The 72,089-nt window shown below is 43.2% G+C and overlaps 2 protein-coding genes and 1 non-coding gene across 5 annotated transcripts in view; 2 read left to right on the top strand and 1 right to left on the bottom strand.

The window, feature by feature from the left end:
- The first annotated feature begins 31,766 nt into the window (after nt 1-31,766).
- TRNAS-AGA lies at nt 31,767-31,848 on the top strand. Its single transcript has one exon. It is a non-coding gene; the product is annotated as a tRNA-Ser (tRNA).
- Nucleotides 31,849-32,040: 192 nt separating this feature from the next.
- Nucleotides 32,041-44,122, top strand: CFAP418 (cilia and flagella associated protein 418). Of its 3 annotated transcripts, none has more exons than XM_048508236.1 (6): nt 32,041-32,356; nt 34,887-34,986; nt 36,436-36,506; nt 38,191-38,256; nt 39,354-39,449; nt 41,942-44,122. In XM_048508236.1, the coding sequence occupies exons 1-6, from the start codon at nt 32,277-32,279 to the stop codon at nt 42,099-42,101; spliced, it is 573 nt and encodes a 190-aa protein (XP_048364193.1). In that variant the 5' UTR covers nt 32,041-32,276; the 3' UTR covers nt 42,102-44,122. The 3 variants fall into 3 exon arrangements, with proteins under 3 accessions (XP_048364193.1, XP_048364191.1, XP_048364190.1); XM_048508234.1 differs by lacking the exon at nt 39,354-39,449 and adding an exon at nt 39,450-39,553 and having other exon boundaries at nt 32,041-32,263; XM_048508233.1 differs by having other exon boundaries at nt 32,043-32,263.
- An 18,657-nt stretch (nt 44,123-62,779) lies between these two features.
- The window catches only part of PLEKHF2 (pleckstrin homology and FYVE domain containing 2), a 16,994-nt gene continuing 7,684 nt past the window's right edge, over nt 62,780-72,089 (bottom strand). Inside the window, exon 2 of the mRNA XM_048508120.1 lies at nt 62,780-65,065. Within this exon, the coding sequence (XP_048364077.1) occupies nt 64,302-65,051 (750 nt within the window). The 5' untranslated portion in view covers nt 65,052-65,065 and the 3' untranslated portion in view covers nt 62,780-64,301. The remainder of the gene's footprint in view (nt 65,066-72,089) is intronic.

Below are 72,089 nucleotides of genomic sequence, written 5' to 3' on the forward strand. Positions count from 1 at the left end.
CACCCACCCACCCACCCACTCATCCACGCACATGCTGCCGGCTCCTTCCTGTTTCTCTAAGTGCTAATTTCAAGAAGTTGATCTCTTGATATATTAACAATAGAGAAGGCTTTTGCAAGGAACAATGCAAGCTTCTCTCCCTCAATTGGTGAACTTCTGTTCTAGAAGATGCATCTGTTTGTTTGCTGGTGGGTGTACCAATAAAGAAGAAGAAGAAGAAGAAGAAGAAGAAGAAGAAGAAGAAGAAGAAGAAGAAGAAGAAGAAGAAGAAGAAGAAGAAGAAGAAGAAGAAGAAGAAGAAGAAGAAGAAGAAGAAGAAGAAGAAGAAGAAGAAGAAGAAGAAGAAGAAGAAGAGTTAGATTTATATCCCCCCTTTCTCAAAGGGGCTTACTCAAAGGGGCTTACAAACTCCTTTCCCCCCTTCACAACCTGTGACGTAGGTGGGACTGAGAGAGCTCAGAAGAACTGTGACTAGCCCAAGGTCACCCAGTTGGCGTGTGTTGGAGTGCATAGGCTAATCTGAATTCTCCAGATAAGCCTCCACAGCTCAAGTGGCAGAGCGGGGAATCAAACCCAGTTCCTCCAGATTAGAGTACACCTGCTCTTAACCAATACACCACTTCTGCTCCCTAAAGGCCGGTGTGCAGTGCACTGGAAGAGGAAGGACAACAAAGGACCATTAAAATAAATGCTGGCAAACTCTCTGGCTATGCTTTGCCCAACAGTGAGTGCTGTTAGAGAAACGAGGTGTTTTCTAAGTTCCTCCCCTCCCAATGTGCTGAAATTTTCCCCAAGCTGGGTTTTGCCAGCTCCAGCAGTGAGACCCCCTGCAGCCCCCAGTTCCTCCCTGGGTCAGACTGCCCTTTCCCAGTTTTCAGTCATTCCTCGCAAAGGGAAAGAGTTCTGTGACAGCCTATCCTCCCTCTTCAACTCATCGTTTCAGGTCTATCCCCTTTCCCCCGACCTTCCCAGACACAGATCTATCTGCTTATCCAAATGGAGAGATTATAACCAGAGGTCAGACAGACAAACTGTGCTGTTGGCTGTGGACTGCCTCCTTGCGTGTGAACAGAGAAACATGAGGAGAGTCCACTGTGAAGAGTCCAAGAGGCTCAAGGTAAGTGTCCCATGCATAATTGGCCGGAGATATGTCGCAGTGTGAGGCCAGCAGGGCACTGACTCTGCTCTTTCTAGCTGCTTGCATGGAAACAAGTGTTGGCAAGCCAGTGGAGAACGAGGTCAATGAAGGGGGGCGGTTGGCCACTGCGGTTAGATCAGGGGTCTGCAACCCGCGGCTCTGGAGCCGCATGTGGCTCTTTCAGCTCCGCGTGGCCTGGAGGTCAGAGGGTAGTGTGGGCGTGTCCCTCCAGCCCTCCAGAGCAGCGCTGGAAGGAAAGGTGAGTGGAGGGACTGAACCGGAGGCAGCTCCATGTAGAGCCACCTCTCCGGGTTGGTAGATCTTCGGGGCCATGGAAAACGGGTCCAAATGGCTCTTTGGGTGGTAAAGGTTGCCAACCCCTGGGCTAGATGGGCCACTCATCTGATCCAGCAGGGCTCTTCCTATATTCTTATTTTCTTCTGGCCTGATGAGTCTGAGAAAATCATGGCCAAAATTCTTCAAATAAAAGACCCCAGCTAGGCCTTGGACATTATCCTAGGAAGAGAAGAGTCTAGTTCTGTCAGCCAAGAATGAACCAGTGAGGAACCACAATAGAGGGGCAGAAGTAAGATACTCAGTGTACTCTATTCCACAGCCTGCAGATCAAAAGAAGTGAGATCCAGCTGCCCTGTATGATCAAAAAAAAATTACACCACCACTATCTTCAAACAGAACTTGTTCTGTGTATTTGCACTAAGCCTGAGCATTTTTAAGTTTCATCACTCAAGAAGCCATGTAGGATCCTATGATGCAACGCTGGAGTACTCAATGCTTAGCTGCCTTCAATTTAATTTTATTTGGTAAGCACAGGGAAAACAAACAAACCAAGGATTAGCAATAGCTGGGAGAAGACTATTCCAAAGGAGCAGATCTGTTTAAGTGTTTTCAGGTTTGTACTACTCCATGTTCTTTCTCTTGTGAATATCCTGTCACAAAACTGCCAGTGCCAGCACAGCAAGCAAAGGGCCCAGAGCCAGAAGCTTTTAAAGTCAAACCCCAGAAAGTTAGAAGTACAGAACAAAGTCCATGAGAGTATATCCATTTGTATGTTTTAGAAATGAAAAAGCAGACAGTCAAACACATGATTTTGTTTTCTTATTTGCCATGGCCCATTTGCAGTGCGTGGACTTTATGTAGAGGGGATTTTTTAAATGTATGTAGTGGTTCCATTGGCTAGCTTTTGCATGCAAAACTGGAGTGCAGGCTTAGAGGTTGAAATAGAATCAGTTCTGCTTCTTTCTTCCCCCCTTCCCCCTCATCAGTATGAGCCTAGACCAGGGATCTCCAACCTATGGCCCTCCAGATTTTTATGGACTACAATCCCCATCATTCCCTGCCAGCATGACCAGTTGGCTGAGCTGATGGGAATCATAGCCTGTTAACATGGAGGGCCACAGGTTGGAGATCCCTGGTCTACACCATTTCTGTAAGATATTTATAAGAGAAGAGGAAAGGGGGGAGTACTCCAGAATAATAAAGCCCTTCAATCTGTAGGCAAAAGCTAGGTGGATTGTAATCAAGAAGATCAGGATACCACATCAGTCCAGTTGTGGGCACCAGATCAGTCCAATTGCTCACCAAGGGCCTGCTCAAATGATCCTTGGGATTGTACCTGGGGAGAGATCACCTATGGGTCTGGGCCTCACATACATGAATGCAGAATCTCTTCAGCTCACTACTGTCCATGGAATGAGGAAAGAAGAAAAGTACATAGAGCAACACAGAAGCCCAGGCAAGTTCTCCTATGGATATCTGAAGCGGGGTCTTTGTTGGTCTTTAGCTGAACTGTCTGCCAAGTATGTCTTATGATGCTGCCAAGGTAATCATGTCAGTCCATTATGAGGCCTCTGTAGACGTTCCATCCCATTCACATTAAATGAGAGCCTGGCAACCGTACATATCAGGAGTGCAAATCTCATGATCACCATCCCATGTGAATTGGGCAATCACCCTGGATTTCCCATGTAAGAATAGCTTCCAATCTGTACCCATACAGAACATCTATGTATTGCTGCCCAATCCACAAAGGACTGTGACTATGCAGACCATGTTCCCAATACAAACAGCTGACAAGCTCTCCCTTTGGATGAATAGAATGGAACGTACAACAGGAGATGGTTATCATAGACTTTTGTTCCACTGTTTTCCTACATCCCAAGCCCCAAAATGTATAGAAAATATGACTGTGTATGAGCAATACTCCCAATACAATGCGCTCCCAAGTCATGATGTTTTATAGAATAATGTTATGCCACAATAAATGCGATACATCTTTGACGTATCACCAAACTCTGCTGTTTTTGTTCCCGGTACAGCCCCATCAAATTGCCATCGAAACGAACAAATGTTGTATCAATTTTTCATGCTGAACCCTACAGTCAAATTCTAACCCTGCAGTAAATTCCACTGGCCTTTCAAATGCAGACTTAAAATCTGATCCTCAGAAGTCAGCCCCATTTATTTTTGAGCCTTACGTTCATGAAAGGATGCTTAGAATTGCTGCATTAATCACATTAAAATAGCGCTTGCTTTTGTCACAAGTTATACGCCCCCCTTAGGAGCCCGTCATCTGATCAGAAATATAAATTACCTCTTATATTCATAGCTAAGCATTGCATACAGTTTAGCTCCTTAATTATGTTTAGCCACCCTACGCTGTAAAAACGTATCGGACCCCAGGAGCACTCCATCCACGTTCAACATCTGGTAGTCATCAGGTCCTGAAACATCCGTGTTTTATCATCTCTTTTCAGCCACAGATTCCTTAGGCAATATAGCAAAAGTCTGATTCTGTACTATCTTGCAAAGGAGGAAATGTGTTCATGCTACATGAATATCAAAGTGATGGATCCTTCAAAGATGAAGTATGAGGTGCTCATGGAAGCAGATCTTTCCCTACATTCTCCATCCCTTAGCCAGCCCCTTTGGATCAGTGAAAAAAGTCACACAGAATAGGGGAGGATATCTAGGTGTAACCATGTCAATTGCCCAGATCATTTCCAGAGGCTGCCCAAGGGATCAACAGGAACACCAACCATATCAACAGGAAAATCCTCTAACGCCCTCTGAAAACCAGTCAGACTAATCTGGAAATGATGTGCAGCATGTTAAGTGAGCCTCACCTCTGTGGAGTTTTGGTATCCCTGTAAGTCTAAACTCTAGCAGGTACTCATCTATCCATGACAAGGAGACCATCTACAATTTCGCCAGCTTCAGATAATCTTCTTCTTGCCCAGAGCAAAATACTAGATAAAGAAGGTCACCTGCACACTGTGAGGGGTCTGCTGTTACATGAGACAGGCCCATGATTGACATGGAAACCATGGAATCCTGAACTGCTCCCAATGAAGGCCACCTTGGCATGGATTTTGAAGTCCCCCACCCCCAAACAATAGATATGGGGTGTATTGTGCCTTGTACAAGCTTTATGCATTTGAAGAGCAACACACTGCAAGTTCACTAATCACAGAACCCTTAGCACAAGAAAGTCAGGTTCATATATTAAAGTTTAACATCTGCAGTTAGATCCAACAGCCAGATTGTGCAACTATGTCAAGATCAGTCCAGTTATAATGATCACACCACATGTTAAGAGACTGAGTGACACTGCCAAGCAATAATAATAATAATTTGAACCAAAAATAGCTGTAAATTCCCCTGCCTTAATGAAAAAAAAGAAAGTGGCTGGACACTTCATTTTAACTATTTACGGGTGAATATTACAATTTATTTGGGACATTGTCAAAGTATTATTTTCATTACACCAATAAATACTGTAAAAGTCAAAATAAAAAATGCTACAAGTTCTGGAACATGTCCTATCTAAATCTATACGATCTGGAAATATTTGGCAAGGGAGTTCGGTAATACAAAACAGAAACAGAAAGGGTAAAACTGGGCAAAACTCTAGGGAAATGCCAAACTATTAATTGCACATTAAGTGTATGGCTTTTATTTTTCTGTTTAATAGCAACTATGCAGAGCTTACGCTACAATGTAATACTACATGATTTCCAGTATTATAAGTTCAAGTTATTTGAGCCCCCAGAGTAAAATGACAAAATAAAAATGTATTGGCCATTTTAATACTCAAGTTAGGGAATAAGAGACAAATTCTGATCCATTAGCACATGATTTGGCAAAAATTAATGATAAATCAAAGCTGAGAGCTGGCAAGTATTCTTGCAATTAGAAGGCTGACCACTTACTTGTGAATTCATTTGCTTGCTCGAATTGTTTTCATCCCCTTGAGAAAGAATTTGATGAATGACTTGAACCACAAAATATGTATATCAAAATCAAGGCAGCCGCTGGGCTAAAGTTTCTCCCTCCTGTCAGTGGAGGCAAGACTGACCAAACTGATTTGCCCACGTTAGAGGTGTTAATACTATGATGTTGGAATTCAGTTTCAAATCTCATAAATCTATGGTGGAAGGCGACTGAAAATGCTAGTCAGATGGGAGGGAAGTATCGGTTCAAAGTGGAGTATTTATTTATTTAGTACATTTTTATGCTACCCTACTTCCAAGGAGTTCATGGCAGCATATGTTGCTCAATCCTCCCTTTTTATCCTTACAGCCTTGTAAAATAGGTGAGGCTCAGAGGAAGATTGCCAACAATCTGGAGGTGGGAAGTATCTGGTCCCTTTAACAGAGGCTTAATGTGAAGAAATGAGTAGATACACAAACACCCATCAATTCTGCTTGCAAGCAAGGACTTGATTTTGCAACAATCAATTTCACAGTGTGCTCTTTTTGTCAGTGTTCGACAGGTTGCTTTATTGTATTCCTTCACTGTATGCCTTCATAACAATGTAGTATAGTGTCACTGGCTTTTCGTAGACAAAATAACACCATTCTCTCACATAGTCCAATAAAATTCTACTCTCCCCCCACCCACCCCCGCTTTTTGCTGTGTAATTGGTCCACTCATCAGTTGTTTCAATGTACAATTGGGTCACTTACTAATCACGTAAAGCAGTCACAAATAATTGCTGTGTTTCAATAAAAATTCTCTTCTTCTGTGTTTATCTAAGTCGTGACGCTAATGGATACCAATAAATTCGTATTGCACAGTTTTTCAAAAACTTGGTTCAAACCAGTTCAACAGGCATTCGTGTCTTCTCAGCATGAACAGATTGGACAACTGACTTGCTATTGACCAACACCTTTGAACACAGTAAGTCTCATTGTAAAACATCATCATGTTGAAATTTACAGTATCCATAGAAATGGCCAGTTGAAGCTCTTCATGGCACAAAGATAAATAGCATCACCTAATATAATATTCTGTCCTGACTTGGATAGCTCAGGTTAGCCTGATCTTGATACATCTAAGAAGCTAAGCAGTAAAGGGTGGGGAATAACTGCAAATTAAAAAAAAAATAAGGAAGCAAGTAAGTAAGCAAAATACTGACAAGTATTTTTATGGGAGAACTCCACAGAATACCAGGATCATAACATGAAGGCAGGCAACTGCAAACCATCTCAGAATGTCTCCTCCCTAATGAAAACCCCACCAAGGAAACTTGCTGGGTGAGCTTGGACACATCACTGTCTCTCAGCTAGCATTACATTATATATATAATTATATATAATTATTTATTATAATATAAATATAATTATTATTTATTATAATATTTATTATAATATTTATTTATCATATATATGGCCAGCTAATCCAGCATCATGTGTATGCAAGTATGAGGCATCGTTTCCACAGGAGAGACCTGTAGATATGTGTAACTCCATGGAGAGCCATATGGAGAGGTGGGAGAACAACAGACAGAGAGAGAGAGGAGGAGAGCAGCTTTCAGCTTAAGAGAAGATAACATTTCTATTATTTGTTTGTGTGTTTGTTTAATGTATACCTCACTCTCCCCACTGTAGCAAGCTCTGAAAAGTTTGCATCATAAAATATATATCATAAATTATAAAATATACAACATACGATATGCTAGTATAGAACTTGCATATATGGTGCATAATTAAATCCTGATGGAACTTCTGTCTAGGCATGCTTAGTCATTCACTGCAGCACTCTGGTTCCCCTTCAAGTTGTTTCTGGGGTCCCTCAGAGAAGCATTTCAGGGGACATTTTGGGCTGCAGTGGGAGTAGAACAAGCATCATCAAATTTTTTGAGCCTGTGGGCACCTTTGAACTCTGGCACAAGGAGATGAGTACAACCACTAAATGGCCACATGAGAATGGTGTGAACTGCACACACAACGTAAGCACAAGTGAAAGCAATAAGAGAAGCAACTTTTGAAAATATGCCAGGAAAGAGGAGACAGAGAGAAAATAACACCAAAACTGCAATGGCAGCTGTTGCTGAAATGTAATTTTAATCTGCACAGCCAATCAGATCTCAAATGGGCAATTAGAAGTCCTGTTGGGCAGAAGCCCCCAGGCACCATATTGAGGATCCTGGAGTAGAAGATGAAGAAGGCATGCCCCATAAAAGGAAATCCCTCCCATCCACAGAAATCCTCTGTGAGATCTAGTCCATAATATCCTCCTTCATTGGCTGCCTTCCCCCAGTCTACCGATGTACAGTGCCAACAGCTGCACTGGCACCAGATGGAGTACCAGATCAGGTTCAAGGTTTTGGCGTTAACTTTCAAAGCCCAGAACTGTCTGGGACCTTCATGTCTGCAGAATTGCCTTTCCCAATAGATTCTCCTAAGAACATTATGCTCGGCAAACAACAACTTACTGTTGGTTCCTGGCCCAAAAAATATCCAGTTGTTCTCAACCAGAACCACAGCCTTTTTGACTCTGGCCCAGGTCTGGAGGAAAGCTCTCTCAAATCACATCTGGGCCTTGCGGGACTTACTTCAATTCCACGCAGCCTGTAAGATGGAGATATTTCACCAGGACTTTGGTTGAGGGCAGCAAAAATAAGAATATGGTCCGACCTGACAAGTGCTGTCCTAAAAATTACTGAGGTAATAGAAGTGAAGCTCTTGAAGCATTTTAGAAAAATGCTGTTCAAATATTGATGTTTCATGCTTACTCATACAAGGGTGCAGGGCCCATATGTGGGAAAATCCCCACAGAGCTCCATGTGGAGGCCTTCTCCCCCATTCACTGCATGCACACAGGCATGTACAAAAGCAGCAGACAAAAGCGCTCCAGGGAATGGGAGGTCTGCGCACAACTCCCATATTCCAAACTATCCCTTCTTCTGACACAGCAAGCTATTCAAGATAACGTTTCCATTTGTTTTAACAAACATTGGCAGGAAATAAAAGAACAGATTGTGTGAGCCCCATGAAGGTGTTTTCAAGTTAAACATGGCAAGAATGCAAGAGATACAAGGGGTTCTGCGGTATGAGATGTTGTCGCTTCTCAATTTTCCTAAGAGCTACATTCTTCCGTGGTGACATGCACCCTAAAGAAAATGAAAGTCTCTAAACCTCTGCATGTGGAAAGCTGCCTGTTTACTCCTTCGTCCACTTTTCCTTGTTTGTCTCTCGCCCTGTATTCAGAAATTGGTGAGCTGGCTATAAGTATTTTTCGGTCTTTTCAATAGAAAACTCAGGTTTCTCAGCCAAACTGTTACCTCAATCTTCTGAAACAGGATCCAGCCTCTGCATATTTTCATTTAAAAAGAAAGGCCAAAGGCACTCAGTCCAAGCAACCAAGAGAGATCTGCTTGCATAAACAACCTTCTCCATGTGTTGCAAATGAGGATGTGAGAAGGAGTCCCAAGCTGCTTTGTGATTTTTATCTATACCCCACTGAACTGGGGCCACTGGATTCAGATAATAATGAACTTATATAATGTGTCAAGTTCCACCCTGAATTGTACCCATTATTTAAAGTAATTAATATAATTAATCTGGCTGCATTAACTTCCGACATTCAGTAATTATATGAAATGTTCAGATCCGGCTGTTAGTCTGCTGCCATGCTATCTACTTTCAGTTTCCTTGACAACAGGAAAGGCAACAAGATGTGAGACCACAGGAGAGCAGACAATGGTCATTTATGCATGCACTACTTACCCCGCAGTTGAGAAGCAGTCAGTTCTCTAACTTTACTTCCTGTTTACATCATTCTTTTTTCCCCATGGTTTTTTGTTTCCGTGACGGAGCTGAACCACTATTTTGCCTCTTTGTTGTTGCCATACAACCTCCACTTTTGGAGGCTGCCTGCTGCCTTTTGCGGGGGTGGGGATGTCGTTTGCCTGTCAATTGTTCACTGAAACAGCAAGAGTCTTGTCAATTTCACTGGGGTTTAACACTCCATTGATAGACCTTAACTTTTTAAAAAGAAGCCAGTGGGTCAGGAACTTTTTAAAAAGAAGCCAGTGGGTCAGGAAGTACCTCCCCAGACCTTCTCATCATCCTGGAATGATGGCCAGTAGAGTAGAAGGAACTATTATGGATGGGGGAAGATGGGGAGGAGCAAGAAAACCTGAGGTCAAGTTAACACAGAGAGATCTCCTTCACTTTCTTTTAAAGGGAGGTAAAGACGCACTTAAAATAACTTTTGGAAACTACAAGGATTCTCAGATCTGGCAGTGATAAGTGCCAAAGAGGGGAAAATGTGTACGTAACTGAGAATCAACCCCAAAGGGAATGTACACTCAATGCAAAGGAGACCACATGTGTGTAAATAGCTAATAGACTCCTCAGATGTGTGCTGATCTGGATGTTGTCCAACTAGAGCAGGGGTCGGGAACCTTTAACACTCAAAGAGCCATTTGGACCCGTTTTCCATGGGAAAAGAAAACACTTGGAGCCGCAAATAATTTTTGACATTTAAAATAAAGATAACACTATATATATAGGGTTTTTTTTACCTTTTACTCCGCTCATTCTGAGAAGTGCATGGATGCGCCCGCCCTGCAGGCAGCAGGGCGGGCAAGGATGAAGCCGGCGGCTCGGCCTTGCTGGCCGCCGGGAAAGTGCCCGCCCCGCTCTAATGGGGCGGGCGAGAGGGGAAGCCCGCGGCGCGTATTAGCCGACAGTGGGCAGTTGGTGCATAGCCCGCCATGCTGCCTGCAGGGCTGGCGGGCAAGAGATCTAAGACCAGCGGCTCGGCTGGAGTGGAAAGCCACAGTGCAGGGGCAGAAGAGCCGCATGCGGCTCTCGAGCCACAGGTTCCCTACCCCTGAACTAGAGTGTTCCTACTAAGCTGGATCACCTTGATAAGTGTTTTGTACAGAGTGTTCCCACTTTCCACTGATTGTTGTATCATCTCAGTGGCTTTGGGAAGTGTGCTTTCTGATTCAGCATACAGTCAGGTCCTGTTTGTCTGATCTATGTAATTACCTGAACTCATGAAGTTACAATGTGCAAATCAGAATTATTCTGGAGGGCATTTTGGAGAGAAGAAGTATATTATTGTACTAGGAATCTTTGCCGCTAGACTCAAATGTTGTTTTTGTATTTTGTAATCCAATTGCTGATTGATTGAATAGTTTTGTTTGACCAGGACTCTCTGCTGTTAGGTTCAAACAAGTGGGAGGCATCTCATTTCCTACTCCCACATGATTTTCTCTTTCCCTTTCCTGATAACCCCCATAGGCCTCTCTCCTTTAACTTATTCTACCCCTCTGTCCTCAGACAATTCCCTGTGCTCCCTGCCAATGAGGATGCAGCTTGTGTCACACGTGACAAGGGAAGCAACAGATTGCCGAGAGTCTGCCTTAAAGAATTGTGAAGGTACTGTATTTCCCTGAATATAAGCCCTACCCTGAAAATAAGCCCTAATGCATCTTTTGGTGCAAAAATTAATATAAGACCCTGTTTTATTTTTGGGGAAACACGGTAGTTCTCAAGAGGTTGTTCTTTTAATAAGTATAGTAATAACTAGCGGGCACGGCCACACGTTGCTGTGGCTGAGTCTGGTGAAGTGGAAAAGAAAGAAAAGGGGTAGCGAACGGTTCGAACATGTGTCATTGCACAATGCCTGTAAGGGAGGGGAGGGGCAAGGGGCCCCTCCCTCCCCTCCCTCTCTCCCATTCCCTTGCATGGCACCCCACTCCATCCCTCCCTAACTTTCCCCTTCCTCTGCTAGGGTGGGTGGGCCATGTCCAGGTGGCGGACCCTGTCTCTTTCACTCCCTTCCCTTGCAAGTGAATTACCTAACTTAAAACACGCTGGGAGGCATGAGCTATGTTGTGTTCAAATTTCAGAGCATTTGGTCCAGCAAACCCCCGGACCCTCCCTCACCTTCCCCTTCCTCCGCTAGGGTGGGTGGGCCATGTCCATCTTTTTCACTCCAAATGGCAGCGGTTTTCAAGGAAGGCATGGTTGTTTCTGTTGTATCAGAGGGTGTTGCTTTGACGGCCAGCAGATGGTGCTGTTGCGGAACAGAACTGTGGTTCCAACTGTCACAAGTGTGGCATGTACACAATAACTGGCACAGTTGTGACATGTACACAACAGGAGGTGTGGAAACAGTATGGAAACCTGGCTGCACGCGAATGCAACGTTGTGTGAAAATTTCAAAGCAATCAGTCCAGTAGTTTGGGAGATTACCTGTCAGTAGAAAAACGCACTGATAGATTTTTATATATATAGATATGAAAATTATCCTTATGTTTTGTTGGTTTCTAAGGTGTTATTGGACTTGATATAGTTGTTCTACTGCAGACCAACACTGCTACCCTGTGAAACTAAAGAAAAGAAATGTCCATTTAAAACTTGTCTTAAAACATTCAAAGTTTCTGGCTAATAACAGAATGTTGATTAGTAAAAATTAAGCACAATATGAAGCGTTAAACTTTTTCCACCAAACTATGTAGCCCCAATCCAAATCATGGCTGCTTCTTGCCTTCTCTTTTTACATTCCTCTTATCCCTGATTCTCTGCTTTCATTCTGACTTTCTTGCTTCTTTCTTTGTTCAGTCACATTGTTAGCATTGTAAACACCTTTGCCCCTAGCATTTTCCCTAAATTCTCTTGAATGGCATTTGGTTAATTCCCCATGAGGATTCAACCTCCAGACCTTACTGCAACACTGAGGCTGATTACTCACTGGTGCTCTGCCCTATAGTAAGAGTACGTTTCCCCTAAGGCAGAGATTTCTGTACTGACATAATCCCACTTGTGGTGCCAAAGATCCCAAAAGCCCCATGGTTAGCAAGAGTGGGAAAACCCCAGTGTTTCCCCCTCGTTTCGGGGTTTAGCTCCTTCCGGATTGCTCCCCCATCCATTGCTCCCACAAGATTGAAGACTGCTGGCTTTTTTAACCCTTTAAATGTATTATCAACATTCCTTATAACAATATTGTGAGAGCAATGATGAAGGGAGGGGGGACTGTGTCCAGGGCATGAACTGCCTGCGTGCGCCCTCCCTGCCCGCAAAATGCCCCTGAAATGCTCCTGGCCCCGCCTCTCCACGTGACTGCAATGGCACTGCCCAGGACAAGCTGCCCCGGATGTCCCCATTGCAGCTACGCTCCTACGTGAGAGCCATTTAGGGAAATGCCAACCATTGATCCCTGCAATGATAGGGGAGAGAACATCCCCCCCCCCCACTCCTCCTAGGGATTGACCACCGACATCTCCCTAAAAAAAAGATAAAGACAGCAGCCCACACAATATTGATAGCCAGCAATCATCAACCTTGCAGTGGATGGGGAAGCAACTTGGAAGTTGGAGCAAACAAGCCACACAAGCCACGCAGCAGGCAGTGGGGTACCTCCTCATGTGTAAACCAAGAAACATAAGGAAGGACACCTCACTGCGGAGTGAGGAGCGTTGTGGGAAGCGCTCCATGTATAACAGGTGGAAGGAACATGGCTACAAACTCACCACATGCTGCTTAATCCAATGCAGGTGAACTGAAGTCTTTCTTTTCTTCCTCTATCTGCTCCCTTCCAGATTCCTGGTTTGCACAGAGCCTGACCTCTGAAGATTCAGCCTAGGTTTGGCTTGTTGACATTTAAGGCCAACATGAATGCATTTTCCCTGCTGTTTGCTTTCAGTGGCTGCAGAGGTTAGTAGTCATCTAGTACAATAAACTCCCATTTCATAAATTATGTGTACAACATCCACAGATCCCAAAGTATCTAAACATGCTTATTACTTAAGGCCAGGGTTAGTTCCTGTAGGAATTGCGATAAATAAAAGAAAGCCAATGATGTACGCAGGAAAAATCTGTAAGAATCCATGATTCATGTTTTCTGTCAGGGCTATAAAGAAAATATAGCCTTGCTGCAGGTGCAGCTGAATAGATTCTGCTCTTTTCTCTGGAAAATAAGCACAAAATGTCACAATTATTATAAAGTATATGATCTGAAACTCCATTTTGTCACTCTCTGTGAGCCATAGTTTTTCTGTAGCATAATAACAAAAAACATTTGTAAAGTGCTCAGTGTGGGAACTGGACCAGAGCTCATTCCAAAGCATAGCTGTGGTCTACACTAAAACAGTGAGATTCAAGTGGAACACCTTAGAGACCAACATGATTGGAGAGGGTGCAAGGGTACAAGCTTTTGAGAGTCAAATGAAGGTCTCTTTAGATGGGAGACAGGTGGTGGATTTTTCCAGAGAGACAATGATACTAAGACAGAGGCACTGTTGCTTAGGGTATGTACTTTCTAGGACTGCAGAATACCTGCTGGTTCAGCTCCCGTTTATCAGTTGCAAAATAAGAACAAATGTTTCTAAGGATTGTTTCAGAGGAGCCCCTCCAAGGGAGTGGGGGGGGGACGCACCAGGACCGCCCCTGTGGGGATGGGGCAGGGCAGGGGCATTCCGGGGCGGGATGGGGGCAGAGGACGCACCGGTGCACCAGACGCTTTTCCCCCTTGCTACACCTCTGAATTATTTGCTTGTTTCTCCATCTGTTCATGCCGGTTTAGCATGTTGCTTCACATGTTCCTTGCTAGCAGTGCAGTACAGTGCAATTGGCTATTCATGCATACATGTTTTCACACAGCCCAATTAAATTCCACTTTGCTCCCTTCTTGCTGTGCCACTGCTTTAGCTGGCAGAAAATGTAGACAGTTAAGTCACAAGTCATATATCAGACATACATAAATGCCATGTTTTTAAAATACTCCTACCTTTCGGTGTTCATTTAAGTAGTTCTCAATCACATTAATAGCTGCCAGTATGTTTGGCTAACCAGCATTTTCATGCTTGCACAATTTTAAAAACAGCTAGAAATCACCTGCTTGGCAGATATTCAGGTCACCTGCTGCTAAGCCAAATACACTGGGTGATTGGCTCACACCTGATCAACAGTCGAATAACTGTCAAATACATTAATGGAAATGTTCTCAGCATGCCGCTATCATCTCTGTTTACAGGTCTTCCTAGTTTTTGTAGTGCCAGGGAACAAAGAGTGTATATACCACATGAAATAAAGTTTGTATCATACCATCTGTAATGCTTCAAACAAAATATATAATAAAACTCTTCTTTAAAATGATAGTATAATTTGCCTGTGAAAAGGCAACAGGATGACACAGACGGCTGGCATTTGGGGCCAATGCAATTCTGGGATGCATCAATAAGTATATAGTGTCTAGATCAAGAGAAGTAATTGTACCACTCAGACTTCACCTAGAGTGCTGTGTTCAGTTCTGGGCACTGCAATTTAAGAAGCTGGAACATGTCCAGATGAGGGCAACCAAAATGGTAAAAGGTCTGGAGTTCATGCTCTATGAAGAGAGACTTGGGGAGCTTGGGATGTTTAGTCTGGAGAAGCGAAGGTTAAGGGGGGACATGATAGCTATGTTTAAATATTTGAAGGGATGTCATGTCGAAGAGGGAACAAGCTTGTTTTCTGCTGCCTCAGAGACTAAGACATGGAGTAATGGATTCAAGGTGCAGGAAAAAGATTCCACCTAAACATTAGGAAGAACTTTCTGACTGTCAGGGCTGTTTGACAGTGGAATTCACTGCCTCAGAGAGTGGTGGGGTCTCCTTCTTTGGAGGTTTTTAAACAGAGGCTGGATGATCATGTCAGGAGTGCTTTGATTGTGTGTTCCTGCATGGCAGGGGGTTGGGCTTGATGGCCCTTGGGGTCTCTTCCAACTCTATGATTCTATATTTCAAAAGTTTCAGAAATATGCACAAACTATTAAGAATACCTGTAATTTAATACAGTTGTACATGGAGTTTATGACACAAAGAAGCTGCTCTTCTTGGCTAATTCTGCAGACCACAGATGTGTGGGAGAAACAGGAGGAATTTGCTCCTTCCCTATAATTTTCAGCTCCATGAATCTTTCCAGCTATGTAATCCGCTATATATAATAGATAACCAGTTTAAATGTCCATTGCCAAGTCCAATCCACAGAGCAGAATTTAATGTTAAGTTGGGGTTTTTTATCCAGCAGGTTTTAAAGCTAGAAAGTCAAGGGCAGTGGTTAGAGTGTCAGACTAAGGAGACTCAGTCTAAAGCCCTGCTCTGCCATTGAAATTGGTCCAGATGAGACTCCAATGGGACAAGATGATGCTCTAGAGCAGGGGTGTGCAACCTGGGCTCTCCAGATGTTCATGGACTACATATCCCATCAGCCCCTGCCAGCATGCTGGCAGGGGCTGATGGGAATTGTGGTCCATGAACATCTGGAGAGCCACAGCTTGCAGACCCCTGCTCTAGAGCTAACGAACAAAAAGCTTTGGTCCAGTCACACACACTCAGTCTGACTGATCTCAGATGGGTTTTTGTGATGATACACCGTAGGAGGAGAAAATGATGTAAGCTGTCAGTTCTGGTCTACCCAGTTCTGGTTCAATCCTGCCATGTCTCCCAGCCGGGATGTGGGATCCTCTTTCCTTCCTCTCTCCCTCCCTCCTGCCTGCTTTTTCTTTAATTTTGTTTCCCAGGCAAAGCCTAATTTGCTTGTTAAACACCTGCTAGCTGCTGCCCTCCACAGCACTGGGGACTGTGGATTGGTTTGACCTAAGTGAGAGCCACAATGTTTCTGAACCATGGGACTGGAGGAGGCCCAACCCCCCTTAGGAACTGGTGTTCAGAGGTGGTGTTCTAATCTTGCGAACCAGGTTTGATTCCTCACTCCACCTGGGTGGCAGAGGCTTATCTGGTGAACCAGATGTGTTTCCGCACACCTACATTTCTGCTGGGTGACCTTGGGCTAATCACAGTTCTTCGGAACTCTCTGAGCCCCACTTATCTCACAAGGTGTCTGCTGTGGGGAGAGGAAGGGAAAAGAGTTTGTAAGCCACCCTGAGTCTCCTTACAGGACAGAAAGGTAGGGTATAAATCCAAACTCTTCTTCTTCTTATATGACGTGGTGAGGCCTGACATTATAAAGAACAACGAGAAATGTTTAAGACCTAAAATGAAAAGACAAAGATATGGAAGCTGGCTACTGAAGAAAACCCATTAATCTTTAATGAAGAGCCTTGTGTTTTTTTAAAGAAAAAAATCCCCTATTATAAATTACACCCATGCAAAAGTTTTTGTTCCACTGCACACAAAACATGCCCCAGTGACTGATATGCTAAACACTGAAAAGGGGATAAAAGACAATGTTTGCATTTAGCTAGACATATGACCACATATAGAACCAAAATAATCAGGATAAGTTTAACTCAGGCCCGTTCCACAATAAACATGAGTTAAAGGACAGTAAAAAAAATGTGGGGTTTTTTTTGGGGGGGGGGAAGACTTCTCACGGATCCCACCTCTAAAACGAGTCTGCCCTGTGTTATTTCCCCCAAACCGGGTTTTTCGAGAATCACACTATTTATGAGTCTTTTGAAAAATCCCGGGTTGTAGCCGCTTGCAAGCCAACAGCTGGGCAGGAGGTGTGCTACTGGGCTGCGCTTTCCTTTTTTTATTTCCCAACTTTCATCTGTGTTGCCACACAGGTGCAAATGGTCATATCCTGGTATTGTGAGACATCAGCATGGCTGGGGGGGGGGGGAGGTCATTTGTGCATGCCTGCATAGCTACGCATCGGTGGGAGGTAAATTTTAAAAAGACGCGCCCCCATGCAAGAAGGCATAACAGCAACCTGCGTTGTTTCCATGGGCTCTAATCACTGCCTGCACAGAGGCATGTAAACAAAAAACAGGAAAGTGGCTTACTTTATCCCGACTGCAACCAGCTATACATTTGCTGTGCGGAAAGGGCCTCAGACAAGTTTTAAAACATTTTTGCTATTGGAGTGTTGTGTGGTTTCCGGACTGTATGGCCATGTTCTAGTAGCATTTTCTCCTGACGTTTCGCCTGTATCTGTGGCTGGCATCTTCAGAGGATCATAAAGATTTACTGGCCAGAACCCCAGTGATTCCAGCCATGAAAGCCTTCGACAATTTTTGCTGTTGTAAATTGTCTGATTATTTCATGTGATTTCCATTTTGGCCAGTAAATATGTAGGTCAAAACAGTAGTCAGGCAGCCATGCTGAAGAGCCCCTCCTTGACCACTGATCCATTATTGTATCTGTAAAATAAAGCCTTCTCCTCTTCCTTGTTCTCATTGTGGGGGCCCCAGAGAAAATCTCTGTCTGGAGGGCTCTAATAGTCCTCGACAGGACTGATAAGAGGGAAATTGGATGGAATGTGCATGAAGCCTCCCCACTGACTTATTTCCTATGGGTTTCTCTGCCTTTATTAGAAAGTTGTTTGTGTTTTTATGATTTTGCATTGTTATTTTATAGAAATTGCAAAGGAGTGTAACAAATACCATCAAATACCAGCTGCCCCGAATCTGGCTATTGTCAGGGATGTGCAGGGTTTAAGCATACTAAAATTTAAAAAATGAAACTAAAAATCAAAAGATTTGACCCTCTGGATTGACATGCATTATTGTTTCCCCTGGGGCCAATTTATTCCATCATTTCCTCAAAATCCCTTATGGCTGTGGCCCCAAAGAATGGTACCTTTTAAAAACTGGACATTTCTTTGCTTCCTGCTATTTTTCAGAGGCATTGAGAGGTCCTGAAAAATTATAGAGCTCTCACTACAGGAGAAGTTTAACTAACACTTTATAAAATCACATAATTATTTGTTATGTTCCAAAATGCCATCAGGGGATCCTGAAAATATGTCGCGCTCAGTGGAACCTTTAAGAGGGCCAACATATTTTATTGATCTGTTTGCCCTCCAGAAATCCCTCGTGCACTGTGCAGAAATAGGACCCAAGAATAATGAGGACGAAAGGAATCAGAAAACAACTACTCTTTATTTGAGGTAACATTTCAAAGGTTTCAGTCTAGAGATGCTGAATATTAGCTTTAAAAAGGGAAGCTCCAAATTAATGGAGCATTATTCTGAAGTATAGTGGGAAAAGCAACAAACTTACATACATTCCTCAGAATCAGATCAATCACATCGTATGGTATGGGGAACCTACCAGATTAGCTGGGAACTGAGAATCTCCTCATTTAATGGCTTCAATCACAAACTTCCCGGCTATGAGAGACAGAAGGGAGCTTTGGCTTTTCTTCCGTGCTCTAGTTTTTGATAGCAGGGGTGTACCGTCCAGGGGGATATATGGGGTCAAATGTCCCTGGGCTGAGGCCATTTTGTCATATGGGGGCGCCCTCCCACCCCTCCTCCTTCTCCCCGGGGCCATACACTGATTTCAAGACCTGGTGCAAAAAACATTGTTTGGTCATGGTGGGGGAGGGCGGCAGCCCATACCATTGGGGTGGGGACACTCAGATTTTGCACCGGGCTACATTTTCCCTAGCTACGCCTCTGTTTGATAGGCAGAACATTTTTGAGATGCTGGGTCCCAAAATCATCTTCCATAAGGAGCATCAGCCATAAAAAAATCCTAAGTGATTTTGAGGAAATGGAAAGATAAAATGGCATTTTAAAAGTGATATGCAGGTGATATCACCCACATTGACAAATATTCAATGAGACTCTTAGTCCATCAAAGTCATGGTCTTCCCACACTGGCAGCAGCTCTGCAGGGTCTTATGGAGAGGTCATTCAACTTCTCTGCTGCCAAATTCTTTCACTGGATATGCTGAATATGTCAATTTTGGGCTGCAGCACTACTGACTCTTTGAATTCAGCTTCGAGCCTGGTGAGTTGGCAGGCAGCTTGAAGGATATTGGTTGATCTGAACCAGTGGTGGGATCCAAAAATTTTAGTAACAGGTTCCCATGGTGGTGGGATTCAAACTGTGGTGTAGCGCCAATGGGGCTGGGCAGGGCACAACAGGGGCGTGGCTGGGCATTCCGGGGGCAGGGCATTCCTGGGCGGGGTTGTGGCCAAGACACAGCCACTGTGCCAGTCATGGTGAGGCTTGAGATACTTGCACGCCCGAGCATGAGCCTGCACGCCGGTGCACCTCCTGCTAGACTGCTTCAAGTTCTGCGCACTACTGCTGAGAGGAGGGGCGTAACTAAGGCAAAAATCACATGGCAAAATCACCAACCCTCTCAGCACACACAAATAATTAGTAACCTACTCTCGGGAGCCTGTGAGAACCTGCTGGATCCCACCTCTGATCTGAACCCACCAGACAAGATCTGGCTAGTTAGAGCCAAACCTAGAAGTCTATAGAAAATTTGGCCTGCAATGGTTTTCCAGATCCAATGCTAGCTGTATGGTGAAATGTGATGAACCCATGAAGCCCTATCAAGTATTGTCTACTCTGAACAGCAATGGCTCTCTAGGATCTCAGGTAGAGGTATTTCACATCACCTACTAGATCCTTTCGAATGGTGGTGCTGGGAATTGAACTGGACGCTTCTGCATTCAAACCAAGGGCTCCAGCACTGAGCTATGATTCATACAGTGTTACTGGTTGACAACCTACAAGCTACCATATATAGCAGCAGGGACAGCGTTTGTTAAGTCCCGGAGCTCTAAATGTGGGCAATAGTTTCATTTCCTTTTGTTTTTCAGTCCTTGTTTTGGACTGCAGTTCATCAGCTGCACAGAAACCCTTTGGAACATGACCTTTATACTCTTTGCTAGCAGCTGACTAAGCTAACATGACATAAAAAGTAACCAGCTCCCATAACCTTAATTTTATGGTTGCAAACTATATTTATTGCTATATCATAAGTTTCAAAGGACTGCTAAGTGTTTATCATGGGAATTCTGAGAATTTTCCTTAAGTTAGATTTATGGGTAAATGTGCCATTAAAATGAGAGAAGTTTATGGTCTTTTTAAAATTCACTCGGCCAAACAGAATGCCAATTTGATTAAATTCAGAACTTAATAATGCAAGCCAAATGAGTCTTCTTCATCACTTCGGGCCTCTTGCTTACATTTACTTTTTTTTAAGGCAAAGGTTCAGTCTCTCTGCTCACAGTTTCCTCTCAGTGGGAAATTTTGCAGATTTTAGTTGTATAAACCTTTGAATAGTATTTTATTATTATTTATTTGATTTTTACCTCACTCTTTCCTGATCAAAGTCAAAAGCTCAGGGCAGCTGTGGAACTCTTGAAATTATACCCACAAACATGAATACATGAAATCGCCTTACAATGAATCGGAACCTTGGACGGTCAAAGTCAGCAGAAGCAGCAGGCTGAGGTCTCTCACAACACCTACTACCTGATCTTTTTAACTGGGGTCGTTTCCCCACTTACCTGGGTGAGTGGTTGCTGCGCGCTACTCCCAGTGCGCGTCATTTCTGACGCGTGCCTGGGCTTCCCCACGACACCGCGCAGAGCGCGGGGTCATCAAAAGGCGCCATTTCAAAAGGCGCCAGGAATGTTGCACACTGAGGGGGCGGCTGCGTTGTTGCCGCCCCTGTAATGGAGAGTGCCGGCGGACCCCACACTACTTGGGGAGAGTAGCGCGCAGCAGCAGGTAAGTGGGGAAACGCTCTGGAGATGCCAGGGATTGAACCTGGGACCTTTTGCATGCCAAGCACATACTCTACTACTGAGCATGGCCTTCCCCTCTAACAATACTCATAGTATTGTCGAAGGCTTTCACGGCCGGAATCACTGGGGTGCTGTGTGGTTTCCGGGCTGTATGGCCGTGTTCTAGCAGCATTCTCTCCTCAGCATTCTCTTCTCTGGATTCTTCAGATCCTCTGAAGATGCCAGCCACAGATGCAGGCGAAACGTCAGGAGAGAATGCTGCTAGAACACGGCCATACAGCCCGGAAACCACACAGCACCCCAATACTCATAGTTTTTCTCATTTTCTCAAATGGCATCTGGACAGATCCCCCTCACTTAATGAATAGTTTGGTTTCATCTACATTCCATGTATGTCACCACTTTGGTGAGAACCCAGAAATTGTACCTTTGGTGACACTCTAGGAATCACCAAAGCTCTATACTAAATACCATAGACATTTGGTCAGTTGCTAGCGCATCATGGAGAGGGGGCAGTGATTTTAAAGCATCAATAGTAATGTTCTCCCCGTTTTCCTCTCGCTGCTCACGGGCATAAGGGCAGGCAATGGAGTGCAGAGCCAGCAATTCTCCCACCCTCAGCAGGAATCTGGCAACCGTACAAGTGGGCAGTCACTGTCTCTCAGTTTAATTTACCTAATAAGATTGTTGTGAGATTAAAATGATGTGTGCAGGGGCAGAGAACACCTATAGCAGGCTGCCATGAGTTTCTCAGTGGGAAGGTGGGGTAAGTCAAGATGCACATCCAGCACAGTGATTCATGGTGAAATACAGGGGTCAGATGCATCCACAAGACCCGCAAGACAGAGCTGTTCCCCCAGGCCTAAGGCTGAGGGCAGCAACAGGTCTGTTTCCATCTTTTTCCATCTTCCTGTCCCTTCTTTCCCTTCCCTTGTTTAGTTGCTATTGAGTTTTTGGTTTTGGTTACAGGGTCGGGAATTTCTGAATTGTTCCATCATAGTTAGATTAAGTGTCATCTTATATGCTTTAGAGTTATGTTTTTTATTGTAGTATAAATTTTATTGCTTTAAATTGTTGTGAGCCACCCTGAGCCTGCGGCAGTGAGGGAAGAGCAGGATAAAAATCAAATATATAAATGAATAATCTGGAGGGAAGTCATTCACAAGTTTTTTTCAGAGTGAATTGTGCATCCAGTTTTGAAAAGGTGCCAAATTAGAAATTTAGGGAGCAGTGCTTTATCCACATTCCCAGAAACGAAGTCCCACTCGCTACAACTTCCTCCTTCAGCACATGGCAGTTGTGGACAAAATCCTAGAGGTTATCAAAAATTGCGTTAACTGTTTGTGTGACTTGCGTTTTACACAATACAATTATTTGAGAATCTTATTAGAGTGTTCCGGATTACTGCAACATTTGTCTGGTATTAAAATGATACCTGCATAATTTATGCAATTATTCTGAAGGGGAGAGATCAGAAGTTGGGCGTCACGCATGTGATTAAAACAACAAACATGTGTGCAAATGATTTATTTCCCACTCACCAGCACTAAACAATAACAGTCTTGTATCCTTTTTGCCCAGCTAGTCATTTTGCTAAAAATAACTCTTGCTTTTAAAGTTACAGGTGATAATTTGGCTATTTTCCAGTAACATTTGCGACATTAAATGTTGAGCCTGTTTGTATGAAATGATCCTTCAAATGTAGTTAAACTTTAGCGAAGATCTCACTTGCATTTGTTTAAATGCCACACTTCAGTGCCCCCTGCTGGTACAGAGTTGCCAAAATCCACACAGATCTTGGAGTCGGGGGTGTGGGGAAGAGAACAAAATATGGCATTATACAGTCTCATCTGTATAACTTTTCTCCCAACTGGAAAAACTGAAAAAGGAGGTTACGCAGCCATAACACTCCAAATCTGAAAGATATTGGATTAACATTTCAAATACACAGCAGCAAATCATAACCTTCACAAAGGCTGTTTTTCCACTTTCGAAATCCCCCGTGCTATATCTGGAGGCGCAGCTGCCGAGGTGCTCTTTACCCTGCTGTTGACTTTGCACTGTTCCCCAGCTCTCCTCCACTTGCACCGTGAGTTCTTCGGCAATGTCTTCTTCAAACCTCCCCCCACCCCCCACTCACTTTCACCAATTTAATTGACTCTGCACAAAACAGGCGCTGGGAATCCACAATCCCCCTCCCCCCGGCCTAAAATCCCTGCATGTGCAAGGGAATCATGGTACTCCAATCCCCCACCCCCGGGTTAAACTCCTTGTGTGTGCAAGTGAATCGCCACCCTCCCATTCGCAGCGCCTTCACACGCTGCTTCTCTGCAAGGTTTCTCACGGTTTTGCAAGGTTTCTCCCTCCGTGTTTTTAATTCCACTGCGGGAGGGGAGGCACCTGTTCATTGGAGGGGCGGGCCAGAGCGCAAGGAAGGAAAAATGGCCCTGTTCTGCTGCCAAGGAGGTTTCTTGGCAGCGGAAGCCACTGGAGCAAGAGGGGCATTCCAAAAGGTCCCCAACCTTTGCGGTTCTGGAAAGTTCTGTAGCAAAGCCACGGCTGCAGGGCACCACCAGGGCAACAGCGTGCCAGACATGCTGCAGCACCAGGTGCTGTGAGGAACTCCTCATTGCACCAGGGCATTCCCTGTGCCAACAACGGGGCACTTTTAACCTGCAAAATCAGCCAAAGTAAACCTAACCAGTTAACTCTCTGGAGAAAAGGTGCATCTTGTTCATAGTTATTTAATTACCTCATTTATACCCCCAATTTTCTCCTGAACAGGGACCCAAAATGGCTTCTCCCCTTCTTCCTTTTATCATTACAACAGCCACATCAGAATTGTTCTAAAACAAAGGCAGTCCAGCATGTGGCAAATGAAGTTTCAATTTTGGTTTTCTTTTCTTTTGGTGAGAAAGAGTATAGATTAAGCTAAGAGCAGAGGCGTAGCAAGGGGGAAAGCGCTCAGTGCACTGGTGCATCCTCCACCCCTGCCACGCCCCAGAAAGCCCTTGCCACGCCCCCACAGGGATACGTGCCTGCTACGTCGGGCACACCCCCCCGTCCCCTTGGAGCTACGCCTCTGCCTAAGAGTGTATGGCTGACCCAAGTTCATCCAGTGAGCTTCCATGTGGGGATTTGAAACTGGGTTTCTCAGATGCTAGTTTGACACTCTACAGCACAGTGGCTCTTTTACTGCATTCTAGAGTGCAGACAGATCAATGTGAAAACAAGAACTGCATGGCACACACATCCTGCTATTTGGAGTTGCTCATTTACATTTTGGACTATATAAAAATATTACAGGGTGAAATATGTTTTAAATTAGCAGTGGAAAAGTTATGGCAAAAACATGCAGCAGAGAAGAATAGAACTTCTGGAGGAAAAGAATCTTTGGGCAGTGACCCTTCACTGGGAAGAGAGGTGTGGCACGTTTGCGCCCCTCTGTTCAGGTGTGAAGAGGTAACCTTAGCACGTGGCTATTATTTCAAAGTTCCCCTGCTTGGCTGGCTTAGTTTTCAGGTGACCCAAAGTGCTGACACCTCTGTTTTCCTAAACGAAGCAGGACTTGCCGCACACCTACAGGGTCCGAAACACAGTGCCAGAGAAAGCAGGTGTAGCGTGTTTGTTTTGTTGGGGTTCTTTTATGTTACACAAAATTATTGCTGGCTTAGAAGTGGGGGCTCTTTTTTATATATACATATACACACCAGCAACAACCAACAGGGCTTTTTTTGCCTGCCAGAAACTCTTTTACAATGTTTGTGATACCTCATAGAGATCAAACAAGCACGGCTATGAGCAGAAATGTTGAAATAATGCCAAATTCATTAAAAAGGGATACTGGCTTATGGGTAGGGGTTGCTGTTGGGCTCCCCCCCCTTTTTTTTTCTTTTTAATTTGCATTGCAACATCTATTTATTTAAAAATATTTTCCTGCTGTGTCTTGTGCGTATCGAAACACCTGTGCTATTCCAGGCTGACCTACTTACCTCTTTTTTTTTCCTGTGTGACTGTAACTACTTAAAATTATGTTGTTTCTGGGTAAGCTAAAGCCTTATGGGAGACAGTCCAGATCTTTTAATAAACAGGTAAATTGGAAGCCTGAATTGAATGGCAACAGGTGGTAATATGTCTGTGTTCTCAGCATTCCATCCTAGGCTGCACACACTTAGCCAAGCTCTTTATACTGGACTAAAGTGTGTATCAAACCAATGTGCGCCCCTTCCGCACATGAAGAATAATGCACTTTCAATGAACTTTCACAATTTTTTGCAACTGGATTTTGCTATTCTGCACTGTAAATTCCAGCTGCAAAGTGCATTGAAAGCAGATTGAAAGTAGGTTGCATGTAGGCCTGGGACATCTCCATTCAAATTCCTGCCCAACTATGAACTCATTCATCTGCATTCTTCCAATCAGATCACGCTCAAGATTGGCCCCTACAAATCTCTTGAGAGTCTCCTCTGCCTATCCTTGGTCCTTTGTGATGGTTGGGCCAATTTTATGGAATAACCCAGCAAATTAGGTCAGGAGCATATATCTTTCAGCATCCAGAAAAATGTGAAAATTTATCCCCTATTAACAGGTCTGTTTGTTTGTTTGTTAAGATTTGATGCTGAATATTTGGGGGATAGTCTGATTGGGAAATTTTCAAAAGGGCCATTTATTTGGATAATTTTCCTAATGTATTTTGCCCTTTGACACGGTGTAAGCCATTTTTTTTGTCGAAAAGGGCATGATGTGAATGTCTTAATAAAATAAACTAATAAATATAGTTGGTTTTGTCATTTCATCTGCCAGACTGGACACCATTGTAGCACTATGTGAATGGAGCATTCCAGCAAGATGCTGAAATTACAATACATTACATGATAAGCATTTGCAAAACAGGCTGGGTTACCAGGAGGATTTTTCCCGGGAAGTAAGCCAGGCCTGCATGTATTTATCCTCCCTGATGAAGCTATTTCTACGAAATTGTGTATGCATTTGGAGTGATTGTTTGTACTTATACATAATTTGACAGCATTTAAGTCTGTACAGGACTGTACTGGTGTTCGTCCTTTTATCTTGCAAGGGGGTATTGCAAGAGGCTCTGTCTCTGATTGTAACAAGTGCATTGCAAAGAACTTGTTCCCCAAATATGTTTTGTAGATGCCTATAATTAAGGCTTTGTTTTCCTCCTAACTCTGTGTGGAGTCCTCATTAGTTGTAATTTATTTGCGGTATGGTGTACTACTCACAGGTTGGTTTTCTGCATGCTATCCTATGCTTTATAGTTGAAGCCAAGGCTCATTCCACACATGCAGAATAATGCGCTTTCAAACTGCTTTCAATGCTCTTTGAAGCTGTGCGGAATGGCAAAATCCACTTGCAAACAGTTGTGAAAGTGGTTTGAAAACGCATTATTTTGCGTGTGCGGAAGGGGCCCAAGTGAGGCATTTGTTAAGTTACATTAAATTTGTTAATTAAGTCTTTCTGACTACGATTTAATTTTAACCAAGGTCACCACGGTTATATGCCAGCAGTATTACTCAGGAGTTCTCTTCAGACACTGAGCAGAAGAAGTACACCCCATTTTAATGGGTGAGTCTATTGTTCCAATAGAAGTAAAAAAAATAGAGGTATGACACAAGTTGCCTCCTATTCTTCCCTCCTAGAAAGAAAAAAAGGAAACAGCTGTGTAAAGCATAGAATGCCAGATGTCAAAAAACATGGAGGCAAAAGATGGCGAAAAAGACCCAGGAACCTAAAAAATGGCCAAGCTTGATCCAAACAACACGAACAAAAGAGTGAGTGGAGAAATTGTGGGACCTGTCTCAGTAATCATCACCCCATCTTCATTTCAACCTGGATTTGCATTTGAACACTGTGCAGGTTTACTGCCCCAAGTATGGAGGTTCTTTGGAGTAACCAGTGGCTAGTAGCCATTGCTAGACTGAGACGACGAGTGCTCCTGTATGAATAATAAAATCAGGGATTCTCAGACTACTAGGAAGGAAGCAAGGACAGACAACACTTCCCAGGTTCAGTCAGCAGTGAAAGGATCTAAGGTTGGATATTCATTATGGGTAGTTATGCTTTGTTTAAACAACAGCTCCATTTTAAATTTTGGGAATTCCTAGTCCTATTATATTACTTGTTATAATTCTATTGACAGCATTGCTTTTACTGTGTAATCTGCCTTGAATCTGTGAGAAAGTCAGACTATAAATAACAAATGAACAAGTAAACACATGATCTGCATTTCCAAAAAAACATGCTTTCAACAATAGTAACAAAATCAACATGCTGTCAAATTACAGTCAACTCATGGAGATCCCAACCCTGTGGTGTTCAATGCAAGAGATGAGCAGAGGCAGCTGGCCGATGCTTGCCTCAGCAGAGTAACATCAGTCTTGCTAGGTGGTCTTCCATCCAAGTACTGACTGTGGCTGACCCTGCTTAAATCTCACGACCTGACCAGCTTGGGCCAAACTGAGCTATCCAGCAAACAAATTAGCAAGCTACAAGCACATCAAAACTAGTTCAACAAAAAGCAATCAATAAAAACCTATCTAGCACGACAATGAGGGCAGCACAGAGATTACAAAATTATTTTCTCAATTCCTACAGTGGCCAGACTAGGTGCCAGGTAAAGTGCTGCAGGAAGAGCATTTCACGGTCAAGGAGCCACCACTAAAAAATCCCTGGCTCTGGTTACTACACATCTTACTTCACAAGGCGTTGGGAGGGGGGGGGGCAGGCACACAGCAAGGGCTCTAAACGGATCTTTAGGCTAGAAACAGAACCGAAGGGAGGAAAGGGCAAAGAAACCCTTTTTCAGAGCTCTGTCCTTTTTCTAAAGCCACTTGAAAGGCTGCCAGATAAGTCACTGACTGGAGCATTCCTTAAGCTCCTCACGCTAAAAGCAGCAAGTGCTCTCTTTCCATATGTGATGATGTATTTTGAGACAAAAGGTTTCTTCGAGATTTTCCAAGCCTTCGGGCTCCTTCTGATCCTTTTTCAAATTACAGGGATGATAGCGTACTAGGGAGAATTGCGATTAGACTAAACTCTCCACAGCTGCGAGGGATGAATGTAAAAATTCCATTCAAGGATCCACAACTTCTGGACTCAATTTACCTTCATGACACCACGACCTGAACCAAGGGGGAAAAAAAGACTTGGAGAAGAATCAGAGCTATTCAATTTCTTAAACCAGCACCAACCACTGGGGGACTTGTAGCCACCCCGCCCAACATGTCTGTCATTACAGGGCAATGATATTATGGGAGCTTTGAGATCTGGAGGAAGGGGAATGGAACAATGATATTAAAACGCTTCAAGCAGAGGAAAATCTAAAGAGGGGCTCGCAATTCATTACTTATGGTACCAGGGGGGTTATAAAACACCTTGTAACTGAAAGGCTTTGCCTGAAGCTGTTAAGGACTGCAGTCTTTATTTTTTGTGTGTGTTTGTTTTTTCAGAGGCTGACGCACGTCGAATGATCTTGGCAAGAGAAATACAGCCATCGGCTTTCTGTCATTCTGCTCAGAAGAGATGACGGGTTCTTCAGAGGGGCCCTTACCACTGTCTCCTTGGGTTACCGATCCAACTCAAAATAACGCAGACAATTCCCTCTCGTCACTGAGTCAAACTAGACAATGGTGGCTAGATGCCAATGCAAGGGCCTTGAAGGCCAGGCCGTTGAGAAGCATCAGATACATAAGGAAATATCTAGCAGGCATCTGCAGCACACACACCCCCTCAAAAAAAAGCTAGATGTGATAAACCCAGTATAATTCAAGAGGGATAAGGTATCCGTTTCTTGAACTCTTATGAAATAAAGCAAGGCGGCACCACAACAGGTGTTGGTGAGCAAGCTAAGCAGGTGCTTACCAGTATAATCCCAGTTTTCTGTACTGTATATGTTTTTTAATCAGTTTTTTACTATTGTACTGTTGTCTATGCCAATAAAGGCTTGCTGCTGCAGTATAATCCCAGGCTAAGATACACCCTTCTAGTACATTGACTTCCCCAGGATTGTATAAAAATGCCCTACCTTTCTAATAATGAGTAGTAACTGGTGCTTATTACATTTTGAAGTATGTCACCATTAAAATAACATGTACAGTTTTCAGTAAATGAAAGCATTTGTTAAAGGAAGCTCCTTTATGTCAAGGAGGAAAGTTGCCAACACTTGATTTGAAAAGTGCTTGTACCTATATTTTGTTTCACATAAAGATGTTAGTGCAATCTGTTAAGATGCAGCAGTTGAGAAAACTGCATGCTTCCACATTGGAACATAGTCCTGAACAAAAATGAGAATTATCATTCATTTTTATGTACTGCCTTTGTCAAAACTGTTATTTTGTGCGTTACTGAACATGGCATTTTGGTACAAGAGCATTTATGCCCAAATGTATTTTCACTTTCAAACAGATGGGGGAGCAGAGCTACGTGGGCACTAGGACAGAGGTGAAGCATTGTACAACAAAGGTCTGGCATGCTTTGTTCTCTGGTGAAGGAATATACAATCTACTCACATCCAGTGGCATAGCGCAGGGGCGGGGGATGTGTGTGCGATGCCCTGGGCATCTGCCATGGCGGGGGCATTCCAGAGCGGGCAGCGCCGCAGCAGGAGTGCAGGGCGTGCACGTGTCCCAGGCGCAGTGCTCCCTCACTCCAGGGTTGCTACACCGAGAAAGGCAATTTCAAAATACCTCTACTCATCTCTTGTCTTCAAAACCTCATAGTCCTGGGGCTGCCATGAGTTAGTTGTGACTTGATGGTACACAATTATTATTAAAGTTACACAGGAAGGTGGGTGTGAAGAATACTAGAGCTGCTGCAAAATTGCCCTACCCCTGCTCACTACTGCCAACAGGTCCTGTGGAACAGAAGTAGCGAGGAGAGAAGCACATTTGCATTCTTTGGTCTCTTGCATAGCAGCTTGTGTGCAGGGTCAACCTGCCACCATCTGGCTCTGTAACACGCATGAGTGGGCCAAAAGCTCAAGCATGCACACCAAGTGAAAATGATACTGCTTACATTTACTAAACAAAATTCTAGACTCTAAATAAATAAATAAATAAATAAATAAATAAATCTGGCCACGTCATTATTGATTACTGAGGGAAAGTCAAACAAAACAGCAGCAGAAGGAGACAGGCAAATATTCCTGAAGGGAGGGTTCCAGAGCTTTAGTGCCTTGACCAATAAGGTCTCTCTGGTTTTCCATCTGCCTAATCTCAGAAGGTAGGAGAACCCAAAGCAGGGCCTTTGAAAATGACCATAGCAGTCATGCAGGTTCATATTGGAGAAGGTGGTCCTTCAGGCATGTTGGTCCTAAACCATACTGAACTTTCAATTGCAAGGCCAATACCTTGAATTGCACTAGGAAACAAACTGGGAGTCAAACTGGGAGCCATTGACTCATTATACAGAAATACCATTAACACTTTGAAAGGCTTTAAAACTGTTTATGCTGTTTGACTGGTTTTCACTTAATGCTGTAGTTTGTAGCGTGTGTGTGTGCTTGTTTTACTTGTTCTATTTCATTTAGGATATCAGAGACAGTAACTGTTTTAAAGCCTTGACCTGGATAGTCCCAGGCTAGCCTGGTCTTCTAATTTCACATGAAACTTAGTAGGTGTCTCAGCTAGGACTTGGATGGGGGACCACAGAATAATACCAAAGTCACTGGGAAGAGGAATGCAGTGTCAGACTCATTCTCTGCCATTCTCTTGCCTTGAAAACCCTACTGAATTGCAGCAACAGTATTTATTAACAGACACTGACCAGGTTGATTATCAAAGGGATTTACACACATAAGTATTAATTTTAAAACTACAAAAATATACCTTCAATTTTAAAATTAGTATAGAAACTTACCAATCAAATATACTAAATTAAATTCATACTCAATTATCTAAGCACGGTCCTGATTATACATACCCATTTTTGCTAATTAAAAACATATTTATCAGTATAGAATAAAATTAAATAGGCCTAATTGATCGCCATCAGTCTGCTGCGCCTTGACGGTATTTTCACACACATCTACTTTGGAAGATTTGTGTGCTTTTTCATGTTATCAGCTAGGGGATGCCAGGGATGCTACTGTCACTTGCCAACAATGTTTGCCCACTTTTGCAAAAAGAATGGCTTTCTCTCCCTCTCCCAGTTTTAAAAGGAGGATTTATGCAGCCATTGCAAAGGCATGTGCATAAAGCCCCAAAGGGCAAAATGGTCACTGCCTCCCTTCTGCCTGCACAATCCAACGCACCTGGGAGAATTCCGGCTTCAAAAGACTGTATTCCCCTAAGGTGGCAACAAGCACCTTGTACACTTGGTTGCAGCGAAGAAAGCATGCATGTCAAATATTCCCTCAATAAAATAGGCTGTAAAGCTAGTTTTATGCATCCTCATTGGTAAAGATTCCACTAAACTGTGCCAAACCTTCTTCCAGATAAGCATGCATAGGATTATTCTTCACCTGTGCAAAAAATATGGGAGATGAAATGCGGCTGTCGGAGACGCAAATCATACTTCTGGGTATAACAAAACTATTTCGACAGTCCGTTTATCTGAAATAAAACAGGCAGGAAATGCACACCACTGAGAGTCTCAAAAACGCAAAGGCATGTATGACTTCTCAAACTTTTTTTTTTTTTTAAACCCATCTTTGCTCTTTGGGAGAATTTCTTTGTGGCCTTCCTCGGAGCTCATATTGTAAGTGTCTGCCTTGCTTTCTCTTTTGGCAACAACAGCGGCACATTTTACTACCTCTTTCTAGCACAAACAGCCTGAAAAAGCAGAAAGCAAGAAACATATAGATTGTTACGCAAGTTCACTTAGCACATGGAAAGAATCTTAAGTATTCTGTAGTCGTGGCCGAGTGGTTAAGGCGATGGACTAGAAATCCATTGGGGTCTCCCCGCGCAGGTTCGAATCCTGCCGACTACGGTTACTTTTACAGCCTTTTTAAAAACGATTTTTAAAATTTTCAGTTTTCAACCAGCACCCGCTTTCAAATACATCTACATTCTCTTGGACTCCCATGAACCTTGTCTACTTATTAACTCGCCTTTCAACTGGGTCCGGGTCCACGCCCCGGATTAAGGGCGAAAGGAAGGGGCGTGGTCAGAATGTCATTGCCCGCCCCTTCCTCTCGCGGCGTCTCCTTGGCAACAGGAGGCAGTGGAAGACGGGCTAAGATGGCGGAAGATCTAGACCAGCTGTTGGACGAGGTGGAAGACAGGTTTTGTCGCCTGTCGAAACGGGACTGTCCTGACGGGTTCCGGACTCAAGGAGAGAAAAATAACAACCCGAGTGAGGCGCCAGAGACCGCGAAGGCAGCTTCGTCAGTAAAGAGAGCCTGGTGAGCAACGCGCATGCGCGTTCCTTCCCACTTAGACCTGCTTCATAAAGGGACTGCCAAGAGACCAAGGATGCTTCTGCACTTCTGGTTCCCGTAGGTGAACACGACGGGCGATGCTTGCTTTTTGTTATTTTTTTTTTCATTTATCACCTTTCTTTCTCACCAATGATGATGATTCAAAAAGTGCAGCCATCATTTTTTTTTAAATCCAAAATTAATAGTAGAAGGCCATTAGGACCAACTTAAAAACCAAGTTGCTCAAAAACCTTTAAACAGTAAAGCGAAACAAGAAAAGGAAACGGAGCAAAGGATGCTGCTGAGTTTAGGGAAGAGTCTTATTCTGTTTCTTCACGTTTGTGGCAGAATTCAAATAGAAACCGGAGCCAGATATAAATCTTGGCTTTTTCTCTCTCTGTAGATGCGTCTGTGTTTCTCTTTCTTCATCTGGCACAGATTGACTCAGCTGCTCTAGCTGCTTGCTGAAATTACATATTGCCAGTTGGTTGCAATGTCCCTGGTACTGGCAGCATCTGCAAATACCCCTCATTCACCTGTGTCAGGCACCCCAACATACTTTCCTCTAAGATCCCCCCCCCCCCCATCTTCTGGCTTCTCTCACACATTCCATCCCTCTTTTTTTGGTACTGCAGGTCTGGAAGAGTTTTCCACATACTCTTCTACCAGATTCTTGAAATTTATTGTATTTTTCATATTGCTTTTCAGCAAAATAAACATTTCTCTTAGTGATAAAAGATCAACAGGTTAAAAGGTCTTCAAGAGAAACGTGGAGCCCATGGCTAGAACATCACAATTGCACAAATGGATTTTTTTCCCTCTTGTACAAGCTTGCTTCTAAGATGACTTCCAAACAGGTGTTTTGCAGGTGGTTAGCACTGGGAAGTAGAGCTCCTGTGAACTTTAGGAATGTGGCACAGTGGTAGACTGTCTGTCTGACACACACAAGATCCCAGGTTCAGTCCAAGACATCTCCAATTAAAAGGATCCAGTGGTAGGTCATGTAGAAGACCTGGAGATCCCCTGGCGTTAGAGTACTGACTCTGAGAGACCAATAGCACTGTAAGGTGGCTTCACATGTTTCTGCAGTCCAGGTTTCCAACTGTTGCCAAATAGCAGGACTTGCAGGGTCAGCACAGCTGCCACCTGACCTGCAAACCAAACAATAAACAATAGAAAAGATCTCTTCTTTGAGACAGAAGAGAAGAGTTTCCTTTCCCTTCCCCTCCACAACAAACCTGTGAGGCAGGTGGGGCTGAGAGAGCTCCGAAGAACTGTGACTAGCCCAAGATCACCCAGCTGGCATGTGTTGGAGTGCACAAGCTAATCTGGTTCATGAGATAAGCCTCCACAGCTCAAGTGGCAGAACAGGGAATCAAACCTAGTTCTCCAGATTAGAGTACACCTGCTCTTAACCACTACACCATACTTGCTATACTGGTACAGGTACTGCCTGTTGTGCTTTCTGAACATTCTCAATACTAACATTCTTGTACAGTCCCTGGGATTTACTGAGCTGCATTCTGTCATCATTCACTACCTTAGTCCTTGGAGTCAATAAAACCCATATTTTTTCTAACTTTGCATTCCCCATCACTGATTGACATCTTTCTTTGCCAGGAATTGGTGTGTATCTAAATAAACACTATAATTTTTGTACAGGAAACAGGTGTCTGTAAACAAAGGGGGGGGTGGTAGACGTATACAGAGGAACTGTAACTGGTTGCAGATCCCCATTTCCTGCCACAAGTCTCAGCTTCAGATGTTCCAGGTGTTCTCTGATAAACAAGAGGTGCATAAGCTGCAAACTCATTTGTCCTGGAAAGTGCAAATTGATCCGTGGCCTCTAGCCTTCTGGCAGTACTTCCTGCTCTCTTTTAGTCAGTAGGATTTCTGCAGTCCAAAACTAACTTATATGTTTATCGAGTTTTGCCCTTATATTTCCTGCAACTCTAAAACGCCCATGGCCATCCCTGTCATTGCTTGGTCACTGTATTTCTACACACACATGCAGTTCCCCCCATTTCTTTTCATTTCACAAGTTCCACACCTCTCTTGTTCAGGCAGAGAAATCTGGGTTAACTTTCAATCTTGTCTTCCACCTGAAGTTCTTGGGATGCACTGCTCTTCTGCCTTCCTCGGGATTATTTGTCTTTGGGGGGAGAGCTTTCATTTTGAATTATCTTGCCATGTTGCCAACTTGTCCAATGCTGTCTTCCATCTTAATTTTGTGCTAAGCACTAGATTGGTAATTATCAGACTGACCCGGCAGTCCTGAACAGAGTAATTTCATTCTAGCCTATTGAAATATATGAGACCAAAGTAACTGCATAAGATTGCACCATGGATTTATCTTCTCGTTATTTGTAAGCCCTTTGCTCTTTTTTGGGTGGTAATGCAATGATAACAGTGATAGAAATCTAAGGTTTTTTGCAGTAACTTAGCAGCCATGTGTCCCCTATGTGGGAAACTGGAAGGTTTTTTAATTGACCACATCAGACACACATCTACGTTCATAACTTCAGCCTTCCTCCTCATTCATTTCACACAATCATCCCCACACAAGTCCTTCTTTATGCAATGATGTTTCTCTTCCATTTTCTTGTAGGATCTCCAAAAACTCAACAAAACATGATAATGAAGAAGAAGACTTGGACGAAATAATAAATGATATAATCAGTGAAAATAACTTTGCTAAAAATCATGTGGTAGGTAAAACTGAATCGCAGAGGGCTGGGAGGTCATTCAGAGCTATTATAGAAGAGAAAGAAAAAATGCAGAAGAGGACTTATGAGAGTCAAAGCTATGATGGAATTGAACATTTGGGAATTCTAATTGATTGTGAGGCACTGAAGTAATAATAGATACTAGTAGTCTGGTTTGCCTTGAGACAGTTCAACAAATGTCTATATTACAAAGTAATTTATTTAAAGAAAATAAAGCAAAGAATCTTACGCAAAATTTGTTTGTGGATTTTGATTGCTTTACCACACACTATAAATTCATTTATAAACATTTTAGCCATTTTGTTTATGCTCACTTTTTCCTCTGTGTAATTTTGTAGTATTCTAAGAAAGAACTGAAATACAGGGGTAGTCCTATAATGAGAGATTTTTGAGCATCCAATGCATTGATTCAGCAGTCTTGACAGCCGCTGGCCATAAAGAAATTGACCCCCTGCTGCTAGCCCAAACAGCAGGATCAGTTCAAAATAGGAACAGTAGACAAAATCCTACACTTTCAATTCTGTCTTTTACTTCCAGACTAGCTTATTAGCCCTGACAGGAGGGGAGCAGCTGTTTAAGCAAATGCACTTCATGTCCTAGAACCATTCACTGCAACCAGGAGCCCAAAGTTCATACTCCAGTAGACTTCTGTATGCGTTGCAATCACATCTCCGCATATACAGTCCTTTGGTGTATGGCAGTGGTGGCGAACCTATGGCACGGTTGCCAGAGGTGGCACTCAGAGCCCTCTCTGTGGGCACCTGCGTACAGAGTGCATCGGGGGGGGCGGGGGGAGCAGTGTTAAACCTCACTGATTTTGATAGGAAGAACTAAAGTGCGATCCTTTACCTGAGAGTAAGCTCAGTTTCTGGCAATGGGGCTTGCTTCTGAGTAAGCCCTTCTAGGGTCATGATTCACCCTTTGGAAGAGTTGCACGGTTGCTTCAAAGCAAAGCCACTGACTACCACCAAGCTTACTTCTGAGTAACGCACGCCTCGGAGCCAACCATTTTTTAAAAACTAAAAACTTCAGTATTCAGGTTAAATTGCCGTGATGGCACTTTGCAATAAATAAGTTGGTTTTGGGTTGCAATTTGGGCCCTCAGTCTCGAAAAGGTTCGCCATCACTGGTGTATGGGATATTGCCCTTTATCAAGAGATATTGTGTCAGGAGATCTCCATCTCACTTCTGGATCAAAGTGACTGTGTTCCTATTCTCATGAACCTGAGCTGCAGATGGCTGTTGAAGCAGGAAAGTTTTGAGGTCTCCGGACAGTTGTTATTTTTCTCCTTTCTGCCTGCTTGTCATTGTAGCTTTGCAACCTTTGTAGCTTTGCAACCTTTGTAGCTCTGCAGCCTTAAAAACAACAAAAAGAATAGGTTCACTACAATACAAATTGACCTAAGTCCTGTCCTCTTCTCTTTTTCTTAGAAATGTATATCTAAATCTTCCAGCCTCACAGCTGAAACAAATGTCACTTCTAGTCATGCTCATGATAAAAGGTAAGTAAAGATAACACTTGTGAATAAATGCTCCAAAGCATAATTTCACTGTGATGATACTTCCATGTCACCTGTATTGGCAGCCAACTTAAGTAAGTTACCAAGCTTTTAGGGAACTGATTTACTACTGGAGTGCAGAATTTTAATTATTTTGGGACTGTGGAGCTGCTGGCTCAGATCTAGACTAGCAGTTCCACAGGCACACGGATTTCTACCAGCAGAGCACAGATTTTCTTACCTCCCCCATTGCTACAGCATAATACCCCCAAATCCTGGTCCTGAGATACAGGGGACCAGAGTAACATGATTGGGAAGGCATTTTAGGCTGCTGAAGGAGGGCACAGATGATGGAGAAGAAGAGTTGGATTTATATCCCCCCCATTCTCTCCTGCAAGGAGACTCAAAGGGGCTGACAATCTCCTTTCCCTTACCTTCTCACAACAAACACCCTGTGAGGTAGGTGGGGCTGAGAGAGCTCAGAAGAACTGTGACTAGCCCAAGGTCACCCAGCTGGCATGTGTTGGACTGAATTCCCCAGATAAGCCTCCACAGCTCAGGCAGCAGAGCAGGGAATCGAACCCAGTTCCTCCAGATTACAGTACTACTCTTAACCACTACGCCACTGCTGTGTTTATTTATTTACTTCATTTATACCTCATTTTTTCCCCAGCCGGGATACAAATTGACTTTACATTATTCTCTTCCATTTTATCCTCACAACAGCTCTGTGAGATAGATCAGACAGATTGTGGGTGACTGACCCAAGATCACCCAGCCAGCTTCCATGGCAGAGCAGTGATCTTGGGTCTCCCAGGTCCTGGTCCAACACGACTTCTAAACTCATAGCCAGTCCTGTTGTGCAAGGAAATCCTTGCACCTGCAGAAACCCTAAATTCACTTCATTGTGATGGGTTGATGAAATCTAACCTCCTTCACAGAGGTTGAGGATACACTTGGGTTGGGGGGACACTAGGTCTACCATCCTGAGCTCCTTGGAGGAAGGACGGGATAAACTCGATAGCAAAATATTGATAATAATGAATTATGCCCCACCACTGTTCTGTGAAGGGAAGGATTATCTTGACTGAGTCGCCTCTTAATCGCATATATATGGCTTGTGAGACACACACACAGCACTCCTTCCCACAACAGCATCTTTTTGGGAGTACAAAAGGCTGTATGGGGAAGGGGCAACAGAACTGTCTTCTTCTGCAGTTGGAGTGGTGGTTGTGTTCAATCCAGTCTAAGGAAGACTTGGCTCCAGTTCCTGTTTTAACTATCATATTCTGTGGCTTTAGAAAAGTTACTGATATTTTTTTTCAAAAATGAACATGTTCTGGTTTGTTTTATGTATCCTGTGTTAGTGGGTAAAAATGCTACACATTCTGAACATTTATATTTGTTCCCAAGGTATATGTTATACACATAATAATGCAACAGTTGTTTCTGAATTGCTACACCTCACAGATCTTCTGAAAGTAATAGGTTGGTTGAAAAGGTGTACATACTCACTGGAATTACGAAACTAAGAAATGCAATCCTAACCAGCCTTATGACTATGTAAGCTATTGAAGTCAGTGGTCTTAACAGGTTGTAACTCTGCTTGGGATTGCCCTGTTAATTATGGGAATGATTGTGTTTTTATTTCTTTTATAAGTACTTCTTAAAATTTCAATTCTCGTAGATGTTGCCCTGTATACCTTGGAGGAAGCACTGCACCCTGTGGCATTGGAACCAATATTTCACAGAAGTAAGGGGCGTTTTTTTAATACCGGTGATCGCCTTATTAGAACGTCATACTCTGTCTGTTCAGCTAAAGGTCTCAGAAAGTGTCATTCTCAATCTACTGAAAGCAACAGGTTGGGTCCAACAAGATTTTCCACTGGTAAAAAAGACTGTGACCATCAAAAGGCTATACTAGAGATGGTGGGACCTGCCTAGGCAAATGCTGTGTGGGATGGAAGCTGTAATAAGGAGGGAATTGAATGAGTTGGCCAGATCCGATCCAATGGATTTAGAAAAAGTATTGCTTTTCTAAGGATAACATTGGCAGTTGTCTACACAAAGCTCCTTTATACTGAAACAGGTCCTTGGTCCACCAGGGTCAGTATTGTGTCCTCTGACTTGCACCTGCTCTCCAGAGTTTTTTCACATCTCATCCTACTTGCTCCTTTCAGCTGAAGGTCAAACCTGGGACCTTACTTATTTCTTGTATTTATATCCCACCACATCTCTGGCAACTCAAGGCGGCATACCGTCTGTATGTCCAGCAGGTTCTCTACCACTTAGCCATGGCCCCTCCCCAGTTGGTCCAGTCAGTGGTAGCCACAGCAAAAACACAATGTGGCATCAAGGTAGCTGGGAAAAGTTCTCATCATCTTCAGGATTCATCCAGCTGTGACTTTTCGTATCACCCTGTGAACACCCTAGCTGCGCAGCAGGTTGCCAAAAATGCACAAGAGGTTCTCTTGGGCTGACTTTTCTAAGATATTTATATACGTATTCTCTCCATCTTATCTCAAAGTTTACAGCAGCTGCCAGGACCATTGATGACTGGTAGAGCAACCCACTTGTATAGAAACATAGAAAAGGAGGCTACAGAATAGCACTTTCTTGCCTCCTCTTTTCACTTTAGCCCACCATCCCCCACAAAATGCTTCCCCTGGCATTGTAAGGGATTAGAGAGTGATGGAATTGGTACAAATCGTATCTCACCGCCCACCTGCAGTAAAAGTGTCTGTTTGAAGCAAGCTGTTGTATTTTAAAAAATAAAATCCTCAGAACTTTGTTCTGTGCCTGTGCATTTCAATAAAGTCAATGACGTTGGTCCCTTCTTCCTTTGTACAGAACTTGTGATCGACTCCGTTGTACTGCATGTGACTTCCGTGTTTTACACCATGATGACTATCAGTGGGATACATCGTGTGATTATCTCTTTTTTAGGTATGTGTTTGGGATTTATAGCATCAGGGATCATTGCTGTGTTCACACTGTCAGTGTACTGATAAACACACAGAATATATCTTCACAGAGAATGGAACAAAGTGGTAAGAATGGGGAAAATCTTTCAGTATATAGGTATTCATTTATTTTAATCTCAGAGTTGGAAAGGACCACCAGTGTCACCTAGTCCAACTCTCTGCCAATTAAAGAACTACAAATATAATATCCCTGGCAAGTAGGTATTTAGTCAATACTTAAAAACTTCCAATAATGACGACTCCGCCACCTTACAAGGGAGAATACTCCATTGTCAAACACACCTCATAGCAGAGGCGTATCTAGGGAAAATGGAACCCATGGGCAAAAATCTGTATTTTACACACCTGCACCCTCCCTCAGGCTCCCAGGTCTACCACTTGGAGCCGAAGCCAGTGTCCAGGACTACTGCTTGGAGCCAGAGCTGCATCCAGGTCTACTGCTTGGAGCCGGCAAGGTGCCCAAGTCTACTGCCTGGAGCTGGCAAGTGCAGCTGGGGCCTGGCAACACCCCCCCCCCATGTGATTAGATGGTGCATACCTCATGTCCCTCTGGCAGATACGCCCCTGCCTCACAGTCAGGAAGGTCTTCCTCAAATGTAAACGAAACCTCCTTTGCTGTAGTGTATATCCATTAGTCTGACTCCTGTCATCCAACATGACTTAAAACATATTTGCCCCATCCCCTGCATGGCATCCATTTAGATATTGGAAGGTGGCAGTCCTATCACCTCGCAAGTGTCTCTCTCCAACACGGAGATGTCCAGTTCCTTCAATCTCTCCTCATAGGGCTTGGTCTCCAAAACCTCACTGGCTTCAGTGCACTACTCTGTAGGTTGGAAGAAGCCTAAAGCAGAAAGACCAATATCAATGATCAGGCAGAAGTGCATTTGCTTTTTACTGGCTATTTTCCCTGGATGCATGGAAACGATCCACTAGGATCAAGGAGACAGCTGTCTCAACAATACATGTACTTATGCAGGAGATTCTCTACCCTTCCAACATCATCTTCAGATATTCTTGCCTGAGTGCCCTCTTAAGATTTGATATGTCATGACTACAGAAAGGGCTTTTTCTTCAGCTGCACCCATTTTTGGAGCTCTTTCCTGAGGGAGATATACGTGCAGTCCTTCGTGCAGACCTGATGTCCTTCAGGTCCCAGGCAAAGCTTGCCCTGTTTGCCTGGTTTTTTTTCATGTAAACGTTCTCTCTTCCTTTCCTGTTGCTGCCTATCCTGTAGCTGTTAAGTGACTCAAGGTCTAATTGTTTCAGCTGTGCTTCAGATTGTTTTACATTGGGGTATTCTTGTATTGACTGGCAGCAAGCCCTCTTGGATCCTATATTGGGAGAAAGCTGGCATGGAATTTTCCTCCCAATAAATGAATACATTTTGACACACCATTTCTGTGAAATGCCAGACACCCATTAAGCATGAAACACTTACCCCGAACCTGTTCTTTGTGCAGTGGGCTTGTAGTTCATCACATTTTCTCATGAGGAGGCAGCAAAATTTGTCTGCAAAATTCTGATAGGCCTCTGTTTCTCCCGGTTCTCATAACTCTGCCCATGAACAGTCTTTAAGGCACACAGCTGATATTCTCTCCCCCATACCCTTCCCCTCCTCACATACATGCACACACACACTCTTTCTCTATGTATCTCTGCTGCTGTTGCAAGAGAAGAGACTTGTTTTATAACAGAGTCTTGGCTGAAATAACATTTTAAAAGCCCTCTCAGCCATCCGGAAGGGCAGAAACAAAGCGGGGGGTGGGGGGTGGGATTGTGCCAGAAAGTTGCCTGTAGTTCCTTGCAAAAGCTCTCTCTGTTGTTACTTTATATCAAAAGATCAATCTTTCAATATGTGCACTTTAGAGTAACAGGAAGAAGCCAGCAGCATGGGGGTGTGGGGGAGCAAGGGGAAAGACTGGCAACTGGGCACCTGGCAACTCAGGCTGTGCTGGTGGAGGAGAAACTAAACACAAGCCTTAGACAGAGATGAAGAGGGGTTCTTCTCTCCTCCCCCCCCCCCCCAATGCATATGAGAGATCAGTCTCTTGATCAGTGCACTTAGGGAAGCAGGAAGGAAACAAAGCATGAAGGGGGGTGAGGGGGAAGATATGCAAAGCGATGCGAGGGAGTGGGAAGACTGGCCATGGGTGAAGAGAAGATGTCCTGGGGCAAAGCTGTGCCCACTAGCAAATCTGCCCTGCTCTGGCGACAAAGCAAAGTTTAAATCGTGCCATAAGTGGTTTTGCTTGCCCCAGAGAGAGTGGAAAATGAAAGTGGGACTAAAAGAAAGAAATCATGCTACAGCAAACACTGGCTTCCACTAGGCAGCAAAGACCTTGTGTGTAATCGGCCTGAGTTTACCGTATCTTGAGAATATTCATGTTGTTTTAACTTCCCTAACCACCACTCTGCACAAAAAAATTAAAATGGGTTGTTCTTGATTGATAGGAATAACATGCCTGAATTCAGCAAGCTGAGAACAAAGATGGTGAAGAAGAAAGGAACACGGGCCTATGCTTGCCAGTGCAGCTGGAGATCTATAGATGAACTAACAGACCTGAGTACGGACCGACAGCTCCGCTGGGTTTGTAGCAAACACGCCGAGTGACATCATCCTGCCAGTGACATTTCTGTACAAAGACCAACTTCACCATTCATGTATGACAAAACAGACCCATGTTCTGTGCAAGGCATGACTGTTTACAGTGTTGTTAGGAGTCATTAGGCTCATTATCTCCTTCTGCTAATGTCAGTAAAAAAGAAAATGAATTTCTATGACTGGGGCCCTTTCCGGGTTGCAGGCAGGATAAAGGAACCCACTCTACCTCCTGCCCCGTTTGCACGCCTCAGCAACTGGAGCCCATGGAGACAATGCAGGCTGCTGTTGCGCCTTCACACGGAGGTGCAGGTTTTGCTGCCCACTCACCTCCCACTAATGCGTGGCAATGCAGGCATGCATGGTTGGGCCTCCACAGCCATGGTGCCACACCGGACAGCCCTGTGCGACTGCATGGCCGTGCAAAATCAGGGCGGGAAAGGAACCCTTAGCAGAACACGCAGCTGCGGAGAGCACCTCCTGCCTGAGCTATTCACACGCAAGCAGCTGCAACCCAGGCTTTTTGAAATGCCCTTCGGGTAGCGTGATTAAGGTAAAACCCATTTTTTCGGGAATAACGTGGGTCAGACCTGCATTAGGGGCGAGAACCGCGCGAAGTTCCCCCCCAAAATGGGTTTTTCACTGTCGTTATCCCACGGTTATTGGCCCATGTGGAAGGGGCCCTAGAAAGCATTTCAGAAATGGTGGATACATGAAGTGAAATCTAGCCAAACTGTTCCTTTGGCTAGAATACTGTTTTCTTGTTCCATAGGAATCTGCTCCTGTATGTACCTGAAAAACACAAAATGTTTAGGCATTTGGTATATTCAAAAGAAGGCTCTGCTGACAATGGAAAAAATAATGAAGCCTGTCTCTGGTTCTTTCCTGAAGACATGTACTGAGGTAAACAAGATTTCACAGCTGTATTAGCAGCAGTGAAACAGTATGGGATCTTGAAGCTTGCAGTCTGGGCAGGAGCAACGCCAGTCTTGCAAGGACGAAGTATGGCTCCAAGACTTTAAATGTTCTAGTTGCAAATCACATCCTTAAGCTGCAATCTTATGCTCATGTATCTAGGAGTAAGCTTCAGTTAACAAGATGACATTTACTGCTGAGTAAATGTATATATCGCATTGGGCTGCACCCGTGTTGGATTCTTTTTGCCCATCTCTTCCTTTAAGAAGTTTTCTTAAATGAGATCACGAGGATTCAAAGCTTTTTTGTTTCTTTTTGGGTTGGGGGGGGAGTTTACATTAAGCATATTTATTTGTGGAAATAAATAACCAGGCACATGATTGGATGGGAGCAGGGAGGCTGTGCCTTCCTTACCCATCTCTTCTCAGCTTTTAAGCTAACCAGACCATGATCATCCAACAATCGTATCAGTGAGTTCAAAATAAGAAAATGGGTATCATGTTCAAATTTTCTTTTTACATCTTTTGATCAAAATACTGACAAAATAAGGTAGTTTTTTCATCTTGCTCATACACACACACACACATACAGTCATACCTCTTCAGGTTCTAATTTTAAAAAATGTGGACTGTGATGTTATGGTTGTTGAGGAATTTAGATTTAGGGTTTTTTTCCACCTGGATATAATCTTTATTTATATATAATATTTGACACCTCATTATTGTTCAGTATTTTGTTTTTTAGTGGCACTGGGAGCTTAAAAATGTGATGTAGTTTCATTTTTGATGAAAAAGTACGGCAGGCGAATCGCAGAGGGGGTTGCTTCCATGGATTTCTTCTGCTAACAGCAACACTTGCCTTCCAAAGTGCTACCATTAGTAGAATGGTCAATATGACTGAATCAACAGCAAACTAGGAAAACTGACCATTAATAATGACCTGAAAGGAAGTTCCATTGACTTAATTTGCTTTTCATGTCATCGGTTTAGAATCAGAGCGTAAGTAGTCTGCAATAAGCATATTTCAAACATACTTCAAATTTAAATCTAAGAGTTGCATAGAATTGAAGTGTTCGCTGTCTCTGTAATACTACAATTATTAAAAGCTATATTCTTGCAGTTGTGAGTAAATTGATTATTTTTTATTTAAAATATGTATACCATACTTTTATATGCAGGGGAGGACTTGAAAGTTATAATCCTAAGCATACTTTCCTGGGAATAAGCCCTAATGAATAACATGGGAGTCACTCCTGAGTAGACCTGCTTAGAATTACTTCCAACATGGTTTAAAACCACAGATACAAGAAATACAAGATGTAGCCCCCTTTGAGTGGCCAAATACTTCATCGGGCCTTAAATCAAAGACCATTAAAAGCACACCCAACTAATTTAGTTCAATAGAGTTTCAGGACCGTTGAAGACTGTTTCTTTTTCACCTTGGGAGGCAAGTCCATAAATTAGGAGCAATTACTAAAAATGCCTCCGTCTAGACTGAAATGTCCCTCTATGACTTCAATGATGGAACAGCTAACAAATGATGATTGGAGCTGCCATATTGGCTCATATAGGTGGAGACAGTTCTTCAAATATGCAGTGGTTGGGTTCTGGAGGACTTTAAAGGTTAATACCACACCTCCCATGACAGGGTGGGGATTCAAACCGATGTCTCCCAGACCCTCATTCAACATTCTGACCACTCTACTACACTGGTTTTTGAACTGAACACAGAAGTACAAACTCAGATGAGCACAGCTGACAAGGCTTCTTAGTATTATTTTTCATATATTTTGACTGCTTTTCATATGTGCTTATGGACCCTGATCCTGCCTTCATAAATGAAACCTTAAGTAATGGTCTTGTTTGAAGATTACTGAGGTAATATATGGGAGGGGGTGGATATGGTAGCAGGAGATCTCCCATTCTTTTGTTGTTGGCTTAATAACCCCATGACTCAAAGCATCTCACAAGGTTCCATCATACTATTGTATAACTGAGCAGCATGTTCCCAAAGGACTCTGGGAGATGGTCCAGAGGGCGCCATTTCTCTGGTACAGAGGAACTGATGGATCTACAACTCCAAGACTCCTCACTCAGCCAGCAACACTTCTTAAAGCTCTGAGGTCCTCGCAGGGCTGTCCTATTCCTTGCCTGAGCCAACTCTCAAGTCAGCAGTGACGCAAGCGCCCGTGGCCAGGACTGAACAGGCTACCCCACCCCAGGCTGTTTGGGCTGGGTGGAAAGGTCTCACTGCATCCAGAATGGCTCCAGCTACAGTAGTGAGAGTGGGGCTGTACAGGCCCACTCAGAGCACTCCAGGCAAGCTATCAAGAATTGGGCTGGTGAGAAGAGAGAAGGAATTGGCATACATGGAGGCAGAAAGTGAATGAGTGCTGGGGAGAGTTAGGGTAGGCAGCCAGAAAGAGAGAAGGAAAGCTGGGGCATCATGGCAGAAACATAAAAAACAGAGAGTCGAGGTAAGAAAGTGAGAGCTGGAATAAGTGCACAGACAGGGAGACCTGGGGTGGTGGGGCAGAAAGAGTCAGGGTTGCAGGGCCAAAACATAGAGATCTGAGGTAGCAGGGCAGAAAGTGAAAAACAGAGCTGGGGTGGGGCCCAGAAAAAGTTGAAGTTGCAGGGCAAAAATTTAGAAGATTAAGAGAAGGGGTGGCAGGATGGAGAGTGAGAGGCAGAGAAGAAGGGGGAGAACAAGAAAAAAGATGGGTGTAATGCCCTCTCAAGTCCCCACATGTGGGTTCCCACTTGCTAGGGGCTGCTGTGTTTTTTCCCACAACAAACTCCCCATTTTCACAGTCAGGATCCAGCTTTGCAGATGGAGACTTCACAGGCACTCTGCTGTTTCCGCCCCCCCCCCTCTTCTCTCCCCATCTACACAGGCACCCTGCTGCCCTTCCTTGGCGAAACTGGGCTGCTTGACGGGGCACAATTTCAGTGTTTGCGCTGGGCGCTGTTTCCTATAGATAGGCCCCATCCACGTCTCTTGCCCTGGGAGAATTAGGTTTCTAGACCCCATTGTACTTTTTCACAGAGCAGGCTTTATTGCTAGTTTTAAAATATAACAAAAGTACAATTAATCCCTACGGATGATGTTATGTGGGGATGTTCTGAGATGACGTAAGTGAAGCACTGGCAACTCTAAGTGCACTGTATTAGTTCTGCTTTATTAGTCTAGGGCAGCAGATATGTAAAGCTAATGCTTTTGGTAATGTTCCCAGTCGCTGAAAACTACAGGTTGTAACGGCTAAGTAAACTTGGATATAGTTGATTATTTGGTTTTGAGCCATCTGTTGGCAAAGCTGTTGACCTACATAATCTGCATGAAAGGCTCCGTCATTCTCTGTTTCAATCTCAAGAGAATTTTTTCCCCAAAGGTTCTGAAAGGGTAGGACACGTAACTGCTTTTTTCCCTGATTGCTGCAGTGCGTGCAGACAGGTTGCTTTCCCTCATCTCCTTTGCTGACAGCAGCGTGTCTATTTTAATTATTTGTGGTGTGGAAAGAGCTAAGTTTAGGCTTGCAAACCTTCCACCGGCTCTTGCAGCCTCCCAACACAAAGAAAAGAACACACAGTCAAAAGCAGCATGGTCTTCTGTGCCACACCAAGGTAGTGTCAGAAAAATATTATCCCGACCCCCCAGCACTTATCAGCTTTGGTGTTTAATTTGCGGTTGTTGAAATGGCCTGGAAAAAATGGTTCAAAACAGTTTTACGGTGTGAGTCAGATTGAATAGAATGTCCCAATTCAACCCCTGATGCTCCTAATTACAGGATCAAAATGTAGAAAGTGGTGAGAAAGACACACCCCTTCCAAAGAACCCAGCTGCCTCACAACATCCTACTCAGCTAGATTAATCAATGGCCCCCTAGTACTAGACACGTTCGTATCTTCAGTTAAAAGTTGTCTTGAGCTGGACCAAAGCGTAATTAATCAACATATTTGGCCTTCTATGGGATAGAAATGAGCACACATTTTCAATGATGCATTTCAATCTGTTGTTCCAAATGAGTACGAAGTCAAGATTTGTCATCATCTCAGTTTCAGCTCAAGAGTTTAAGATCAAATATTTTAATTGAAATTGATGTTCCTGGTTCAAAACTACAGAGGGCAGACTTGCACTGATATGGACTGGTTTCAGTTCTGGTCACTGGGAAAAACTTCTGCATTTCATAAAAGGAACTGCATAACTCAGCAAAGCAACCTCCTGATTTGAGTGATCTCAGTGTATGCTATATAACACACATATGTCAAACTGTAGCTCTTCACACACACATTTCTCTTCTCGATCTCAGTTTTTGCTTTGTTTTTAACTTCAAGATTGAAAAATTTTGGGGTGTGACTGTTTTTTGTTTCCTTTCTAACAGGGATCAGGGAACAACACATACTTTATCAACCCCTAATGAGATTTGCTTGCTGTTTTAATGCCTTACATAACTAATATCCATTTCAGATAGTGCCTTTTATCACGAGTTCCTCTCATACATTCCAAAAATGAAAAGGGAAGTTTAATTTCAATTCAAATGGTGAAAACCAAAGCTGTGACAGTAGTGGAGGTCCCACAGAGCAGAAATCACAGATTACCCCCAGAAGCAAATTTTGAGTTACAACAGAATTCCTCAAATAGGTGTTAAAAGGGGAAATTAAAAGTGACAGTGTTACACAGAAAGCAATGTTAGCTGAGTCTTCTGAGCAACAAGATGGGACTGAAAGAATGGGGATGCCACTTGCTGAAATACAAGTTTTGGGGTGATGCTGGAATGATTGGGGTGGGTTTTTGTAAGTGTGTGACAGCCAGCAGAGCCACCGACCCAAGAATCTATGCTTGGCATCTTTGCTAGCAGCAAAGGGCCCCTCTATGACTGACAGTTGGTAATGCAACCACAGGTTTCAGCACATTTCCTCAAATTATGCAATAAGATGTCGACCCCAGTGTTGGAACAGGAAATGTGCCTTAAGCACACGTGGCTTCTAAAAAATGCTTCCACACTCACCAAACAATAGTACCATTCCCCTCAATGCACATTGCAGGGAGGGTGCCCTATTTTGATTGCCTCTGTTGTGTCTTAACAAGTACAGTTACTTATATTGCTCGAGAGCCTTCAACCTTTTCAGAACCAAACACAATCATATCCAGCCAGATGGAAGCATATTGAAGTCCTGTTCCTGTGCATAAATCCGAGCACCTACGTGTTGAAGCATCCAGGCGAGAAAAAAAAAAGTCTCAAGTTATTACAGATTAAAAATTCAATCCCCAAGTTTCAATGATACATACAAACTCATAATTTTAAGAGCAGAAAGAATAAATTTAACTATAGAGATTATAACTCCCTTATCACTCACTACCAGCCAAGAGAAATGAAAGGTGAAAATCATGCAAGCAGACAGAAAACTTAGCAACAAGAGGTTTTATAAAGCCGCTCTTCGAGAGGAATATAAACCACAACTCAGAAAAAAAATGAGTTAATGATTCAGTGTCTGTTCTTCTGCATGAACAGGATCTCTGGGCTAGAATGACTTCAGCACAACAGCCCATTATTTCTGCAATATATTGGACTGTAAGAAAGCCAGCAGAGTGTAGCGGCTAAGGTGTCAGGCTAGAATCTGGGAAACTCAGGTCTGCAATCCCAACTCTGCCATGGAAACTTGCTGGGTGACCTTGGGCCAGTCACACACTCTCAGTCTCAACCCCAGCAACTACCTGGATGGGAGGCCTGCAATGAATCCTAGGGGCATGATGTGGAGGCAGGCAACGACAAAACTTTGAAAATCTCTTGACTTGAAACCCTTACGGGGCTGCTGTAAGTCAGCTATGACCTGATGGCAAAAAAAATGTTAAAATTCTGTTCCTGGACAGAGAATAAAGGGATTGAAAAGCTCCAATAAAGCACAGAACAAACTGTTTCAGCATCATTGTTAATCGCCCTATGAGGAGAGACTTAGGGTATGTTTCGTTTGGTGAAGAGAAGATTAAGACTAGAGGTGACATGATAGCCATATTTAGATATTTGAAGGGATGTCATGTTGGTGAGGGAGCAAGCTTGTTTTCTGCTGCTCCAGAGACCAGGACCAGGAGTAATTGGTTCAAGGTGAAGGAAAAGAGACTCCACCTAAACATCAGGAAAAACTCCCTGACAGTAAGAGCTGTCCGACAGTGGAATGCACTACCTCAGGGTGTGGTGGAGTCTCCTTCTTTGGAGATTTTTAAAGAGAGGCTGGATGGCCATCTGACAGGAGTGCTTTGACTGTGTGTTCCTGCATGTCAGGGGGTTGGACTTGATGGCCCTCAGGATCTCTTCCAACTCTATGATTATATGAGTCTATCCTGATTGCACTTCCTTAACAATTAAAAAGTTTTCTGCCTAACACTAGGGATATCCAAAGAAGAGGATGGCAACACTACTCCAATACTTCTTAACTTCATATCCACGAAGGTATTCCAAGATGACACATGGGAATCCTGCTGTAAGACTGGCTCTTATCTCTTTTTCAGATCTGCTGGCAGGGAGGAGAGTACAGGTGGCAACAGACAACACGACCACCAAGCATTATATCCTGAAACAGAACAGGCTCAGTCTGCCTCTGCAGGGGAGCTGTCCACCTGTGGGAGTGGGCAATCTACTACAGCATCTCACTCAACTCCATACACATAGCAGGAAAGGACAACATCTGAGTTGGTGCTCTCAACCAGGAGGAGCTGTCGGACCACAAATGGGCTCTAAACCCATTCTATCTACTATGGTTCTTTGACATGTGGAGCACACCAGATTTAGATCTGTTCCCTTCGCCCCAGAACTCCAAATGTTGCTGTTTTTACTCATGAACGAGACTGGGCCTTGGGGACTTTTACTTATGGACGGGACTTGGGTCCCAAAGGCATCATCTTCTGTAGATATGCCCCTGCACTTGAGGATCCTAATTCATGAGCTGAAGACCACTGTTCTAGAGAACACTCTCCATTTGTGTGTGTGTGTGTGTGTGTGTAAATTATTAATTTTTTATTTATATATTTTATATAAATTTTATTTATATATATATATATAAATTTATATATATATATGTATATATATATATGTATATGTGTGTGTGTGTGTATATATATATATATAAATCATTTTTATATATAAATAAAATAAATTAAAAAATTATTTATATATATTATTTATTCGACTTAATAAACTGCTCTCCCCCAAAGGGCTCAGAGCGGTGTACAGGCAATAAATATCAAAATACAAAAAACATTGAATAATATCATTAAAATACATAAACCAATAAAAACAGTAGCAGCATACAACCCACCCACAATATGCATATAAAATTATTTTATTTTTTAAATTTTTGCCCCAAGGGGCTCAGGACAGCAATACAACACTATAAATTACAATAAAAACAGCAATAAAATACTAAAAACCTTATAAGAACACTACTTCGATATTAATACAATATAACAACTACTAAAAAGAGACAAGATGACGACTTAAAATATGTATGTATGTATGTATGTATGTATGTATGTATGTATGTATGTATAAAGTATAAACAAACAAAGTTCATTGTGTGAACTTGTATATGTGGAGTTAGGTACTACAGCATTCTTTCCGAGGCAGGATCCTAATGCACACTAAAAGTTCCCATGTAAACAAAGGGGTTCTTGTCCACTTAGAAAGTAGACCGTGCTGTCCTTCTTCTGAAACTTGGGCATGGGATCGCCCCACTTTGCAAAGACAAGTGTATGCAAAGCAACCTTTGCGGGACCTTTGGATCAGTGCCATACAGGCTAAATTAAGCTTAAAGGTCATTACTAGATTTAATCAGTGGACTGAAGCATGCTTAACTTTGTGTTAGAGTGTGGGTTTATCTTTCCTACTTTAACCCAAGTTAACTCATATGACCGCCCCCCGCCCACCAGCCTTTACAACTCAGGCTATATTCTGATGGTTTCCTGGGCATGCTTTTCTTGAGTCAAAGGACCAAAGATCCTTCTTCACATGTACTGCATCTTTGCTGTGTTCTCATTTGGGTCCCAATTCTCTGATGAAAACATGTGGTGCTTGAATAATGCCATGGTGTTTGAGGGGGGGAGGGGAGATGAGTTTTGTTATAATCCAAATGTGCAGGGAGTTACAGCCATAAATCCCTGTGCATGATGAGATGAGAAGGCCATCCCTGCATTAGAGCATGGTTTAAATAATCCCTTCAACAGTCTATTAAAAAGGGGTACTTTTGTCATTGCTGTGCCACTAAAGCCAAAAGTGTATTAGAGGCTGCTTTATCAAGTGGTTACCAGGACACAAGGTAAGTGGGAGTGAAAAAAAGCTAGACTACTGTAATATATCCAAAATAATCCCCTAGGAATTAGTTTTGGTTTACATTAGTGTAACTGAGAACAGAATTATCTGACAACCTCGCTACACATCCCATTAACTTCAACAAAATCGTTTGGTTATGATACCTGTTAGAGTTGGGTGGTTTGACGAAGATTAATTTGTGCTGCAGACTGTGGCCTGGCCTTGTTTTCAAAAACTACAGGAGGGAGGAATAGGTGAAAGGCCAGAGACATCTCTCCCTGACCTATGATTATCTGAAGATTAGGTTGTTCCTTCTTCTGTCTCTCCTTCCCACCCACCAGCCAACCTACCTTTATCTGTCTCCATTTTCAGCTTTATCTCATTCCCTCCCTCAGATTTATCTGCAAATCTGGAGTTTTTCTCAAGTTTGTAGAAAGGTGCGTCTTGGCTACCCATCGCTCCAAACAGCTAGATTTAAGTATCCACAAATGGGGCCACATTGAGAATTGTATACATTGATGATGGAGAGAGAGAAGCTAATCAAAAAGTATGGTAAGAGGATTGTCAGAGAAATCTCATTACTATTATTATTATCTTACCTTTTTTTTTCTTCAGCAAATAATTTTCCTGCTACAGAGAAACTAACAAATTATAGACTCTTGGCAATGCATCGGAAAGGATCTTGAACTGACTGAAGTTCAGCTTGCACAGCTGCGTTGGGGAGAAAAGGTCACAGATGCTCCCTATGATGAACAATGGAAAACAAAATTATTCCATTTGTGTTGGGAATTATGTAACCACAGGGCCATGTTAAGCATTATTTGAAGTGGGAGCCGCTGATTCATGTCTAATTGGGTCTCAGTACTTAATTTCTGAAACAAGCGATATCAAGGCTGTGATACTTACCTGACTGGAAAGTTTAGCAAATGAAACCTCAATCTGCAGATTATGGATTGGCCTTGGTTTTCAGAAGGGGGGGTGAGTAGGTCACAGACCAGGCAATGAGTCAAGAAAGACATCTCTCCTTGACTTATGATTCCCTGAAGAATATTCCATTACAGTTAAGGATGCAAATTACTGGGCAGGGTAGGGGGAGGAGAAGCTAATGAACACCAGTCTGAATATGTCTGAAGAGCCTCTGTTTGTCCAATGAGATTGGGTGCCTTTCTCTATGCTGAAGCTTCATGCAACAGGGAGAAGGTGAAAAGTGGGGGAAATAAGTCAAGGTACCTTTAAAGCCCTATCTAGCTTGGAGGTGACCTACCTTAAGGATCTCAGTGGTAGAACATCTGATCAGCATGCAGAAGGTCCTAGGTTCAATTGGTGGCATCTCCAGCTATTAAAAAATGATCAGCTGATAGGTGATGTAAAAGACCTCTACCTAAAACCCTGGAGAGCTGGCAGAGGTGTAGCTCCAAGGAAGGGAGGGTGCGACGCACTGGGCACGCACCCCTGAGGGGGTGTGGCGAAGGCGTTCTGGGGATATGGTGGGGGCGTTCCGGGGTGGGACTGAGGCGGAGGACACACCGGTGCACCAGGCGCTTTCCTCCCTTGTTACGCCTCTGAGAGCTGGTGCCAGCGTGAACAGACAATAATGACCTTGATAGACCAAGGGGTTGATTCAACAGAAGACAGCATCATGTCTCAATGAGTCCTTGTGCATTCCTGTCCCATTAGGAGGCCCTGCCATCTAAGATTAGATGGGTGGAAACCCAAGAAGAGGCTTTCTTGGTCAGAATGCCAAAATGTTGGAACTCCATTCCCAAGGAGATTCATCTGTCTCCCTCTGTTGTTGTTTTCCCCCAGCAGGTACTGGCATTTTTGTTTTGTTTGGCATTCCTGCACTAGCTTTCATTACCCATCCTCCCTATTTGTGTGTCTATCTGTTTTGTTTAAAATATTTTATATACTGTATATTTATATTTGAAATGCTGTTTTAATGTTTGAAATGTTTTAAGGTTCCCAACTTTGAGGACCCTGAGTTGGGTGGAAAGGTAGCTCAGAAATGTTTTTAATTAAATAAAACAAACCCCCTTTCCCCACCACATTAATTTCAAGACATGCCACCACCACCACCCTTCCTTAGCTGTTTTTCAGAGTTTTAGGGTTACTCTGAGATTTTTGCGTTAAAGAGCAGCTGGAGAAGATGGGGGGGGGTGGGGGTTATAATACGGACCAAACTGCTGCATTAGGAAAGGAGAGGTTAATGTCCTTGATCTCTAATGCTGGCCAGGAAAGCTGTTTGGAGGACAAGTACCTACATCATGCCTACTTCTGTCTACAATAGCTTTAAGCAGCCAAGGGAGACGCAGCAGTCCCACATTATACCCAAGCAATGTTTTTAGGGCCAAAAGGCAAGCTGGGAATACCAGCCACAGAGCTTTTGTTACATATTTTGACCCAAGAAGAGAAAGAATGAAAATTATTACTCCTTCAAAATCTTCCTTCTGACAAAACAAAATGGAATTTGGTCTCAGAAAATGCAAGGAAAATCAAGTTGTTGTGACTTTGCTCTGAATATGCAGGATATTAGGCACACACATTGGACGCACCTTCAATAAGTTATGCAAATAGACTAAAAAACTGAGTGCAGAAACACATGATTGCTATTAAGTCAGTCCATTGTGATTTAGGTATCTGGCAAGAAACAAACTGACAGCAGCAATCTCTGGCCCTGCAAAAAGTTGACTCAGTGTGTTTTGAGCAGGCTCTGGAGATCAGGTTTCTGAATGTGTTTTTCCCAACCCCACCTACCCTGTATACAAATTGCTATTTTGTTTGGTGAGTGGGTAGAAGTGGGGCGGGGAGGAGGCTGCAATACAGTAAATGCTCAAAATTGTTCCTTTCAATCTGGAGTCCGCTCATTTACCAGTTGTAATTATACTTTGCAGTCATACTTAATAGCCAGGTACAGGGCAATCTTCAAACCAACTGTTGTCAGAAATCTGCCCAGCAAAAAGCAAAACAGGGGATGACAGAACCAAAGGAATCCCTCTAAACATGGGCCACACACCAGCCCCATTTAATTGCTCCATGGCAACCCGTGACTAACTTACTCCCCTGGCATTACTTCTGTCATTTATTTTTATCCCACAGTTTCCAGAGAACCTACATGGTTCTCCTGCCCCATTCTACCAGACTAACTTCAGTTCATCGTCCAACAAAATGATTACTCACAAATAGAATAGGCAGCATTTATTCTGTTGCAAAAGTTCAGGCCAGGTCACTTCAAGCTTGGCTCACAGTCTTTCTCCTGAGAGATTCAACCACAGTCTTTCTCCTGAGAGATTCAGAATCAAGTATTAATCTATATGCAAGTTTTCTCTTTCCGGCAGGCTTTTGTAGGCAAATGTCAGCCTTCCCTTTCTGTTACTAGCTCTAGCACTGACCTTTTTTTCCTGGATTTCTCTCCCAATTTTATGGTTTAAAAGATTAATGCTGCCCATCAAGCAATAAAGTCACCCAGTTTACTCTTGTTGTGCTTTGTTGTCTATGGCAATAGCTGGACGACTGATGTTCTTCTCTTACTAAGACATTTTTATCCTGCTCTTTCTTCAGGGAGTCCAGAAACTATACACAGTTCTTTCTACTCTCTTTTCATCCTCTGAACATGCCTACAAGGTAAGCTAGGCTGACAGAGAAAACATCTTGCTCAAGGTCATTTTTATGGTTGAGTAGAGATTTGAACCCAAGTCTTTCAAGACCTAGGTCAGTGGTGGCGAACCTATGGCACTCCAGATGTTCATGAACTACAATTCCAATTGACCATGCTGGCAGGGGCTGATGGGAATTATAGTCCATGAACATCTGGAGTGCCATAGGTTTGCCACCACTGACCTAGGTTGATATGCACAGTGGAATGCACTACCTCAGAGTGTGGTGGAGTCTCCTTCTTTGGAGGTTTTTAAAAAGAGGCTGGATGGCCATCTGTCAGGAGTGCTTTGACTGTGTGTTCCTGCATTGCAAGGGGTTGGACTCTTCCAACTCTATGATTCTATAAAACCATAAAGTCAGTGTGCCAGCATACTATTGTGTGCTAGACTCTGTCATTAATTTTCTCCTGGGGATTGCCAGCTGTGGACTAGTTACCTTAAAACTATCCTTCTAAATAGAAATTATGACCAGTCCTGTCTCAAGTTGCAGTGCGTATGCTGGTTGATAAACTGGGTTTAGCATGCTCTCCATATTATGCTGATCAAAACAAGCCAGGCATAAAGAGACCTGAAAGTAAAATATAGACATATTTAACATTCAGCAAGATTTTAGAATGCAATTTAATTTTTTTTAATTACATGTTGAATATGTAAAAATGCCTTACTACGATATTCTTGTTTCATCCAATGTGTACAACATTTTATTAAAATCTGGCATCTTAGCTGCTAGCTGAGGGTGGCATGCAAGGGAGGGGAGGGGAGGGGAGGGGGCCCAGCATCTGTACATACATCCCACCCTAGAGGAGGGAGGGGGTGAGGGGTGGCATGCAAGGGAGGGGAGGGGGCCCGGCATCTGAACATGGCCCGCCCACCCTAGCGGAGGGAGGGGAGGGAAAGGGAGGAGGAGGGGAGGCATGCAAGGGAGGGAAAGAGAGGGAGGGATAGACAGGTGCTCTTTGAGGTCTCTGTCAGTGGTTGTACCCTAGAAACTCAGATCCTTTAAATGAAGGCGGTAGTGATTAAACCAGGGATTTAGAAATATACATGCGATTGTAAATATAGAAACACAGCACAAAACAAACAAGCTGCAAGAGAGGTGAGAAACAAGCTACATGTGTTGAACGGAGGCACAGAGCTATTATTTCTACACTTCACTTTAGAGCTGAAAGTGTACACTGAAAAATTCAAAACTGTAACAAAATGCAAGTGGTCATATGTTTCGTTTCCCTGCAGGTCAATCAATAGGAAAAAGGAAGTAATACAATAAAAATGTTCAGCAGTCTGCCACTTTCATTAAAATAAAAACCGTGTTTTTCAAGTGCTGCTTGAATGCTCTCCGGCTTGTTAGGCCTCTATTGCCATAGAAATCTCCCACTTCTCGGTAAAAAGGTTCCAAAGCAGATGTTATGAGTAATACTTTGGTTCTACAGGTTTATGCTAACTGAATGAGGAACGGCTTAAAGCAGGGGTCTGCAACCTGTGGCTCTCCAGATGTTCATGGACTACAATTCCCATCAGTCCCTGCCAGCATGGCTATGCTGGCAGGGGCTGATAAGGCGTCCATGGCTTTTATCTGAAGCTCCCAAGTTACAACTTTAAAGTAACCTCAGTATGAGCACTAGTTAAAAACATCTTGCACAGCAGTTCAAGTGCCCTTGTTGACTTGGAGGTCCTTTTCATGTGGTCCCTGCAGAAGTGGAGTTGGAACTTCTGGCTGAGCCACTCAGGCAGGGCTTTATTAAATCCGCACATCCTGGTCTGGTGCACCCAATGGCTTTGGTATCTCAGTGTGGATTTTACATCAAAATGTTTGGTCGTCCCTGCTTCAGACCAAACGAAGGTCACCTAAGCTAAGGGCAAATTCACGTGACTCAGTTTCTTGAAACTTTTAGATGTAAAGGAAAGTCTCTACATTGTACATTCTGTCACTACAATATGCAAAATTATCTGAAAAGAATCTTAATTGGTCATCATGCAGTCAAAATGAATGAGACCCTCAAAATGAACAAGAAAAGAAATTCCTCATATGCTTGATGATGGTGAACCAGGGAAACTAGCCTTCCCAAGTCTTCTGAATCACTGGTTTCGTCCCTTTTCTGCAGCTAGGAAATGCTGGGACCTGTCACCTGATACAAAATAATCTGACACTGACACTCGTATGGCTGTGTGAAAATCCAGTCTGTGAATCACGTTAAACATTGACAGGAGGAATTATACATTTCTTGCAGTGCTTCTGTGGCCCTCTGGAATGTGGCTTACATTCAAAAATGCTTCAAACCCACAAAGAAAAACAACTCTGACTTCAGTGGGCCAGAATCATCGTCTTATGACCTGGATAGAAAACAGTATTACAGAACTTCCAGCGTCAAAACCTTCAAAATGTTTGACTCCATGACCCTTCATACAAAGCCCTCCTTTTAAGCTAGTTAAATACACGCAAAAGTTCGTTATCTACAAACCCTTAATGAATCTTTTCACCTTTATACCTAAATATGTTTGCACACATGTGAACTATGGAACTGAGAGGCAGAATGGCTCCACAGGCACTTCGGCCAGAGAGGCTTGAGTTCAAAACTTTATTCCAGCACATGAGATGGTCACATGGACTGAAGCCAGAAGTATTATGTGCTACTGCAAAGAACTGTGTGATTTATTTCTGATCTACTTGTTTAGTAAAACAGCACTTCTAACCAAGGGCACATGTGCCTTGAGACTATTTTGAGACTCCATTCCTTCTGGGAAAGGAGAAGGAAAATATTAAAGACCACAAAATGTTTCAGCTGGCAGGACTCTGAAAGACTGCACTGCACAGACGTCCATAATTTGTACACCAGCAGAAATAGCAGCAGGATTCCGAAACAATTGGAACCAGTTCTTTTCTAACAGTATTTCATACCTTGAGTGGGGTATCACTACAATTAGGTGATTAGGAGCTCTGGGCAGCAATATTTACATTGACCCCAAGTGTTCATAGCATAGAAGAGCATGAAGAACATAATGTATGCCAAACTGAACTCTTTCATACTTGCTGTTCTCCATCTGTAAAACAAGAAACTTCTCTACTCCCAGGAGATGACTATAAATATTGTTACATTTTCCCATATAAAAATGCTGCTGAAATTAGCAATCAGTGAACCTGCTGCTCTGCTTCTTTCTGCACTTGGCACCTATTTCCCTACGTTGAAAGAAATGTCTTTTTAGCCTGCAATTTGGAACCAGTCCTTTGAGCTACCCAAGAGAAATAGGCAGTGAAATAATATTGATGGCAAACTAAATAAATAACAAGCAGGTGGCAATCCAGCTGAAACCTCACCAAGTGAGAAAGCCAGTATATTGCTCCAGGTGATGCATGTTATGCTCTGGGATGCATTTTCGTTTCAAAAAGATGTTGGCAGGCATTTGGAGGTGTTTTGTTTTTTAGGAACAAAGTAGACACCACATATAAAGATCACACGGGCCGAATCAGATGGATCTGCTGGATATGTCATCACTCAGGGTGGTCTTTCTGGCATCAACCGGACCCTTTTCCACATAGCCCTTCAGAGAATTAACTCCCTGAAGAGGTGAGAGGGCCCCTCCCTGGGGATCTTCAGGAGGGGCTGCAAGGCATGGCTGTTTGCCAGGGCCTTTGAAAGGACTTGAATTGGAAGGCAGGGAGAGATTAGGAGTTTGTTGTTTTATTTCTGGTTTTTAAACTGAACATGTTTTAACTCATTGTAAGTCACCATGAGTTCAGAACTCAAAAAGCTCACATGCTGTTCTGTGATATTTTAATTGAAAAATAAGAAGTTTGGATTTTATATCCCCTTTTCTCTCCTGTAAGGAGACTCAAGGCAGCCTATAAACTCTTCCCTTCCTCTCCCCACAACAGACATCTTGCGAGGTAGATGGGGCTGAGAGTTCTGAGAGAACTGTGACCAGCCCAAGGTCACCCAGCAGGAATGTAGGAGTGGGGAAACAAATCCAGTTCACCAGATTAGAGTCCATCTGCTCTTAACCACTATACAACACTGCCTCTTTGCATAGCTTTTATCATGTTCAATCTTGTGCGAATTATGTATGAGCCCAAAATGGTAGGCTTCTCAGAGAGGGTCTCTTCTTAATCATTCGGAGTGAGGGAAATGCTTTCTGCTCTCCCTTTGAACAGGCTTTGTGATGTTATGATGTGCCATCACATTAGTTTCCTGAGCCTTGCTTTAGTGCAATCACATAGTAATCAAGAACATTCACTTTAAAAACTGCACTTACAAACAACTCAGGTGCAAAGAAGCCATGAAAAGGCAAACAAAGGGGAATTCTAGAGAATGACTGGCAAAAATGTTCACTTGTGAGAATTCAGCACGAGTAATTAATAACAGTAATATGTAATTTATAATTAAAATCTTCATCTTTTTAATATGGCAAAGTCCAAATTTTACTTAGTATGGTGACCCATTTTTTAAAAAAATAGCATGCACCGATCAGCAGAACTGAAAAACACCCACTTCCACAGGCTTTGCAATCCATTCTTGGATCAGGGTGCACAGGTTTTGAAACGCTGCTTTACTTTGCTGGTTTAAGCATAGCCATAGAGCAGATTGTCCAATATGGTGCTTCAGTATAACCAATCCAAAGGTGTAGCAAGGGGGGAAAGCAGCTGGTGCACTGGTGCATCCTCCAACCCCATCCCGCCACACCCCTACAGGGCCGTGCGCCCGGTGCATTGTGCACCCTCCAGTCCCCTTGGAGCTACGCCTCTGCCCCAATCAGGGCAATAGGGGAAATGGACATCTCTTCTCCAGTTCAGTCACTTATACTCACAGACAGCTTTCTCTACCTTACATTCAGATCCAAAATGTCAAGTTATATATAACATTAAGGTCAGAAGAGTTGCAAGCTCAGGAATGATGCTATTAGAGACTGGCACTGGCTATACTAAGCATTTATGACAGTAAGGAAGCTAGACTACAAAGACTTTGTATTACTAAAGGGGGGTGAGTGACGATCTATGCATTTGGATGTGAATGAATTTCTCTAGAGAAATACTTAGATCTATGATCCCTGTGGATTTTTTCTTTAGCAACATCTTTCTTTACCTGGAGGTCCCTCCAGGTAATTTTCCAGGTCACCTTCCCACACCAGTAGCAGTTTCTTCCACAGAATAGGTCAGCTTTGTAGCATTTCAGAGTTCCCCTTTTCTGATCTTTCCGCACTGTTGGCAGATAGATCTTCTTGGGACCATTCCTGAAATTTGGCAATCAGAATGACTTAGCATACTGTAAATTAAGATGCACAATGTTTAATTTGCTGTGTCTGAATGTGCTATAGCGCCTAGTGCTTGTTTCAAAACAATTGATGTACTGTAAACATAATGATTCTCTCAAATGATTCTCCTTGCATGATAGACAGGCGCCTGGCTTGCTTCTTCCCCTTCCCATAAGAGTCATGCAAAGAGAGGACATAACACTTGTTTTATTTTCATTTTCAGTTCCTTCCACAATAATTCTCAACACATTTACTTCTTTCGCTGCTGTCTTACACCGAGTTAAAGTTCCCAGTGAATGTTCCCTGGCTCTCCAAGATCACTTTTCTGTGCAGACATGCAGGTTAGAGCCCAGCAAAGTATATGGAAAGTCTATCTCAAAAAAAGTAGATCAGTAGCTTTCTACATCAGGCAATTTTCCTCTGGTGAACCAGATGTGTTTCTGTACTCCTACATTCCTGCCGGGTGACCTTGGGCTAGTCACAGTTCTTTGGAACTCTCTCAGTCCCCCCTATCTCACAAGGTGTCTGTTGTGGGGACAGGAAGGAAAGGAACTTGTAAGCCACCTTGAGTCTCCTTACAGGAGAGAAAGGTGGGATATAAATCCAAACTCTTCTTCTTCTGAGTACCATGCAGATATTTTAAGAAGGCATTGAAACAAAATGATTCCCTTTTAAATAAAAATACTACACTAAAGGATGACTCCAGCTGAGATTTTCCTACATGATAACAGTTTTAAGAGTTGCAAATCAGGGTATTCCGGACATTTCCATGCTGTACTAGTAACCTCTTTGATCTTTAAGATGCCTTGAGATCAAGAAATAAAGACTTGCTTACTCAAAACTCCTCCAGTATTACACAGTGAAAGTAGTCCAGTCTGACAAACAAAATTACAAAACAATTTATTAAGCCCTTTCCAAAGTTTAACACACACACAAGACAAAAATGTACTTTATACAAATTATGAACAAGTCACAAAAGTGGTATCCTATTTCCACACACCTGTTCCTAGGATTATTTTCTCCTACAGATGCCAATTTGGTAACAGCTTCAGGGATCCATTGCAGCATTGTGTGAATTTCATTCACAGATAATGATGAGGATTGGACAGATGACAGGGTAAACGGAGCCAAACAAAGGGTACGTTTTCTTGAGGGTTAGAAAGTGCTGATGCCTTTGTGCAACATACAAAGATAACTGGGGAAATACAGCTAGGACATTCAGCATTTAATATACAAAAGTCTTTTGCACAAGGAAGGGTAAGAATAAAGCTAAACTTAAGCTAAATTGGATATCTTTTGTAATGCTTTACCATCTGGAGGATCTTTCAGCGATCCTTTCAGAAAGCAAAGCATACATTTGCAGCCAGCTCTTGTATGTCTTGATGTAGAGGGAAGTCCCACCCCAATTTCAATGGGACTCCTCTAAAGGAAGCATGAACAAGGCTGCAACTCGCAATTGTTCACTTGGAATGTCTTCAGTGGGACCTACTCCCAACACCAGGATTCCAGCTTGAGATCAGTCTTCTTTTCAGCCCTTCAACTCATCTGTCTCCAGGTGTCAACTGCATATTGGTGCTCATCGACTCTTAACATTTTCATAGCCTACAGCATTAATACAGCCCTTTACACCTCCTGCAAAGCAAGTCAAGCGTATCCTTCAGCACATTATTAAAGGCTGACACAGTCAAAGCATTCTGAGTGTGATTTCAAAGGGGCCAGATAACTGTGGACCGCTTCTCCATTATTTTTTTTAAAGGGCCGAAATGCCTTCTGAATTTGGGAATGAATTTAAGGAGCAGTTGGAAATATACCTTCTTATAGGAAAATTCTAGGAAAAGTGTAAGAAAATATGCCTGCAATTTCAGAACAAAGGCGGGGCTACCAGGGGATAGGGGGTGCGCCACGCACCAGGCGCACGGTTATGGGTCACGGGAGGGGCAAATTTTCCCCCAATCCCTCCCCCAGGCCCCCTTCCCCCCCCCCGTGGTGCCCCCCTTCCCACACTTACCTTAGTTCCTTTCCTTTTCCTAGAACTTTTTAAGGCTGAAAAAAAGGCCTGTTCACAGTACAGGCTAAAAACAGCCTGAGGAACTACAGTTCCTACAAGACCTTGGGCTCACAAAGTCTCCTGGGAAGTATAGTTCCCATCAGGCCGTTTTTAAGCCTGAACTGGGAATGGGCCTTTTTTTCAGCCTGAAAAAGTTCTAGGAAAAGGGAAGGAACTAAGGTAAGTGTAGGAAGGGGGGAAGGGGAGACGCTGCTGGGGGGGCACCACAGGGGGGGCGGAAAATATAGACTGCGTACCGGACGCAGTTTGGCCCAGCTGTGCCTCTGTTTCAGACCGCCATCTAAATTAATGAACAGTTCCTCCCATGTTAGCACTGTTCAGATATGGGAGTAACAGTTAGAAAATTAACTCTAGATAGGAATAATCCACCAGGAAATGTTACACTGTCTCCAACCCATTCCCAAGCAAACCACATAAAAAGATGAGAGACTGCAAAAAAAATGGATTGTACCCTTCATGTCATTTTCTTTCAAAACTAACGTCTGCGCTACAGACTGGGAGACTTGTGCAAGATGCAGAATTGATTGTTTATTCAGTAAGTATCACCCAGTTATTGCCAGATGAAGCAAACAATGCAGAAACTGCCACTTTAGAAACAGATCTAGATAGTATAATTTTGTTTTACAAATAATATCCAACATTTCTAAAAAAAATGTCAGGTGCGCACACAATTCTGTCAGGGGTTTTCTGCGTAAGTTGTTTCAATGCCCTACTATTATATAAAAATATAGCTATGTCTTGGAATTTTACAAAACTTCAGAGCTAAATTTCATGTTTCCTAAAAATGACATCATCGTAGAAAATAATGTATAGTTAAAAGGTAAATACTTTTATTGGAAATACTTTTTTTTTGCATTATTCCTCCTGATGCTGGACTTATGTCTTTAAAATTAAGCCATTAGCAGTCTGCTTCTATCTCGAGGTCAGCTGTGTGTACAGGGTGGGCATGTTGCAAGTTTTTTTCTCCAGATGGCTGGTTGGGACATCTTCCCATATTGTACTTTTAAAACAAAGTCTAATGATTAAAAACACTACTAATGTTTTTAAAAGGTTAGTACAGCATCTGAGGAAGTAATTTTATAAATAGCAAACCAAACACAGTACAGGAAATACCATGATCTAAGCGAATACAATTGTCAATTACCAAGATTTCATAGCTACAACAAATCCTCACCCCTAGCTTGAGGGTAGCACGATATTAAATTAGAACTTCTTCAAGTGGATATACTAGGCAGTCCCCATTCTATGCAAGCTGAGGGAGCTTCATGCTGGTATGGAGCTGAGCTGGACTCCACGGCAGCACAAGAACAATCCTCGTGTGACATATTAGAGTAAGCACCTTTGTGAGAAGGTGAACTTAACGCACGTTGTAGTGAAGTACCCAAGATATCTTGCTCCTTAAATCCTAGTTACAGGACAACGATTATTGTTAACAGCACCACCCATTTCTCAACTTGTCGCATGCAAGTGCACAAAGGGTACAATATGTTAGTTTTTCCTGCAACTGCGCAGTCGTTACAAGGCACTGCTTGGCATATAAATCTTTGCATAAAAGTTAATGACACTGAAGTATGTGTTTACATTTAGAGGATGGTAGTATAACATCACGTTCAAAGCCAGTTAGATGTACTCTCAGTTTGACGCACGTACAAAATTCTATGTACTTTTAATCCCTCACGAATATTAAAAAGGAATACATTTCCCCCGTTACACACTATACGGGATGGCTGTTGGTAAGAAAAAGTGGTACTTGGTTTTCTAACCTGAACAGAAGGGGAAAGGGCAAAAAAAGACCAATTCACCCCTACACAGGAAATCAAGTATACAAAACTGGAAAGTGAGATATTTGCAGCAGTCCGTTCCTGCAGAAAAGAGACAATAACAATTCTATATCTAGGAAATTCAGAGATTGAGGCACATTCAAGCTGATGATTTTTCAGGCAATTTTATGGCTAGGGCAGGCCTCTCAGAAGAGCCCGGCTTCCTCATACAGCAACGGAGATTCAAACGCCAGTGCCAACCTCAAGACATTAGTCACTGCTGTCATCATCCTCATCATCATCAGACATATCATTTAAAGGAGGCTTCGGCGACCGACTGTAAGAGTCTGATCTCATTGGCTGGCACGCAGGCATCTCTCCAGTGGAAAGGAGGTCATAACAGAAGTCGCAGATCCGCACGGGCTTGGAAGACTGGCTCGGAAGGAGGAATCTTTTTTCAGAACAAGGCCCGCACACAACAAACCCACATTTCCGGCAGTGGTGTCGACGATTGACAGGGGTGAACTTTGCTTTCTGGCAGCGCATACATACAGTGGCTTCAGAGTCAGGGACCCAGACAGCTGCGTGTTCGTTACTGGGGGTCTTCCCACTTTTGGAAATCAGATCAGAAACACATTTGTTTATGTGGTTCATCCACTCAGATTTTTCCGTGGCCGTGGCAGCGTACACTGCAAAAGATTTAGTCGGGGTCTTGATAAGCCACCCGTTCCGTAAATCCCCCTCATCCTGGATGGATTCGATAGTCACGTTTTCCAAGGGAATGATATGCTGCTTGTTATATTTCTTCTTCTGAATGACGATGTTGCCGTACACAAGAATGTCGTTGAATAAGAAGAACTGCCTCGCTTTTGGCTTCTTCCTGCACAGCTTTGTTAGGACTCCTTCGCCTATCAGAACACGGCCAGGAATAGTCAGAGGCTGCCCAGCGGCTCCGAAACAGTTCTCCACTATGCTGATCCGCCTAGTATTTGCTTCACTATTTGCCAAGCGATCCACCATCTTTCACGAGTTTCCTGAAAACATAAAAGAATACTGTTACAGCAATGCAGCAGTCGGATAAATGGAAGCAAACCCAGGAAGGTTTTATGTGCATGCAGACACCAGTTTGTTTTTTTCTGAACTTCTTCCAGAAGTTCCTACATTAAATCCCTATATTGCTTTGTTAAACCTCAGGGAGCTTTAGGTACAGCATCTACTTTCATGCAAGAGGAGCTACTTCAGGAAATAGGACTCAAAAACCACTACCAACATGGACCTTCATAAGCGGATTTGACATCCCCCCTTTTGATTGGGACATTATATTTCCAGTCTCCAAAAGGAGGTTCAACATTACAACCTGGATAACAAAAATACACAGCCACTCTCCGTTCTTGAGGTTCCTTGTCCAGAGATACTATTTTAACAATATGGCAAGAATGAATGATCAATTTTGTCTTTAGACGTTCATCAGAGCAGCCACAGGATTTTATTTCTCAAAAACTAGAGAACAGCATATGACTAATTTCACAGTCATCCATAAAAATGGAAGACGCGCCTCTGTGCGGAAGCTGTGTTGGCTCCGGGTCTGCCAGCAAAAAGGTGTGCAAATGACCTGGGGCTGCACCAAGTTCCTTTATTCCGGCTGCGCACCGCTTTACTTGTGCCATGGGAAAAGGACCAGAGTGATAACACTACAAATCAAAGCTATAGGGGAGCACCATCCCTTCATTATGATTACTTACAGACTTATTGAATTCCTTCTAACAAGCTATTCTTCTCTGCAACTCCAGTGCAGCAGGCGGCTCATAGAAGTTCGCCTCTTGTCTATGGACCACTGCTGCTAAAATAAACAATGTGTACACAGTCTGTATTCATAGGGCTAGAGAGAGCCCTTTTAGAGCTCCACATACCACACTTAGGCTTGCCTTTACACTCACCCTCTTTCCTTTAACACTGCAGGGGCTCATTTAAACCACGGCACAACAAATCCCATGTGCCAGGTTGCCATGGCACCTGGAAATTTTCTTATGGTGCCCACTATTTCTAGCAATGATTTTATTGTAGCAGTTTTAAGTAGAACTACAGAGGGCTGGATCTGTGAAGAGGTTAGGATTAAATTTTGCGGTAATACTGGTAATTAGAAAACATGGCCATTAAATATGGAAACCCAAAGGCTGAAAAATGAACATTCTATTCTATTTGCATGAATTAAGAATATGGCTTCTCAATGCTGGGGCTGGCTTCCAGAACCAAAGAATATGTCTCGAGGCCTGATTTAAGCGAGGCCTGATTTAAGCAAAACCCAATCCACACACACAGGCTACACCTCTGAGGGGAAAAACTGTGTAAGGGGTTCATGCTTTTCAAGTGGAATACTGAGTGAATTGTAAGAAGGAAATTCGACAATACCATATAACACAGCAGATCACTATACAGGCCAAGTTCAGATACATGGCAAGATATCTGATCATCAGTGGTAGGAATTTCACTAGAATGCTTATGCAGCCTCCATCCACCTCTCAGATATCTGCTTCTATTCAGAGGATTCAACAATAGATTCAATGTGAAATGATTTGTGTCAAAAATATTTTAAAATGTCTTCCTTCAAAGCTTGCAAAATGATACAATTTCACATGCAGATGTCCAGATGCACAGCTGCATTCAAAATCAAAAGAAAAATTATTTTTTCTTTTCGACATTCAAAACAATTCAGAACTTAATTATTATACTTGCTCGGGAATGGGAAATAAAGGAACAAAAATTACAGAACAATTTGAAGCAGTGCGTTAGTTCTTGAAAATACAAATATAGTACAAAGTACATAAAGCAAGACACAATAACTGACTACAATACAGAGCCTGGATTCAACAAGCGCCCCTTGCTCTTACTCCGGGGTTATCAGACAATGGGGAAAGTGCCCCTTACACATGCAGGAAGGCCCAGCTGAACTGGCATAAGGTTTTTTAAATGGAGAGTAGCAAAATTGATCCATAAGAATTATGTTAGAAAGATGCTAATTTCATATATAGATCTATAGAAGTCCACCATGGTATAGTGGTTAGTGCACTGGACTAGGGTTTGGGAGACCCAAATATGTGTCCCCATTCTGTCACACAACTTTGCTGAGCAACTTTAGGCTAGCACACACTCTCACCCTAACCTACCTTACAGAGTTGTTGTAAGGACAAAATGGAGGAAAGGAAAACCATATCACTTTGGGTTCCCGGTCGGTATAAACGAAGAAAATCAATAACATTTAGGCCCAAATCCCCAGTTTGCCGCTCGGGCTCACTGGGCCAATCCCTCTTTCAGCTTCAGAGAGTTATTATGACAATATGGTTGGGAGAGGATAGAGACAAGAACCACAACCTGACCCTGATACAAAAATAATAATAAAAGTACAAAAAGACTAATCTGTTAGGCAGAGAATCCTAAAGCAGGGGATGAGTATTCCAAGATATATTCTCCAAGCTTTTGAAACCCACCACCACGCAGATGCAAATAAATGAACTCACGCACAGAACTTTAGAATGCCTTTTATAAAGCCACTTCTGCTCAATCTCTTCTTTATTTAGTGAAGAGCAGTCTATGGCAGTGACCTTTGAGACCAAGTGCCCAAATTGCAACCCAAAACCCACTTATTTATTGCGAATAAATTTAACCTGAATATTGAGGTTTTAGTTTAGAAAAAACGGTTGGCTCTGAGGAGTGCGTTACTCAGGAGTAAGCTTGGTGGTACTCAGTGGCTTTGCTTTGAAGCAACTGTGCAACTCTTCCAAAGGGTGAATCACAACCCTAGGAGGGTTTACTCAGAAGCAAGCCCCACTGCCAGCAACCAAGCTTACTCCCATGTAAAGGATTGCGGTTTAGTTCTTCGCATGAAAATCAGTGGGGTTTAACAGTGCTTAACAGGGTTACCTACACTGCTTCCCCAAAACTAGGTCTTAGGTTTAATGCTAATAATTGAGCCCAACAGCCCAGCCCAGCCTAGATGTGGGCGGGGGGGCAATTTCCCTTCCACGTGACGAACTCTGTTTGCGCATGCCCACAGAGAGGGCTCTGAGTGCCACCTCTGGCACCCGTGCCATAGGTTCGCCACCACTGGTCTATGGGCACCTTACATGCACTGTGCTGCTTCTGTAGACTCCTGCATACTTGATTAAACAAAAACATACAGCACTTGTGTGGCATTTCATGTGACTGATGTTATGTGTACACTGCAGAATTCTGCTTGCACACAAAATCAGCAAGCCAGCGATTCACAGCCTAAGGAGATTTTGCTGTACAGAAGGCAACCATCAATAAGACACGAGGATGCGGAATGTCATATGTTTTTGGTGGTCTGTGTGCAGGAGGAATTTTCTTGAAATCTGGTACAGTTTTGATGTGGACAGTGTTAACAAGACTGCAGTTTCCCATACTAGTAGTTTGCTTATTACTAGTAATTAGTTCATTCCACTAACAACAATCTCACAACTGACAGGTGCATGATATGCTTTCTCTCATACATGGAAATGCTTTTCCTTGCAAAATTGAAATTTGTAGTGGCTCTAAGCCCTGCTGCTTCCATCCAGGTTAACGAGTTTAAACCAAACACGTTAAGTGAGAATATATGCAAATATCATTCAATTTTATAATTACATTTTTCTTGCACCAGAACTGAACCATCACAAAAGGCTACATTTCTACATTTTTAGAAGGTATAAACAGAATCACCCAGAAGAAATAGGAACCAACAGATGGGGAAACCTGTCGGGGGCGGGGGGAGGGGCAGATACAGTATCTCTTCCTCACAAGTGGGAATCTGCTCTGGCTGTGCTGCCACTGCCGGTTCCCTCCTCTCCATCTGCACAGCCCACCTGACTCATCTATCCACCAGTTCTGCAGCTCCTTCTCTCCTACTCACATTGCTGTCCCTCCACAGTTTACACAGGGTACGGGGTTAGTGGCTCACAATACCTCCCCCCTCCCCCGGTGGACCTGCTTGTCCATGCCTCCCTTGTTTGCCAATCAATTGGCAGCTTCTGGTCTCCCTTCCCTGGGCGACTGCTGCTGTGTCACCCTGGCAGTGGCAAGGGGAGGGGGCAGCACAGGGTCCTGCTCGCTCTCCATCAATCTGTCTGCCTGGCTGAAGAAACTGGGATGGGGGGAGTTACAGCATCTCTTTTCCTCACCTTCCCAACTACTCTCTCTCACCACCCAGTCCATGACAGAGTGAGTCAGGTCAGTGAGTGGTTTACACTGAAGCAGTGGGCATGTGGGAGGGACAACAGGGGAGGTTGGCTCCTTCTCTCTGTCCCTGGTCGCCTCCACAGCCACTACCAAAGTAGCCATTATTGGGGACAGCGGCTCCCACTCCACCTCCCTCCCTGCCACACTGCGTCAAGGCACCAAAGTGCCCTGCTCTGACCACCTGTGGCTCCCTCAAGTGCCCAGCCACTTTACCGCCTCAAAGGTGGCAGTTGTGGCTCTCCTGCCCAGATGTGTGACCCCAATCTACTGATGTAGATATCTGCAAATGGGGGGCCAGACTTCACTACTGGATATATAGATTTCATAGGTGCGGTCCACTGTAATTGATGTTACTGCACTATAACTACGTCATCTACAATACCAGTGCATAGTTTGGAAGTTTACCCTTAAGAAAAATTTACATAATTAAACCGTTCCACAATTTAGAACAGAATAAGGCTAAAAAACTCAGTGTGATGCCATGTTACAAAAACTCTTTGTTAAAAAGAAAACACATACAATGCTAATGTGGACAATGAGGAGAGCAATGCTTGGCAGCATGCCATTCAACCCCAGGAAATATTTGTGACGCAAGATTTCCATAGCAGTAATACTTGTGTGGGCTGCTGGCATATGAATATGTTCCATAACTTATATTACATTAGTTATGGTGGTGGGAAGTCACAGCTGACTTGCGACTCTGAAGGGTTTTCAAGGGAAGACAAATTCAGAGGTGGTTTGCCATTTCCTGCCTCTATGATATTAATCACCAGCTTCCATACTAGCCACCACCACACTGAATTTTTCCCTAGAAAAGCATACTCGTGTAATGCTGGCTAGCGTGATGAATATGGTATTCTTGCCTCAGGAACTAGACTTTAACCAGGTTTTTTTTTAAACCCTAGAATGCAATGAGAGAATAATGCATCTAATTGCATCCATTCTTAGGAGGTACACACCCTCATTCTTCCCTCCTGATGCTCCTTCTGACACATTTGTTTCCTCCCTCTCATCCAGATTCAACATACAATATTGTCTGAAATCACCCACAACTGGTCCTACTACATACTACTATTCCATCCAGGCTCCAGAGTGTGGGAAATTATTTGATTTATTGGATTTACCCTGACAACTTTCAAACAACGTCTGATGATTTGCCAACAGTTTCATTTGTGAAGAACAGAAGCAATGAGCACTTTTAGGTGCATTTGATTGTACTGCCCTCTTTTTATTCTGGAAAGGCAATACGCGCAGCCGACTGGCCTACAAAGAGGATCTTCCAGGAAACAGTCATCCGCAATGCCCCCCACGGCCAACAATCAACAGCCTCATATTATCAGAGAACGGGTTCCTCCTTTCTGCTGATGTCTTCACTTCCAGGAAATGCCAAGCCAGACTGCAGACATACAAGGAAGCACTGCCGAGATTAATGCCTGGAAAATAGAGTGGTTCCTAAAATACAAAAGGTGACCATCCCTGCTGTAAACTGCTATATAAACCCTTGTGGTCTCCCAGTCTTTGTAGCAGTGAAGACAGGAATCCAGGCAAGATAGAGGTAATACTGATTAGTACATTTATGACCTGGATGGGTTCCACAGGGCCTGTAAAACTGAGCTGTTCCACCGGGCTGGGGGGGGGGGGGGCTGCCGCTGAGTTACTGCCCCTTCTTGATGCCCTTTGCACCATCTGCTTTCTTCGACAACTTGCCAGTCCCCTCCCAGGGTTAGGACCGGACACCATCCACCAAATTGTGGGTGGGCTGTATTGCTGCTACTGATTTTATTGGTTTTATGTACTTTAATGATGTTCTTCGATGTTTTGTTTTTTGTTATTTACTGGTCTGAGCCCTTCGGGGGAGAGAGGTTTATTAAGTCGAATGAATGAATGAATGAATGAATGAATGAATGAATGAATGAATGAATGAATGAATGAATGAATGAATGAATGAATGAATGAATGAATGAATGAATGAATGAATGAATGAATGAATGAATGAATGAATGAATGAGTTTGGCAAATCATGTAAACAGTTTGGGGGTGCTCTTGGATCAAAGCCTTGCTAATGGCAAAGCATGAGGGCACCAACAGCACCTTCTTTCAATAACATACTGCTCTTAAACTTCCTCCTATCTAGACTATTAAAAATCCAGCCATACTGATACACGAGTGATACCTGTAGACTGGGCAACTATAACATACTCTTTGAGCAGGTAACTGAAACAACTAGGCTCCTTCTCCACATGCAAAATAATGCACTTTTAATCCACTTTCAATGAACTTTGAAGCTGGATTTTACTGTGCAGAACAGCAAAATCCACATTCAAACAATTGTGAAAGTGGATTGAATGTGCGTTATTCTGCATGTGCGGAAGGGGCCCTGGACTGGCTACTTATTTGCTTCCAGGCTCAATTTAAGATTCTGCTCATACCTTCACAGACTTTTACAAGCTGGAACTCCCATATCTGAAAGACAGCATCCACTGCCAGCCATTCTCCTATGATCTTCTGCTACTTGGGGTGCTCTCTCACAGATTCGTTGATTCCTCCACTGCTCAAGTGAAGGGATTTTAGGTCACTGGACAGTTTTTTGGAATGGTCTACGGGAGAAGATTTGGAAGGAATCTTGTTGACCATCTTTGAGAAGTGTGCAAAACCACCGTCTTCCAAAGGACAACATTACCATGGTAAACAAAGAATGATTTCAAGGCTTGTATTTGTCTTGAAGTTATTTTAATGGTTTTACTGCACTTTTGTCATGTGACCTTTGTTAGCCCCCTCAAATCCTTTGAGAGCTGGAAAGTATAAATATTGTAACATTAGGTCAGT

Source organism: Sphaerodactylus townsendi, linkage group LG09, assembly GCF_021028975.2.
Source record: "Sphaerodactylus townsendi isolate TG3544 linkage group LG09, MPM_Stown_v2.3, whole genome shotgun sequence".
Lineage (NCBI taxonomy): Eukaryota > Metazoa > Chordata > Lepidosauria > Squamata > Sphaerodactylidae > Sphaerodactylus > Sphaerodactylus townsendi.

What these genes read in the sequence shown, in the direction of transcription:
- CFAP418 (XM_048508233.1), top strand. Translation starts at nt 32,100, where the DNA reads ATGGCGGAAGATCTAGACCAGCTGTTGGACGAGGTGGAAGACAGGTTT. An exon ending in GGAACCAATATTTCACAGAA is followed by an intron (nt 38,257 to 39,353) that starts GTAAGGGGCGTT and finishes TCCTTTGTACAG; the next exon opens with AACTTGTGATCGACTCCGTT. An exon ending in TGTGATTATCTCTTTTTTAG is followed by an intron (nt 39,450 to 41,941) that starts GTATGTGTTTGG and finishes CTTGATTGATAG; the next exon opens with GAATAACATGCCTGAATTCA.